A 72,089-nucleotide genomic window follows, 5' to 3' on the forward strand; every position below is an offset into this window, starting at 1 on the left:
TGACATAGATAGGTAGCTTGTTCCAGAGTATGGGAAGTCTCTGGGACAGGAATCTATCTCTCCAGCATGTCCTGTTTATTGTGGTGACAAGGTTTAGGTCCCTAGAGCAGGTAGCTCAGAGGGATTGAGATTTCTTTAGGTGTAGCATGTCCAACAGCTCTGGGTTTGACATAGCTTTATATGTTAGGGAGAGATCACCTCGGAGTAGGTGATATGCTACGGAGTAAAGCTGGGGTGTTTTGAGACAGTTAGTGTAGAGCATCTGTTTGAGGCCAGTAATCCTCTTTTTGATATATTCTGTGGACTTTTCAGCTGCTGCAGATGTCTTGTGAGGTACATTCCAAAAGGGGCGTTGTACTCTATAATGGGTCTAATGAGTGTCGAGTAGAGGGGAACAATGACCTCTTTTTTTCAAGATGAGAACCCTTTTGTGATGAGGTATGCCATGTAGAAGGGTTTCCTGACTACTGTGGTGATGTGATTATCAAAGGAGAGGTCCCCAGTTCTCTTATCACACATTTGGCATTAAGTAGACTGCCACCTATGTGGTAGCTCATGGGTACAGAGTTTCTACCAAAGGGGATGACAATGCACTTTTTGGCATTGAGCTTGAGGCCATGGCTCTGACACCAGGCATCTGACACAGTGAGGCCCTTCTGTAGGATGTCCACGTCATTTGGGGACTCGACTATGGCTCCTAGTTTGCAGTCATCTGCAACCTTTGTTAGTCAAAGGCCTTATGTGTTAGCCTGTACTTCAGAGAAGTAGATACCAAACAGGAGAGGTCCCAGGACTGAACCATGTGGTACTCTACTTGTCACTGGTTTGAAGTCAGATTTGGAGGCTGCAACTTTTACAGTGTGGGTTCTGTCAGTGAGTCATTTGACAGCCCATCTTGTGACGTAGGGAGTTATACGTAGTTTAGTGAGTTTAGCTATAATTCCAGAATGTGGGATGGTGTCAAAAGCCTTGGCGAGGTCAAGATAGGCTGTGTGAACCACCTTTCCCTCATCTACAGCTTTTGTGACTGCCTCAAAGTTGATCAGGTTCAGGAGGCATGATCTGCCTTTCACAAATCTGGACTGGGTGGGGTCCAGAGTTTGGAGGTTACCAATGTCTTTGTTTATGAGTTCCATGATCATATGTTCCATGGCCTTACAGACCAGGCTCATCAGGCTAATAGGGCGATAGTTCCCAGGATCAATGGTGGCCCCCCCTTTGTTGAGTGGGATAACTTTTGCTGTGCACCATTCAGTGGGCACAAAACCTGATGTGAGACTATGATTGAACATGGTGTTTAGGTGGGGAGCCAGTTCGTTCTGAAGTTCTTGTAAAATGCAGCCTGGGATGTTGTCCGGTCCCATGAATGCTGTGTTTTTGGCTTTGGAGATTGCAGTTTTTACCTGTGTAGTTGTGATAACAGGGAATTCTTCCTGTATTGATATGGGCCCTTTAGGGGGTGAGGGGGGGGGGGTAAAGTTAGCACTGAATCTATCTGCCAGGATGTTGGCAATATCAGTTGGTTCTGTAATTTTCATGCCATTGTGCTGTAACTCAGAGCAAATCTGGGTGTCGCCATTGAGATTCTTGACATAGCTATAGAATGCATTGTGGTTGTCCCTAGATGATTTTGTTCTCGTAGCTAGCTTTAGAGGATCTTATAAGAGATCTCAACTTCTTACTGAGGCTGACCAGGGAACTCCTCCACTCATGGGATTTTACTCTCTTTTGCAACAGTTTCTTCCTTCTGTTGTAGAGTTTGTTTATGGCAGGGAACCACCAGATTGGCTTCCTTTCTTTGGAGGATAGCATCTTATTTCTGTTTGGGATAGCACAATCCATGCACTCGTGTAAGTGCTTATAGAGTACATCTGTGTAGGATTCAGCAGTCATAACTGTATTGTCCATCTGCATGGGTGTCATGAAGTTCGCCACTTCTGTCTAAAGAAGCATGAAGTTGGCTTTGGAAAAATTTTTTACCGTGATTTCCTTAATGGGGGGTGGGGGGTTGGATGTGGATATCTAGGGTGATTAGCTTATAGTTGGTTCTGACCAACGAGGAGTTAACTTCAGGTGTGGAACATTGGTCACTCATGCTGGTAATGACTAGGTCTAGGATATTGTTGCCTCTGGTGGGGGTGTGGATAAGTTGATCCAGAGCACTGGAATTTATGAATTCTATAAAGTGTTGAGTGAATGAGTTGGTACATGAGTAGTTTTCCCAGTTAATGGTGGGGTAGTTGAAATCGCCCATTATTAGGGTGCTTGGCTAAACCCTAATATTTTTGAGTATATCAAGAAAAGAAGAGTGGGAATACTGGGGCATGGTGTGGGATCTGTAGCAAGCTACAATTTGGATTGCAGTTTTGCACAGTTAGCTGCACTTGGATAACCTCGGATGCATTATGCTGAGCAAATAGCCTGGAGGTGTGGATATCCTTAATGAATATGGACACACCTCTGCCTTTGGTTTTCCGGTCCAGGTTAGATGGCTGAAAAGTGCAGTATGAGTTATAGCCTGGTAATGCAGGGGTGCTCTCTGGAACCTTGAACCGGGTCTCAGTCACTGCACAGATATTGATGTTCTCCATTTTAAGGAATGACTCGAAGGAGTGCATTTTGAAATTTAGACTTCTTGCATTGAGTAGCATTACCCTCAGTTTTTGCTTGCCTGTTCCTGTTACGGTGGTGAATTTGTCATTTGAACCTTGCCTAAAAAGGGCACTATAGGGGCAGCAAGTATCCAGAATCCCAGAGGTGACACGTGCAGGCCATCTCTGGCAAAGCATCGTGGTCTGTCGACCATGTTGTCCCAGGCAGATACTGAATCCCCTTATAATGACACCAGAAGCTTAGCCAATTGTTGAAGTCAATCATTTTGTCCTTGTACTGTGGTATCATTCTGAGCGATGGCAGGATTCTACTCAGAGGTAGGGTCATACCTGCCTGGGCTACAAGATCGGAGAGCTCTTCCATGTCTCCTTTCATGTAGTCCAGGGAGGTACATCTCATGTCATTCACACCAACATGGAAACTGACAGAGTCATATTTCTACTTGTTGTGGAGTAACCTGAGTGTGTGGGTTATGTGACGGATCTTGGCACCTGACAGGCAGCTGACAGTAATCTTCTCCTTGTTTAGCCTGGTGAGTGGGACATCGGTGTGCCTGACTATAGTGTCACCTATGACTAGTGTGTTGTGTACGTTGTTTTGCCTTATGGGCTGTGGTTGAGTGGCACACTGAGTCTGTGGGCTGTCATTTGGGTTGTGTTGACGGGTGGAGGTTGCTTGCATTTCTGCTTTGGAGGTCTTTGCTGCTTGAGCAGATTATTATTGAGAGCCTCCATGAATGTTTTTATGTTTCTATGTGTGGATTTTGGTGGTGTAGGCTTAGTGGGACTATGTGATGAGTGTGGTGTGGTGCAAGTGTTTACCTTCTTCTCCTGCCTGTCAAGCTCAGTCTTGGTTGGAGAGAGTTTTACCTCCAATTTGGCTAGATAAGTGCATCTCTCGCAGGTTGTGGTGTTAGGTGGTAGGAGACGAAGGTTGTCTGTGTACATGAGACAATTGCTACATTGCCCCAAGATGCCCAGATTTATCAGATAGACAGGAGAGAACACTGGGTGCTGACCCTTGGACATGTCTGAATAAAAAACTACTTTCCTGTAGACAAGTGAGGAAAGTGAGTATAAGAGCTGTTTTTCTCTAAGCAAGTGGGGAAAGTAAGTACAAACACATTTTTCCTCTAGGTAAAGAGAAAGGTTGAGTGCTGTAGTAATTTGTAGCTTATTTAGTGCTACCAATAGGTTTTGAACAAGTGCTGAGCAGAAATAAGCAAAATCAAGTCATAAAACTAAGAAACTGTACCTGGATATTGTAGTTGATAGGCCACATAGTGCATATTATTCCCACTGATAAGCTAGAATGCTTCCCTCCAACACAGAAAGGCTTGGGGGTCTCAGAAGCTTGCAAACAGTCCTGGATACAGCAAATCTCTATCTGGACTAGACTAGTTACAGGAAAGGTGGGAAACAAGTGCAAACGTGGGCTTTTAAACCAGAAGGTTGAAAGAGATGGAAAAATTGCCCAAATCACCAATAAACTACAATTTCTGAGCCAGAAACCACTTTTGTGGTAGATAGGCTACCTAGTACTTACCACTCCAACTGATAAGCCAGAAGGCTTACCTCCAACACAGAAAGGCTGGGGGGGGCTCAGAAGCTTACAAACAGTCCTGGATACCGCAAATCTGTATCTGGACTAGACTAGTTACAGTAAAGATGGGACACAAGTACAAACATGGATTTTTAAACTAGTAAGTTGAAAGAGATGGAAAAACTGCCAAACAGCCAATAAACTACAATTTCTGGGCCAGAAACTACTCTTGTGGTAGATAGGTTACCTAGTGCTTATCACTCCACTGATAAGCTAGAAGGCTTCCCTCCAACACAGAAAGGCTTGGGGGGCTCAGAACCTTACAAACAGTCCTGGATACAGCAAATCTGTATCTGGACTAGACTAGTTACAGGAAAGGTGGGAAACAAGTGCAAATGTAGGCTTTTAATCTAGAAAGTTGAAAGAGATGGAACAACTGCCCAAATGACCAATAAACTACAATTTCTGGGCCAGAAACCACTCTTGTGAGCGATAGGCTACTTAGTGCTTACCACTCCCACTGATAAGCTAGAAGGCTTCCCTCCAACACAGAAAGGCTTTGAGTGCTCAGAAGCATACAAACAGTCCTGGATACAGCAAATCTGTATCTGGACTAGACTAGTTACAGGAAAGGTGGGAAACAAGTGCAAACACCAGCTTTTAAACTAGAAAGTTTAAAGAGATGGAAAAATTGCCCAAACAGCCAATAAACTACAATTTCTGGGCCAGAAACCACTCTTGTGGTAGATAGGCTTCTTAGTGCTTACCACTCACACTGATAAGCTAGAAGGCTTCCCTTCAACACATAAATACTTTGGGGGCACAGACGTTTACAAACAGTCCTGGTTACAGCAAATCTGTACCTGGACTAGACTAGTTACAGGGAAGGCAGGAAACAAGCTTAGAAATGTTTTTTTTTTGGAAAGGGGGAAAGGAGAAACAGAAGATAATTCAAAGTTAAGGACCCAAGTGGCTTGCCCTTCACAAACGTTCTCTCTGTATTAGGTAGAGTGAGCTAGTGACACTAGACTGGAATAGATCTGGGATAGCGCTGAACAGATGGCACTGGTAGGAAGTGTCTGAAGTCAAAATATGATCTCAGTGTACTTGGTTGAGTGCGCAAATGAGATAGAGCCAGAAGGAGTGTTCAAACACAAATTTACAGGAGGGGCGGGCAATTCCAAAGCCCCCAAGATATATACCAAAACAAGAACAGGGACGGCGGGCAGGAAACTAACTGCAGAGACAGAGAGAGACCACAGTATTCTATGAAACAATTAAATAGAAAAATAAATAACTACAGAGAGACACAGACTCAATATTCAATGAAACAATTAAATAGACAGAAAAATGAAATGCAGTACAATCTTTAACACTGCAAGTTTGTACATAACTCAGCTAGTAATGCAGTTGATTGTAGGTATGTAGCAGAAGCCAAACAACTCAGGTATTCAGCAGTAAGCAGTAGTAAGAACTGTGTTTTTTTCTTTTTAATTCCTGTATAAAGCCAATAGGGCAAACATGGCCCAATGTCCAGTACAAGAAATAAAATAATGAAATGTACTACCTTTCTTTAGTTGAATTTTCCATGTGTTTGGTTTTAATAAGCAAATTAAACCTAGTCTGTATGCCAATAAGAACTAATGCCACTTGTGTCATTTGAACCTTATTCACAGCCATTGTAGTTGTAATTGCTTCATTTCATGTAGTTGTTATTACTGAGTTAAAAGTATGCCATTCTAACTAATGCATAGCTTCAGTTAAGCATACAGATTAATCATTCATTCATTAATTCATTAATTCATTCATTCATTCAGGCAGTCACTCACTTACTCAGTCTGTGTTATGTGCTTTATTCAATTCAGGTACATAGGAGATTCAGACCTATCCCAGTTCCCAGTGGGGGAAAAAGCCAAATGCAAATCCTGAATATGATGATAGTTCACTGTTGGCCTCCTCACACACACACACACACACACACACACACACACACACACACACACACACACACACACACACACACACTCATTCAGATACTGCATGCACACCTTTGTACAATTTGGTACATCACCAGCTCACTTACTGCATATATTTCAGATAAGAAAAGGAAGCAAAGACCTGCAGAAAAGCAAAAATATACTCATGGAGACCATGCAGGCTCTGCAAAGAAGACACGCCACCTGAGAAATTAACCAATGTGTTGTGAAACAGAAATCTCAACTGCTGTTCTGCTATAACACTCACATCAATAATGTTACTGGACTAATCAAAAACAATTATTTAACTATCAATCAAACATTTATTTTATTTTAAGAATAAACAAGACAAGCGACCAAGGAGTAAGTGCTCCTTATGCTATGCAAAGTAATAATCCCAATCAAAAAGCACAGGGGCACTCCAGGGCTAATTAAATATATCCAAGGCTCCTTGATGCAAATATAGCTCCAAATGATAAATTCCAACACACAAGAATAGTCCACAAGTTGATTGTAGATATGTTGGTTAGTGCTTTCACCCTGATGGGCTTCGACAAACCTCATGAGCACATACTTTTCTGTGGATAATGGATAGCTTAAGGCCAGCAGGGGGCAACAGAAAAACACGCTCTTTGTTAATAGCTGTTGGCTTGCTTTTTCAAGCTCGTTTGAGTGGCAGTCTCAACAACAGTTTGAGGGACTTTTGTCCAGTTGTACACATTCCCTTTTACTTCTCAGCAGGATTTTCTTTCTTTTGTCATACCACCTATTAATACCAGGGTCCACAGGGTGGCTTGTTTTTGCAGTTTGACCTGGGTTTATTTCAGTCTGGTACTGCCGTTTCTATGCAGTTGTTTGTTAGATCATACAGGTATTTTGTGCATGCCTCTGCATAGGTTTCTATGTTTTCTGGATTTGGGGGACCTTGCAAAGTAGCTATGCTGTCCCTCAAAGCTCACTCAGACTCTGTCACAGCTTGCTTTGAGCTTGAGCTGAGGGAAAGGTTAGTTTGTTGTTGCTTTCTTGTATTTTGTATTGTTTTGTTGCCTTCTTCTCTCTGATTTATTTTCTCTATACAGTTTTTACTTTTATTCTGATTTTTATTTGGATATTTAAACTGGGAAAGAGACCACAACTATGTCTTGTGTAAGTCACACAGAAATGAACTCAACTGCTTTTCTAATTGCCTGCTCCTTATGTTAGTTTGACTGCATAATTCCTTTCTTCACTTGTTTCATTAGCTATTGTAAGTTTAAAATTTTCATTTTTTAAAATCACCCCCTTTCAGCTATTTACATTTATTGGCCATTCCACTGTATTCCATAAAACAAGAATACAAAGTGCACACCCCCTTCCAATCTCTCTTTCTATTTTAAAATTAGTGGATCTCCACTTAGATTGCTAAAGCTTAAGTTACCACCGCGTTCATATTTAACTGCTTCATGATTACTGTAACTCTTAAGATATTAATGCATTTTTTATCTTACCTTTAAAATCTGCAGCATGTACTCCAAGACCACCAATTATTGGACAACCCACATTCTGTCTTTCAGTAGACATCTTGGGATTAGTGCTCCTGTTTTACCTCTTGTGAGAGAAGGAGTATATGGACATTATTTCCTGGAGGCTGCTGATCACCAGAAAGCCTACTAATTGCTTCATAGCTGCCATCTTGGAATTTGTGCTTATATTTTTCTCTTGGTAAGAGAACTCAAATGGTGTAGTAGTGCATTGCTCTGACTGTAGGAGCAGAGTACATTGAATCCTAATGATTTTGATTGGACAGCGAATGCCTATGTTTGACCTTCCTGACTGGTCTGATTGATATTCAAGGCATCTGCCTGGAAAAGGCTACAACAAGACTACAGACCCTTGCATCATCTGTGACAAGACTGTTGATCACAGAAGACCCTATGGCCTGCTTCACATCTCGGGATTGGTGTTACTGTTTTGCTTCTGGTGAGAAAAGAAGCAAAGAAGCACTGTATCCTAGCAGTGTGAAGCTGTGGTGACACCAGCACTAGTAGTATTCAGGCAGTAGCCATTCAGGCAAGCCCCCTCCTTTCATCATTATTGACAAAGCTAATTCTTTCTTTTCAGTAAGTACTGGTTGATTTGCTGATGTCTAACATAACTTCCGAATATCTCCCGAATTTCTTGTAAAAAGCCCCCTTGAAATTTCACAAACAGGTTCATAGGTTGGTACTAGGCTATCAACCCTAGGGCCTATACAAGCCTAGCCATAACAATTCCCGGGCTATTTCTTCCCACAATATTTACTCCCTGGACCCCTGTCTAGCAGGGTGACTGACGTAATCCCTGGGGTGAATTTCCTTATCTCTCATCCAGTTGTCAAGGATCCCTTTGAAGAGGGCCAAAGAGGTGCTCTGCTTGACATGTATGGGCAGTCTATTCCAGAGTCTGGGGAGTCTCTGTGTCAGGAATCTATCCCTCCAGCATGTTTTGTTCATTGTGATGACAAGGTTTAGATCCATGGAGCATGTGGCTTGGAGGGATTGGTATTTCTTTAAGTGTAGCACGTCCAACAGCTCTCGGTTTGACATGGCCTTGTATGTTAAGCAGAGATTGCCTCTGAGTAGATGAATACCTACTTGCAGACAGAACATTTAGTTTGCAGTGACAAGCACTGCCCCAACATTGCAAACTAAATACTCTTGACATTACTTTACATTCTCCCTCCATCTGTCTAATCAATAAAAAGGGTCTGTTGCCATGGATATGAACTTTACAGCTATATCCACTACCAGCGTGGTGGACATGGGCATCCTTACGCAATGTAGAAATTACCTCATGATTACTGACAACCAGTTAATTCTCAAACAAATTGGAATTGTATGTGAGAGATGTATTTACCCAATGTCAATGGGGGCAAAGCTCTCACATAAAGAACTCCTAATATTAATCAGGTTGTCCGTAGTACATATGCTGCACTAATCACATACACAGTTCAGAGCAGACACATACACCCACATATGCTGAAGTACTTAAAAGTAACTTGCATAAACGCCAAACAACTCCTAGACAAAGTACACATAATAAATACCCTCAGCAGCCATGAATGCAGTGTTTTAAAACAACATCCACATCAGCACATGCAGCCACATCTCATTGAGCATCTACTTCTAAGCCTATAAGGCAAGCCACTGCACAATCCAACATTCTGGTCATTGGAGACTCCCTTGTGAGACATTCTGATGTCCTTCTCACCAAGCTGACTAAAGAGAAAGTCATAGTCAGTTGCTTATCAGGGGCCAGGATCTGGCAAATGATGCAGGTATTCAGGTCATTGGACCACAAGTACCAGTATGACTCTGTCATAGTCCATGTAGCTGTAAATGACCTCAGATGTATTTCCCTAGACTATATGAAGAGAAACATCATGGGAATATTGGAATATGTGTCCCAGGCTGGTATGAGCCTAGCACTGAGCAGCATTTTACTTTCTCCAAGGAATATGCCACAATATGAACACAAGATGCCTGACTTTAATAATAGGCTTAGTTTCTGATGTCATTCTAAGGGGGTACAATATTTATCAGCATGGAAGGAGAGGGTCAACAGACCATGTAGCTTTGCCATGGATAGTCTGCACCTCGCCCCCTCTAGGCTTTCAAATATCAGCTAAGACGTTATCATCAACCACAGTGTCTTTTTTAGGCAATGCCAAACTGAATGTACTTCCAACATAGCAAATCAAAACCAAGAAAATCTAAAGGTGTTATTGCTCAATGCTAGGAGTCTAAACAAAAAACTGCAATTCCTACAAGCTTTCCTCACCTTAGAGAATGCTGATGTATGTATGGTCACTGATACATGGTGTATAATAGCAGAGTGTACACACAGACAGGGACTAAAGGTGGTTGTGCCATGATTTACATAAATATTCGTCAAGGCTAGTCAAACAGGACAATGCACTCGAGCTTCTCCACATTAAATCACCATAGGCAAAATCGCATTCCACTTCCTTGCAAGCTATAGGTTTCCTTCTATATTTAAACCTATTGGAAACACTCACAATCCAACCCAATACCACATTCAATGATGACTTCAATTACCCCATTATTAACTGGAAGTCCTATATGACACCAAACATACAGGCACAGAGATACCTTGATTTTGTAAACACAAACTCCCTGGTCCAGGTTGGCAATACACCAACCAAGAGTGCAAACATATTGGATCTGGTCCTCACTAATATGGGAGAATGCTGCACACCCCCAGTTTAATGTCTTCTCTGGTAAGGTCAGACCACAAAATGATGTACTTTGAACTAAAAAAAATAAAACCTGAGACCCCAGTTAACGCAGGAATATTCAGTAATGACTCTAAGGCTAACATTCTACAACGAAGTGATAATCTGGCAAAAATTTCAAGCACCCCATAAACTCTAAGAACACTACTCCCTACACGGAACTGTTCTCAAACTTCCTATAGAGAAAATTATACCAACCAGGAAGAAGTACAGAAGTAAATGAAAAAACAAGCCACCTTGGTAGAATCACAACATCAGTATGCTGCGTAACAGAAGGAAGAAATTCATGGCAAAAATTAGGAGGTACAGCACTCATCAGGATAAAAGCACTGTCATCAAAATAAATAAACAATTGAGAGTTCACATAAAGTCTACAAGTGCCAAATGTGAGGTAAATTTGGCCTTCCAGGCCAAGAACAACCACAAAGCATTCTTTAGCTATGTCAGCAACCTCAAAGGCAATACATAATTATATGCAGAGCTCACTGTCAAAGGAGCCACCTATACTGACCCATAAGATACAGAAAACCTACTGACCAATAAATTCAGCTCCATATTTACCCCTCTCTATCCTCCAACCTTCTCTCAGGAAATTCCATCAAATATAATCCCCCTGCTATCACTAGGGAACAGGTCCTTAATGCTCTCTCTAAGGCCAAGAACACTGCATCAATGGGCCCAGACACTATCCCAGAATACCTTCTAAATACCCTGCAACATAACCTATCAGGCCCTCTGGAATTTCTATTTAACTGTAGCCTCCAAACAGGCTTCATGCCTCATGAATGGAGAACAGCAACAGTCAACACTCTGCATAATAGTGAGCCATCTATATACGCTGGAGACTACAGACCCCTAAATCTCACTAGTCTCATATGTAAAGCCATGGAAAGAATTATCATGGAAATGATCGATAATGACTTAGAAAAACTCCAGACACTGGACCCAACCCAATTTGGTTTCAGCAAGGTTAGGACATGCCTACTTAACTTGGTAGACTTCATTGAGAAGGTCACCAAAGCAATGGATAAAGGCAAAATGGTTCACCTTACCTACCTTGACCTGGCCAAGTCATTCGGCACAGCACCCTACTTGGACATTGTTGAAAATCTCAAGAGGTTCGATATAAACCTGTATGTCATCCACTGGATAGCCAGTTAGCTCACAGACAGAACACAGAAAGTTAGAATTTGGGAATACACCTCTACAAATAGGCCAGTCGCAAGTGGAGTCCCACAGAAATCAGTCATTGGACTGCTCCTTTTTGGCATTTACTTTTTTGAAGTCAAGGCCAATGTCAATAACCTCTGTGTGACTAAATTTGCAGACAATTACAAATTAGAAGCAGTCATAGAATCCACCACTGGCACAAACATTCTCCAGGAAGGGCTGACACACAAATAACTGGTATCAGAGGCATGGACTAAAACTAAATGCTAACAAATCTGCAAAAGTATCCTTCAGGAAGTCATCCACTTGTGGTAACTATCATATTGACAGCACACCCCTAAGAGTTGACCCAGTTGTCAGGGAAGTCACACACATAGCTAGTAATCTAGGCTTTGACCATCATGTGTCTGCAGTAATGAGGGAATAATTCAATGTTGTACAACTTATAAACAAAAATTTGGCATCTAGTTCCAAGGAAGTCATTGTTTCACTGTATTCAGTGTTCATCAGACCTATCATTGAGTATGCTACCCTATTTGGTATGTAGGTGGGTTTGGCTTAATGGTAAAGATTTCCATCTTATAGATGCAAGGTACAGGGTTCAAATCTGAGTTTGACATATTGGCTAGCCTTAAAATGGCCTTTCAGGGAATATGAACCTATGAAGTTAACCAAACATATCCAATAACTGTATACAGAGGTTCCTCATTAAAAGAATACAGGGAGTAAGCAACATGTCCTAATCAGATTGTCCCAAGGTCCTGTCCCTGTATTCTGTTTCCTACAGGCATAAATCTCAACTCATAAGCCTGTAGGAGACCCTGACCTGATGGACCTCCTACATATCTGTAAACAAGCAGCACCAGAATTACACATTCTAAAGACTTGAACCCTGCCTGTGATATAAATAGGACCTGCTAGAGAGATGACTATGTATTCCAGAGACTACCCCATCTCTGGAACAGGCTCCCCATTCATGTGAGACAGAGTTTCTCCCTAACCCAATTCAAGTGTAATTTAGACAATTAGATGAGGAGCAGGAAATTCATCCCTGGCTTTGGAGTTTTCCCATGGTATTATTGACATGTAGTAGCTCCTGCATGTCATGTTGTCTGACCAGCTTTGAGGTGTAGTTATTTTTTATCAAGATAGATACATCTGTGCATTTATGCTTTCATGTTCAGTGGGTAGTCAGAATGTATGAATGGGATTATAGCCATGTACTGTTGGAGAGACGTCCATGGCTTTGAACCATGTTTCAGTAACTGCACATATGTCAGCATTCTACAGGGTGAGGAGAGCTTCTAGTGAGCACAGTTTGTTGTTGAGACTCATATTACCTTGCATTCAAAACAGTTGGCACCCTATCTTTAACATTCCCTTTAATGGGGAGGTTATACATAGAATGGTAAGTATTCACATCTAATCATATTTTTGAGTTGCACTGAGTGTTGGACCTATACCAGTCTAATTGCAGTGTTCATAAGACAAAGAATGTTTCAGTGTAGTGGTTAATGATCTGATCTTGGTTAGTTAACAAAGCTTTTATTCTTTACTATTTTCATTGATATCTCTGCTGCTTTGGACATGACTGACCACTGCATGCTCTTGGTGAGCCTGTAAACCTTCTGTATGATTTATGGTACAGTTCGTAAATAGCTTGCCTCCTACCTTTCTAGGAACACTCACTGATTTTGGTTTAACAAGAAAGGCAAATATCAGCAATGGGAAATCATGCAATAGTAATAGCTGAAAAGGGAGATCAGATAGAAAGGAATCCTCTAATGCTATAACCTGCTCAATGCTCAGTCAGGACTGTCTGTGAAACAGAGTCATCACCGTTCTCATTCAATGGCTGCTGGTTTCAGAGTTAACATTTCCCAACATAATAACACCTTTTCAAGTCAAGGATCCCAAATATACCAATCTCTATCTTTAAAGCACAAATCTAGGAAAAATATGAGATAGCATTGTTCTGCTTTGGCATGTATGCATGCACTTTATCATTAGCCTGGAAATTCTTCATCAGTTTGCTTACCATGTATAAAGTATGAATGTTACTTTTGCAAGTAGCAGTGACTTGAGGAAATATAGTTTGATTCTGATTCATTAATTGTAAGGCCTAGTATTATTCTCGACACCAGTCTGCACAGACATTTCTTTATCAAAAGATGTAGAGCAAGGCTCTACTTTGTAAGAAATGCTCTTAAAAATGGTTAATGCTGATATTTTTTGTCAATGCTCTGTTGTGCTACATACCAGTGAATTGCTTTGTGCTCCTCTAGCATCAGCTTCATCTTATAGAAGAAATATAGATGCTGCAATCATCTGATTAACCTTCTTGCTTGAAGATATTACAGCAGATGGTTGAAATAAGTACAGACTATGCAGGCTGCATGATTAAATTCTGCAGTTGATGATCTTCTATGTTACGACTGCATGTAATGTAAGGTATACAAGTCAGATCTCACACTTCTTTGATATTTACAATAGTCACAAAATAATTGGACAATACAGACATGACTTACAGTGTAAAAGGACACTAAATGCTCTACAGACTTGTCTTTAGACCCTTTATACAAAAGTTGAGCTTAAATACTAATATTCTAAATCTAGAAATTCAGTGTTGTTTGTGAGCATTAGTAGAGCAATCACCGCTGAATGTAAAACCACCTTAAATGAATCACCAAGCAATAGAAGCTGATAAAAGCAACAGGTGAAAATGATTACTATTTAAGTTTTAACTGTGATTCTGCAAGTCATACATCTTCAGATGGAGTCATATCCCCGAGTTGCCCAGAATTTGCAAACTATCCAGATTTTTGCCTTATATTTTGGGTCTGTTAATCAAAAAATGTTGGGGTTTTTTGGCAAAACCTTGACCATTGAAGTCATTAAAATCATGACAGGCATTTGGGTTTCAGACTACATATCTTTCAGAAAATGTGTTTCAATGTAAAACCTGTTATTCTAACAGTTTACTAAGTTTCTGAGAGGTTAAGAGGGTGGACTAGATTTAGATCGACAGGAGGTGTCTTACTGAAAATGTATTTTCTACTGCAAAATGCCCTCAAAAGTATTTTTTTTTTATTATTGCAAAAAATGGTAAGCATGGGGTTAATTGCTAACTATAGCAGATGTCTAGATTTGGTAGCTGTCAAAATCTTTTAAATCATGTACGGTTTTCTTTTGAAGATTTTTCTCTTCCCAGTATATTTGATGAAAAATGATCCAGAGAAGCAACTTTTGTGAAACTACCCCATGTGCATGTGATCATTATAAGGAGGTGAGTGGAGGAAGATGAACCGGTACCCAGGCAAGATTTATGCTTTCTTACTTAGTTTTTGATTCATTGACTTTTATTGTATATATTTATTGCCACTTGCTTACTAACCGGGGTAACAGACTGATCCATTAAAATTACATCTAGACGTAGGGGAAGGGGACGGATGATGACTCATGCTTAGTCACCACTCTTCAGTGGGAAACAAACAGGCATATATTCTCACGAGCACGCTGTCTGCGGTGCAGTTTCATGTGGAGATCAGGCGTCACATACATGTGTTTTTCAAAAAGGGCATGGTCAATTGATCATATCCCTTGGAGCCATGGCACATGTTGCAACATTTTGGCAGAAAATTAACTTGCACAGGAGTTAGGAATTAAAAACAAAAAAAGGCAAAATTGATGGCTGTCTTAGTAAAAGCTGCAGTCGGTTGACTTTCACCATTGTTGGGTGAATAAATGAATCAACTGACTAACAGCGAGTCTGATGGCTGCCAAGCAACAGTCAAAAAGAAAGCAAAAAATAAATAAATAAATAAATAAATAAATCACACACACTGTCTGTATGACATGCTTGTAATGATTAAAATAGCTTTGAGTCAAGCATCTGAAAGGTTGTAACTACCACATGAATGTATTTAAGGCAACAATACTATATGCAATCGAGGCTGGCAGCATAGACTACTAAAAGAGAAAACTTAATTTAACAACCCACAGCATTTTCATCCTAAATACTTACAGGACTTCATTCATTTTTCTGATTTAGTCCTTCAAGTATTCAGGACAGAAATGGTGTGGATCATTAAATTAAAGTTTTTTTTTCTTTTAGCAGTGCTGGATGAGTGTTTTTTTACTACAGTTCTCAGAGTGGTAGTATTTGGCTGAACATGCAGCCTTGTATTCTTTTGGTTATTACTCCAGGCAAACAGATATCCCATAGTCATGCAAACTTAACTCCAACTACCTTTCTCTAATCATTGTCAGTGCTCAGAACAAAATAAAGTCTAAATTAACCATGAAAAAGAGTATGATCCATTTTTCTCCCCTCATAAACTCTCTCAACTTGCTGTCCTTACTTTCTGAGATAATAACAACCATATTATTTATTTTATAACTGAGTACAAATACTTGGGCCTAACCCTTGACTTAACATTAAGGTTTATGACCCACACTGATAATATCATTAATAAAGTCCTTGAACAACTGACACTCTGCTATAGGATATCAGATTTACTAGCTCCTTCCGCCTGCAAAACACTGGCCAATAATTTCTTTCTACCAAAACTAGACTAACTTTCTGTACTGTATTTGCACTTTGCTTATAACATTCAAAAAATTAAAGTCACTAAGAATAAATTTGCTGACATCCAGGTATACCACTGTAGCCTTCTAAATGGCATAATTTGGCTACCCATTACTGATAAGTCCACTTATCTTCTATGCACCAAAATATATAAAAATTCTAAACGATGGCTACTGCCCCAAGTCCTACTCACTAAGGAATTCACATGATAACTTAATATCACTGAAATATCTCGATTTTAAAACAATCACTGGTGTAGCAGACATCCGTCATATTTTTTGAGCTCCAAAAATTTATATAAATTGTGGTGCTCTTTAAGATTTCTACTAGAAAAAAACAGGTTACTTGAAATCTACTCTGTCAAGGGAAACAGCATTATTACACATTTTGATGAGCGCTAACAGCCATCTCAACAAACACATCACAATAACACTATGTGCCCTATTAAAATTTTACATAGCTAAAAACTGGTTGGACAGATGGAAGCTTACTTGGACAGAGTATAAAAATATGGCCAAAAAAACATATATTACCCAAGAAATTTTATACTAAAAGGCAAAAAACTAACATACTATCAAAATTATTGTAAAACCCTGATTGATATTTTATCATGAATGGTAAAGTATTTTAAAGATTAAGGACGTTAAATATATTCTCTGTTCAAGAGTAGTAACAACATAAACTAAGGTGACAATGTTTTGTATACATGGATATACAGTATAGGTAGCTAAGTTTTTTTGTGTGGTTTTTTTTGTGTTGGTGTTAAGCTTCAAGACCATTTCTTACTACTATTATCATCACATAGAAAAAACGTGTTACTTTATACTCTTACCTTCTGGTTGAGTCACAAACATAATGTCAACATTAAGGTAGTTTTCTGCTGTTGACTCGATTCTAAATTGATATACTTTTTATTAAAATGTCTAAATGTCTAGATAAATAATCTGTTCACATTGTGTAAAGCTGTAACATCAACAGTTTTGACCTGATACTTTGTTTTGATACTACGGAAAATAATAAAAAGACATTTGAAAAAAAAAAAAATCACTGGTGAGAGACCCTTCTCAGGAACAGATCCTGCACTCTGAAACAAACAACCAGCTGAAACAAGACATCATGATATGCTTAATAATTTAAGAAATCTCTTTCTGAGCACCTCTTTAAGGAAGTTGCTTGTAAATGTTTTAAGTGATAATGGTTAAACTCTTTAAAGAGGCTTAAAATTTGAAACCTGCTTACAGTTTCTCAACAGTTTTGATTTTGCATTTAGTTCTTCTTAGTCTCTAGGCCTATCTCTGTAATCTCTATTTTTAACTCACTTCCATATTAGTTTTTATGTATAAATTCAGTTTTAAAACTTTAAGGAGACATTTCTCATACCCAAGTAAATTTATAAAACCTAATGTAAACTTACTACATTATGAGAAAGGTATAAAAAAAGTATAACTAACATTCTACTGTATAAAATTATATAACAACTGTACACAAACCATGTAAAGTTTTTCAACTCTATAAACCAAAGAATCTATCATATTTGAAATGCATAATTTGTGTTAACTTACACTGTTTATTGCCTCTGCCTGGGTCATGGTGAAAAAGGCCTTTGGACCAATCCACCTAGCCTGTTAGCAAATAGTAAATAAATAAATAAAAACTAGCAAATAAATGAATAAATAGCTTGTATAACTGTGGGAGGACAGCTGTTGACAAATAAGTCCGATTAGGGCATTTATATTTTAACAAATCTTTTCTGCCAGCTATTTATAATCAGTTCTTGTTACAGAGGCTACAGTATTGGATTAACAGTTAACATCTTTGCAATGATTGTAATTCAACATTTGGCATACAGTCTATCAGCTTATAATTTTGCATTTGCTCAGAATGTCATTTCTCAGAATTTATGAAAGCAACTAGAAATATGTCAAGATGTGTAAGAATTTCTTGATTTGAAAAGTAGCTTGCCTCTCAACTGTACAGATTTTTACAGAATGCCCAGATTTTTGCCTCATATTTTTGCTCCGTTTATTCATAAAATTGCGTTTTTTTCTGGGAAATTAGTGGCAAATAATTAAAGACTGATGTTATTAAACAATGACAGACATTTGAGTTTCAGACTTCATATCCTTCAGAAAATTCATGCTAATGCAAAACCTGTTACTCTATCAAATTTCTAAGTTTGTAAAATTGTCCCTATTTTGGGGTTTTTGTCCTACTTTTATTTATGGCTTTTTCCAGATTTCTTCCTCTAAGATATTGAGAGGTATGGCTTTGAGAAAAAAAAGTGGAAACCATATACTGGGTCTTTGTGGTGAAGGAGCAGAATGTGATAGATGGAAGTGATTCTGCTCTTCATAGACAGAAAAAAATTATGACCACTTAAATTACATAAGTGTTTTACATGATCCACTGTCTGTAACAAAGCTGCTAATAGCCACATTATCTAGAAATGGAATAATAACATAGTAATCATCACTGCAAACCAATGACAAGCAAAGTGAGCATCACCTCCATCCTTTGGAACATGCAAACCAAACAGAATAGTACTTAGAATAACACATTTTACCAGGAAATTGTACTTAATTAGGTCTGTATAAGTAATTTTAATAAGGAGAGCAAAAGTGAGTCATGGGGAGCAATTAAGGAAATTAGAGGTTTATTATGTAGGAGAAGCCTTTGACATCTCTGCTTCTCTTTGTTATTTTTTATTACCAAAATGGTTGATTTAAGATATTCAATTTAGTTATGATTTGAAGGAATGATGCTTACTTTTTACTGTGGTTTTCAAATATTTTTAATATCTATTTTCTCTACAGTTTGGCTGGTGTGCAATGCATACTGTAATCCTTAACAATGTTGCAATATTTTACCACTGAAATGGAAGTGTCTCAGCTCTGAAAGTTAAGACAATACAGACAGGACATTAATACATGTCTGTAATCTGTCACATTGCATAATATAATATGCACTACTCATGTATTATAACTAACAAATGTATGCAATAAATACTTGTCGCTAATAAATGTAAAATACTTACATATGAGCTATGTTACATAAGAAAATCTGTCACAATAACAAATTGCATTAGATAATATACAATATGTCATAAAATGCAGTGAAAGAAAGGAAAATAACCATTACACTAGTGCTATTCTCCATTTAACATATACATAACACATGTAAAGCTATTTCCAAAGTGAAAACAAGATCGAAATTATGCTACCAGCTGTATGCAATTCACTTATGAAAAAAAAGTGAAAATAGTTTCTGCCTTTTACATATTCCCCATTCAGTAACACATTTTCTGTTTTTCAACCTGCATTACAAATCAGCCTCTATACAAGTTCTTGCATGAATCAGCATAGCAGGTGTGTTCCAAACACCGTGCAGCAAAATAATTTGAAATCTGAAAATCAAAAGACTTGATCAGTCTTAAATAATGTCTTTTTTTTTTCCGAAATAGCACACTTTTATATTCTGCTCTGTTGTGTATACAGATCTTTTATGCATTGCAGTTTGGATAAGGAAATATAAGCTGAAAATTCCAGTGTATTAGTCAATTATTTGGAGAATAAACCCAATATAATTCTTCAAGAAGACAATTACTAATGTTATAGGAAATCAGAATATGGTTTTGTCCTTAGTTCACTCCAGTTATCTCTTTCTCTGTCTCTCTATCTCTCTGTCTCTCTCTCAGTCTTTCTCTCTATGGCAGTTTAGTGCAAATGATTAAGGCTAATAAGCTTCCTTCTATAGTCCAGTGTTTTCTCCATCTGTATCCTACGTAACTCTGAGAAAATCATTTAAATCGATTGTGCCCTCAGGTAAAAAGTGGATTGCTTAGTGGGTTTCTGTTTACTGGCAAATAAAGGGATTAGACAGATATAGAGATAGCTAGAGAGCCTGATGGAGAGATAGCAGTCTATGTGTTGTTCTATAAATAAATGCAGTAATAAATTCCTCCTTTTATAATTTATGTCCAGGTTTGTCCAAAAATTAAGAAAAAGTTCCTTGTTATAAGCATGTTGGAGTCATAAAAACAAACATAAATGCTGTCACTGCATATTTTTCCTTAATTTCAATGCAAAGAAAAGAAGTCCTGTCCTTTAGTATTGTGAAAAAAAAAACATTCAGGTAAGGTAAGTTCACCATTTCTCCAGTGTAATAAGCAGTATAATGAACAGTGTTCATAATATTAAAACAATTCAACTTCCTGATAAGGAAACAGTTCAGAGACACCTTTTTCAGTATAATGGCTGCACTTATTGTAATGTCCATGCCTTTTACTAATGGCTTTCAATCAACCTGGCTTTAATTTTAGTTTCAAGTTATACCAGACAAATGTAGATCCATTCTCCAGTCTCAGCGTACACCTCAAAACTGCCATTCTCCAACCACTCATTATGTGCTCAGGCCTTTCTCCTATATTTCCTCCCGAGTCACGTATTTGTCTCCCTCTGCTGGTATTGTTATTATTCATATTCTCATTGGATCATACTCATTAGCCTGTGTCTGTCATCACTAACATTCTGTCTGGAAAATGTGTTTTCTGCTTTAGTATATGCTACTGCTAGAATATTCAGCATCCAGTCCTAGCCCAGCCACAATGCTACATAAATCCCACTCCTCAGCTCAAATCTATGGTTTTAGCTGCAGTCTAGAGGTTGTAGGTCCTGGACAACCTGCCCATAATCATGTGTTAGTGGTCCAGGCAGTGCAAGATCTTAAAATGTAACGGCATTAAGAATAGAGTCTACCTAGAGAGTTTAGCGTTACCATCTTTGTGTGTACATAGCCACTCAATGCCTAATAAGTAGCACTTCAGAGTTTTAGTGCTCCCTTTATGGCTAGATACTATCATGCATTTACTGCATATCTCATCTTAGCTGTACTTCAATTTCAAATTATTAAAAAATTGTGTTGTCATCTTTCTCATTCAGTTATTTCAATACTGTGTTTATGCTTACCGCAAGGGCATCTGTGAATACCATAAACTGCTTGCAGAAATCCATGGCCAACTAGATGGTCTCAGAGTATAACATTTTCTTTAACTTCTGGAATGCTAGTGTGCCAGTTCTGCCCCGTTAACATCTGTTGAGCTACCATCATTGAACAGATCAGTCGAGGACATTATTGAGAACGCCTGGAATAATCTTGTGGTTTGGTAGTAGTTAGCAACCCCTAAAAATGCATTGACTTGAGTTTGTGTCAATTACATATGTGAATATCTTCTCTTCCTATGGTTTTACTATCCATCTTCCTATCACATAGACTAAATATCACTTTTAAATTGCCCAACTTACAACTAGTTTGGTTAGCTTGTAATCTAGCCTGGTGTAAGCATTTTAGGATATCTTGGATCTCAGGGAGATTGCTTTTCTAGTCCACATAGGATATAAATATATTTACAAAGCAAGCTTTTGCATAGCTGGTCTAGAGTATAAAGAATGTAGTCCATAAACCTCTAAAACATCACTGGACTCCCAAAAAGGTCAAATGACATAGAAAAAAAGACCATCAGGCCCAGATAATGTTGTTTTATCCTTGGCCTCTAAAGTTAATAGGATATGCCATTAACCTTTTTGTAATTTTCAAAGTAAGAAGAAACCTAACTTTGCTCAAGATTTTAACCTGATCATCTACTCTAGGCATGGTAGCGTTGTCGCCTCACAGTAAGACATTGTCCTATTCGATTCTCAGCTCTTCTGTGTGGAGACATGCGTGAATGGGCGTACCTTCGTTGAAGGTTGTGTGACAGGGCTGGCAACTCGGCACGTAAAAAATCTACTGCCAATCATTAGTGGACCGGCGTTCTGCTGTGGCGACCCTTAACCGGGAAAAGCCAAAAGACGCAACAACATCTACTCTAGGCATGTGCTAGGAACAGAATTTGGACATCCTATTCAGTTTTCTAAGGGCATTGCAAAATCTTATAGTCCTCTCAGTTTACAATCCAGTACTCGGGAATTATTCTAGTCATTTTGAGATTCCCCTATGATTCCAAGCTTAAGCATTTCCTGTATCTCTTCCTTTACTTCTTGCCATTGGGAACCTGCTATCCAATATGTTTTCAGATTTATCTTTTCTCCATGGATAGTCACAGTGCTCTGCAGGATTGAAGTAGTTTTGTCTATCAAATCTGCTAACATAGCTCTACTGCTGTAAAAAAATGTTTTTGGGCTACTGACAATGTTTCAGTCTTACCTATTTTGACTTCAGAATATGCCATGAGCTCTTCAACCCCTTCTCCAAACATACTCGTACAGAAAATTCATTTTTTCTCCAGTGCATTAAAATCTATTTAATATAGCGATTCTGGTTTTTGGTTTGCAATTTATTTCACATTATAATTTACTTCTCCAACTTGTTCTACCTCTTTTAGAGGGCCTTGTCACTTCACAAGGAATTTGCTCCTAGCAATGACACTTGTTAACTTCTTTATAGGTCCATATCTAAATGCTATGCAGTCCTTCTGCAGGTTATTACAAGCCGAGCCAATAACCAGACAGTTACCAAGGATGAGAATCAAACACAATAAACCATTTTGCAAACATCCAGCTCTGCCAATCCTTCAACCCAAAAGTAAACACTTTGTCCTCTGTCTTAATCTCTGTTTCTCTCACCTGACTGTTTCTGTTATATACTCCCCACTGGGCTTCCTCTGCTGTATTTACATGTTTACGAACAATAAGCATTATAGCACTTAGCCTATTCTGCAGGTCTGTGTAAAACTTTATTACACTCATAAAGGGAATAGTTTCAAATTTCTATATTCAGTTTCCCACATTTCACAAGAATATCTGAAATAATGTAAATCCATTTGAGACATGGTGTGCTTTCCTTACACCAGGCATTTGACATGGAAGCAGTTTTTCCCATTTTTTCCATACCTTTCTATAGCTGTTTAGAGTATATATTTCAAAGTGTGTTTAAGTGATTGACTAGCACATTTGTTTGCATTTGTATACAGATGTAATCAATATAAACATATAAAATAGACAGAAATAATGAATTGTTATGGAAATTGAAAGGGGGCCTTTGGACAGAAGGAATTATTGGGGAATTCTCACTCTGGAAAACAATAGTACCAATTATTTTGCTATTGACTTGCCATATACTATTTTTAAGGGCACTTCTACTGAAAACATGTTTTTGCTCCCTTTAACTCCCATTTCTTCATTCTGACAGCTGCCTCAGTGCTCCATGTTCTTGATAGGTCTGCCACCATGCCAATCTGACCCCATTCCAATTTTTTTCAGGGCCAGCAAGGAAACTATGGATCTTGTGAGGGGATAACACTGTCATCCAACCAACCAGTGGGGTTTTGCTTTTTGGCTTATTCATGTTACTACACCCTTGTGGACTTAGTGGTATGCCTGGAGGGGGTGCAATAGAGATGTATGACATATTACCTGACATCCATGGGCAGCTCAGCCATTTCCCCACCCTATTTCCCTTTTCTAGTCATGCCTCCCAGCATGCTGTCCCCAACCTGCACCAGGGATTGACAGAAGAGACACCCATTCTTCTTTGCTGCTGTGTCATCATCATCTTCTTTTGGCTGTTTTCGTTAGGGGTCACCACAGCGGATCATCTGTTTCCATTTTTGCCTGTCCTCTGCATCTTGTTCTGCCACACCAATCAACTGCATGTCCTCTCTCACCACATCAATAAACCTTATCTTAGGCCTTCCTCTTTTCCTGTTACCTGGTAGCTTCATCCTTAGCATCTTTTTCCCAATATACTCAGCATCCCTCCTCAGCACATGTCCAAACCAACGTACTTTTGCCTCTCTGGTTTTGTCTCCAAATCTTTCAATCTGGGCTGACCCTCTAATATACTTATTCCTAATCCTGTCCACCCTTATCACACCCAGTGCAAATCTTAACATCTTTAACTCTGCCACATCCAGCTCAAACTCCTGCCTTTTTGTCAAAGCCACTGTCTCCAACGCATATAACATAGCTGGTATCACTACCCTCTTGTAGACCTTCCCTTTCACTCTTACTGGTACTAGTCTGTCACAAATCACTCCTGACACTCTTCTCTACCCACTCCATCCTGCCTGTACTCTCTTTTCACCTCTCTTCCACACTCACCATTACTCTGAACTGTTGATCCCAAGTATTTAAACTCATCCACCTTCGCCACCTCTACTCCCTGCATCCTCACCATTCCTCTATCGTCTCTCTCATTCACACACATATATTCTGTCTTAGCCCTGCTGACCTTCATTCCTCTTCTCTCTAGAACATATCTCCATCTCTCCAGGGCCTCCTCCACCTGTTCCCTACTCTCAGTACAGATCACAATGTAATTTGCAAACATCATAGTCCACGGGGACTGCTGTCTGATCTCATCTGTCAACCTGTCCATTACCATTGCAAATAAGAAAGGGCTCAGAGCTGATCCTTGATGTAATCCCACCTCCACCTTAAACGCATCTGTCACTCCCCCCGCAGACCTCACCACTGTCACACTACCCTTGTACATATCCTGTACCACTATTGCATACTTGTCTGACACTCCTGACTTCCTCATACAATACCACAACTCCTCTCTAGGCACCCTGTCATATGCTTTCTCTAAGTCTACAAAACACAATTCAGCTCCTTCTGACCTTCTCTGTACTTCTCCATCAACACTTTTAGAGCAAACATCGCATCTGTAGTGCTCTTTCCCAGCATGAAACCATACTGCTGATCACTAATCATCACGTCCCTTCTTAACCTACCTTCCACTACTCTTTCCCATAATTTCATGCTGTGACTGATCAAGTTAATCCCTCTGTAGTTACTACAGCTCTGCACATCACCCTTATTCTTAAAAATCGGTACCAAAACACTTTCCAAGATTTCATTAAACAATCTGGTTAAAAACTTTACTGCCATTTCACCTAAGCACATCCATGCTTCCACAGGTATGTCATCTGGACCAACAGCCTTTCCATTCTTCATCCTCTTCATAGCTATCCTTACTTCCTCCTTGCTAATTCACTGCATGTCATGATTCACTATCCGCACATCATCCAACCTTCTCTCCCTCTCATTCTCTTCATTCATCAACCCCTCAAAGTACTCTTTCCATCTGCTCAACACACTCTCCTCGCTTGTATGTTTCCCTCATTATCCTTTATCACCCTTACCTGCTGCACATCTTTACTAGCTCGGTCCCTCTGTCTAGCCAATTGGTACAGGTCCTTTTCTCCCTCCTTAGTGTCCAACCTTTTATACAACTCTTCATATGCCTTGTCCTTAGCCTTCACCACCTTTCTCTTTGCTATGCACCTCATCTCCTTAGACTCCTGTGTACTTTCTTTATCTCTCTGACAATCCCACTTCTTCTTTGCCAAGCTCTTTCTCTGTATACTCTCCTGTACTTCCTCATTCCATCAACATGTCTCCTTGTCATCCTTCCTCTGTCCAGATGTCATACCAAGCACCTTTCTAGCCATCTCCCTTACTAGCTCTGCTGTAGTTACCCAGCTATTTGGTAACTCTTCACTTCCACCCAGTGCCTGTCTTGACTCATCCCTGAACTCCACCTCACAATTACCCTTTTTCAATTTCCACCGTTTGATCTTTGGTGCTGCCTTCACACTCCTCCTCCTCTTCTTGATCACCAACATCATCCTACAAACCACCATCCTATGCTGCCTAACTACACTTTCCCCGGTCACTGTCCGTAACCCAAAATGCTAATTGAACCTAGATCAGCTGGGCTGTAGTCAGGGCTTTAGTCCTCTATACCACCAAATCAATATTGCTACTGAAAATCTTGTTGCAAAGTCAGTGATTATCAGCATACACTGGTTGACCCTTACCTTACTTAAACAATTATTCAACTAGGTCCACTGGCATACACTGAAATGAAAATTGTTTTATAAGCAAGTTATCAAAGGGATCCTGAACCCTGGGTTAGTTGCTTTTCTTTCAGAATCTGGGCAGATTACAGAGAAATTTTATGCTTTCTTCATAATCCCAGCACAGTAAAACTTATCTGCAACCTAGCCTTTGTTTTGTGCATCCCCAAATGACCCAACAATTCACTATGAGCTAAAATAATCACAAAGGTTCCAAAAGACCTAGGCATAAAAATGCTTTGTTGTTCTCTTACCTTGAGTATTCTGTACTGTAAATTATTTCTTAATTCAAGGTATGAGTGTGTAAAAGGACTTCTCTGTTCAGTTGTTTCCCATTCTGTCCTTGTTATACTATCTCTTGCTATACTTAGTTTGGCATGTTTCCACTGAGCCTTTTAACGATGATACGGAAAATTTGAAGATAACCAGCTTTCTGTAAGTCTCATCACTACACTGATGTGTAGTAGAGGTTATAGATTTTTTCCTCCATAAAGAAAGGTATGGCTTTCTCTATCCTTCATCTAACTCCCCATATAGAAAGGGTAAATCAGAATGATATTTTCTTCTGTCTGTGTTGCTTATGTTTTTCCTTCAGTGGTGGTCCTGCTTGTTTTACTCTTGGAATCTATTTTTTTTTTTTTTTTATAACTTATGTCTGGTAGGCATCTTTTGTTTCTTTTTGTACACTATAATTTGTTTTCTCAGCTGAATGTCTTCTGAAGGCTCCACTTTTTAAGTTTTTCCACTGATCACTTTCATTGTTTAAATTTCCAGCATCTTTAGTGGTATAAACATAAAATGGGCCATTCCGTGATAGTCAATGTGGTATTTTGTTTTTTGATAACTACCTTTGGTGAACAGCTCTTCTGATCAAATGTCAGGTATGGAACCAATAAATTGTCTCTGTAATGTGATGTGTGCTTAAAGTAAAACATGCTTCTCATGTTTTGTAGTGATAATCCTGTTCATATTGTGTATAAACCACAGATTATTACCTATTGGGGAACCTCGCTGTTTGGTAGCATTGTGAAAATTATTATACTTTTTTTATTTTAACTTTAAGAATAAGTATCTTATTTTATGCTTTTCTTTACGATGGTTAGAATTTTTCAATAATGTTTAAGATGCTTGTGAAAGGCTAGTTATCTTAAATTGTATTACAGTCTGAATCTGGGCAGTCTAGGCCAGATACAGATTTGCTGTATCCAGTACTGTATGTAAGCTTTTGAGCACCCCAAGCCTTTCTGTGTTGGAGGGAAGCCTTCTAGCTTATCAGTGGGAGGGGTAAGCACTAGGTAGCCTATGTACCACAAGAGGAGTGGTTTCTGGCCCAGAAATTGTAGTTTATTGGCTGTTTGGACAGCTTTTGCATATCTTTCAACTTTCTGGTTTAAAAGCCCACATTTGCACTTTTCCCGCCTTTCCTGTAACTAGCCTAGTCCAGATACAGATTTGCTGTATCCAGGACGTTTGTAAGCTTTTGAGTGGTGCCAAAGTCTGCTCTTCAATTTTTCTCTTAGATCTGCCTGTTCTCTCCTCTCCTGCACTTTTACTAGCTTAGTAGTCTAGCACTTTACCAGACTTCTTGTAGTAATTATTGTAGCACACAATAGTGCTACCAGCATTAAACGTTCTACAAGGAAACAGCTCCAGTACTTATTATTAATGCCCACCCCTCCAGACATGTCTAAAGGTCAGTTCCCTGTGCTCTCTCCTATTAACCTGGTGAACTTGGGCATCCTGAGGCAATGAAGCTACTGCCTCATGGACACTAACAACCCTCTCCCCTTACTTCCCAATACTCAGACTTGCGAGAGATGCACTTATATATCCAAAGTGGAAGCCACGCACTCTCCAGCCAAGACCGGAATAGCTGGTCAAGAGGAGAAGGTCAACACTTGCACTGCACCACATAGAACACATAACCCTCCGGAACACAGATCACCACTGCCTTCACATAAAAACACAAACCACACACTCACCTTCGTGGAGGCTCTCAAAAAAAAAAAATCTGCACAAACAACAGAGACCTCCTAGGCAGAAACTCACTCAACCATCACAACACAACATTAATCACGAGACACATAACTCTCCTATACAGTTTGCCACTCAACCAAACCATTTAAGGCAAAACAGCATGCCCAACACACTAGTCATAGCTGACTTGATAGTGAGGCACACTGATGTCCACTCACTAGGTTGACTAAGGAGAAAGTAACAGTCAGCTGCCTGTCGGGTGGCAGGATCCACCACATAACCCACGCACTCAGGTCTCTCAACAACAGGTACAAATATGACGTTGTACATGTGGCTGTGAATGACCTGAGACTTACCTCCCTGGACAACATGAAAAAAGACATGGAGAAGCTCTCAGATTATGTAGCCGAGGCGGGTATGACCATAGCTCTGAGCAGCATCTTATCATCACCCAGAATGATACCACAGTACAAGCAAAAAATGATTGATTTCAACAACTGGCTAAATTTCAGGTGTCATTCTAAGGGGATCTAGTATCTGTCTGCCTGGGATGACATGATTGACAGACCTCGATGCTTCGCCAGAGATGGCCTGCATCTGTCACCCCTGGGCTTCCGGATAATAGCCAAGGCTCTTGCCATCCCATAGTGCCTTTTTTAGGTGGTGTTCCAAAGACCAAATTATCACTGTAACAGCTACAAACAAATGCAATCTGAGGGTCATGCTGCTCAGTGTTAGAATTCTAAATCTCAAAATGCACTCGCTTGAAACACTCCTTAAAATGAACATTGACATTTGTGCTGTAACAGAGACCTGGTTCAAGGTAGCAGAAAGCACCCATGTGCTACCAGGCTATAACTCATTCCACACCTTTCGGCCCCAGAACTTGGACCGAAGTTCCAAGGGCAGTGGTGTTTCCATATTCCTAAAGGATACGCACACCTCCAGATTGGTAGCCCAACATAGCATGTCTGAGATACTTCAGACGCAGCTAATATTGGGTAAGACAATGATTCAGGTTGTAGCCTGCTATAGGTCCCCAACCATGTCCCAAGACTCACACTGCACGTTCCTAAGCATCCTGGAGAATATTAGGGTCCAACCTAACACTCTCATATAGGCCTGACTTCAACTACCCCTCCATTAACTGGGAAAACTACTACTGTACCAATACACTTGCCCAACGTTTCCTGGAATTCATTAATTCCAATGCCCTGGACCAGCTCGTTCTTACCCTCACTAGAGGTAGCAACATGCTTGACCTGGTCATTACTAACATGGGCAAACATTGCTCTTCACCAAAAGTCAACTCCTCCCTGGTTAGATACAACCACAAACTAATCACCTTGGAAATCCCCATCCCTCCTACCCATCCACCCACCCACAAAGGTAACCACCATGAAAAACTTCTTCAAAGCTAACTTTGGGCTCCTAAAAACAGAGGTGGCTAACTTCATGGCACCCATGCAAATGGAGAATAGTTGCATGACTGCTGAATCATACACCTATGCACTGTATGAATACATACACAAATGCATGCATCTCACCATACCCAATAGAACCAAGACACTATCCTCCAAAAAAAGGAAGCCAATCTAGTGGTCTCCTGCCATAAACAAACTCTACAACAGAAGGAGAAAACTGATGTGGAATAAGGCGAAGTCCCAAGACTAGAAAAACTCCCTTATTAGCCTCAACAAAAAGTTGAGATCCCTCATCAAATCCTCTAAAGCTAACTATGAAAACAGAATTGCAGCAGATAGTAAAGACAAACACAAGGCCTTCTATACTTATGTAAAGAATCTCCACGGCAATACTTAGATTTGCTCTGAGCTACCTCACAATGGAACCTCCTATAACGAGCCAAAAGATATTACCAGTATACTGGCCAACAAATTCTCTGCCAGCTTCACCACTCTCACCCCCAAGAGCCAATTACAATACCAGTAGATTGCCAGGAACCCAGTATTACTGCTGCACAAGTTAAAACAGCACTGTCCAAGGCTACGAATACAGCTTCTATGGGACCTGACAAAATCCCCGGCTGTGTTCTACATGAAGTTCAGAGTGAACTGGCACTTCACCTGTGTGCCTTGTTCAATCACAGCCTCACCTCAAGCTTTGTACCTACCGAATGGAGCACTGCTACAGTCATCCCTTTCCACAAAAGAGGAGTGACTACATACCCTGGGAACTATTACCCCATTAGCCTGACAAGGCTGATATGCAAAGCTATGGAATGCATCATCATGGACCTAATAAACAACAATATACGGAATCTCCAAACTCTGGATCCCACACAGTTTGGTTTTGTGAAGGATAGATCATGCCTGGTCAACTTGGTCGACTTCTCTGAGTCAGTCACCAGAGCTGTGGATGAAGGCAAGGTGGTTCATACAGCCTACCTTGATCTGGCCAAGGCCTTTGATACCATTCTCCACTCAGGAATCACAGAAAAACTCACTAAGCTAGACATCAACCCCTTTATCACTATGTGGGTTGCAAACTGGCTCACAGATAGAATCCACAGTGTGAAAGTGGTTGACTCCAAGTCAGACTGCCGAACAGTCATGAGTGGAGTCACACATGGTTCTGTCCTGGGTCCTTTCCTGTTTGGTATCTACATCTTTGAAATCCATGCCAACACAAAGGGACTCTGGCTGACAAATTTTACAGAGGATTGCAAATTGGGAGCTATTATTAACTCCTCAGGTGATGTTGACATCTTATAGAAAGGCCTCACTGAGACCAACGACTGATGTCAGAACCATGGCCTTAAGCTCATTCCCAAAAAATGAGTCGTCATTCCCTTTGGGAAAAACCTGGTTCCCATGAATTACCACATTGATGGTAGTCCACTGAACACAGAAGGCATTATAAGAGATCTAGGAACACCGGTTAACAGCAACCTCTTTTTTGACCACCACATTGCCACTGTGGTTAAAAAGCCCTTCTATGTGGCACATTTCATTACTAAGGGTTTTGCATGCAGGAAGAAAGAGGTCATTGTCTCCCTCTACTCTTCCCTCATTAGGCCAATCATCGAGTGCAATACCTCATTTGGCATGTACCTTACTAGACATCTGCAACAAATGGAGAGGCTGCAAAAGTACCTCACCAAGAGGATTCTAGTCCTTAAACACTTGTCCTATATGGACAGAGTCAGAAAACTCAAACTATTCTCTGTCTCATATTGCCTATTTAGAGGAGATCTCTGCTTGAATTACAAAGCCATGTCTGACCCAGTCCTGTTAAAAATGCTACATCTAAAGAAATCCCAATCCCTTCAAACCACACACTCCAGAGACCTCAACCTCATTACCACAATTAACAGAACATGCTGGAGGGACAGGTTCATAACCCAGAGACTGCCCATGCCGTATATGGCAAGCAGAGCACCTCACTGGCCCTCTTCAAGAGAAATCTTGATGAGTGGATGGGAAATAGAAAATTCAACCCGGGATCACTCCAGTGTCTCTACTCAACAGAGGCACTGGGAACTAAGATCAGGTGACATGATGCCAGGGTAATCCCATGGGCTAGGCTTGTAAAGACTCCAGGGCCATTAGCCTAGTACACACATATGAACCTATGAACCTACTGCATTTTAGGAAAAGCAGCGCAGCTGTGAGGTACTGAATCTGTAGACTAATAATAGCTTTAATGTTTATGGTGATATACTGCAGTTGTTCTTGCAGCTCCTGCAGTGATCTTAATACTTAAAACTTGTTTAGTAAAGGGAATTTAAGGCATTACATAAACTGTGTCCATGTGTTTAATTTTCTTCTAGGTTGGCCATTTTTAACTATCACACCACCCAGCTGCTTGACATTAGAAAGGAACCGTGAAGCCATTCCAAAGCAATACTCATGTTCAGTACATAAGCAAGGTTTAGGAAACCTTTAAAAAATGTGAAAACAAAAAGAAACTAACTGCAGCTTTAATCAGTAATGTCTCTGGTGTTCCTTAAATAATTGCATAGAGGACAAACCTATGCTTTTACATAATTTTATTTGGTATTTTTTACCTGACGTAACTTTTGGTTATAGTGCTGGTCCCCTCCCCCTCTATTATTTCTAGTTTGATGAGGACACCAGTATTCTTCTTTTTCATAGTTATTTCCTTTCTGCCTTTTTGTGTAACAGTTGACTGCTGTTCAAGGGATGTCCCACTCTGCACTTCCTCCGTATGCTCAACAGTGATTCATCCCCTTCCCTTCCCCATCCCTCCCACCTCCAAAATCTTGTCCTTTATACACAGCCATTTCTCTTCTCACTCAAACAACATTCCACATCTCCTCCTGTTCAAAGCAGCATCTCCTTCAACCCTCCTCCTCAGCTTACTTGTTAACCAGCCACTTTCATGTCACTATCTCCATTATACGCATTGCATTGTAATTTACATATCTAATGCTTTTCAATCTACACAGTATGTTTACAAGCTCTTCATCCCATCATGAAACAGTGTTCCCATTATAGGTCACATGACTCCTCTTTAGTCTGTCAGAATACCTCACTTCCCACCACCATCAACTCATCTGTGACACTTCAGACGGTTACCTTTCCTGACCTCATCAGAAATAAGTTCCATACCTCTCAACCATACCAAATTCCTCAGTATATGCTGGTTTTGAGGGCAAAATATTGGGTGCCATAAAATCCTGAGTGGGCCCTTAAATTTCCGAATTTCATTTTTTTTTTTTTTTTTTTTTTTTTTTTTTTTTTTTTTTAGGATGAATGTGACATCATCACATGCAGGGCATGACATTCATTATTACTTTTACATTCTCCATAACAGAAAAAAATAATAATATGGGGCTACTTTATTTAATCTTGAACTGAAGAAGCTGTTTTGACTCTGTTCTCTGGTTTTGCTGTTGAAGATAGTTTTGTCTGTTAAGTGGGACCCGGTTAATTCAAAAAATTAAATTGTGATAACTGCAATGGCTTTGAAATGCTTTACTGAAAAATCGGTGCTGTAGTACAGAATCACCCATTTGGTAACTGTTATTACTTTACGGTTTCCTTTGGTCATTGCTGGCATAAAGAAATTCTTGACATCTGTGGATGTGAAGCAAGGAAGTGATTCACTTTGGAGGAATACAAAGGTGCAGGCACAATGAAGCTAAGTTTGGTTTGGTTTACTTCTTTCAATGATCAGCAATGCATATTGTAGAAATTTTGTGAAATGCGTTCTGTGTGTGCTTTTAAGGCCTGTTTGGAGGATATGTTCCACTGAACAGTATAAGATGAGCTAAAAAATACTGTAAATATGAGAATAATAATTTATTGCATATTATGTTCTTCAAATATATAAGAAGCAAAAATTAGGCTTTTGGTTTCAGTGCATGTGCATTTTTGTTTGTTTGTCATGGTTAAATGTTAAATTCATTAGTGGCATACTCTTGTTTCACAACGTATTTCTGAAAGTGCATGTTGTGGTTAGTTGGGTTAACATGATGAGAATGCTGAACAATCCTGAAACAGAAGCAAAACTTGGTATAACTTGGAAGATGTTGGTCTGTCCATGAGACTTTGTAATTTATGTGCAGCTCAAGCAGGTCTCCAAAATGTCAGGTTTACTTTGCTGTCTGTTCCTTCCTTAAAGTTTTCTTTGACTAGTACTTTAGTATTAAATGTATGCTTTACTTTTTTAGCAGCTTTTGCAAATAAGAAAAATGCCAACATGGAGAAAAAACAATGAATTAATGTGAAAAGTATGGACTGTGGTGGGATTTACTGGCAAATCAGAGACTTTGCTTAGGAAGCAGAGAATTCCATTGTTACTCCCACAAAAAATAATGATGTATGAATTATTGCTGTTATACTGCATTGAGTGGTGTAGTATTAATAGCCACATACAGAGGAAGGAGATTATGCTGGCCGTAAACGATTTCTGTATTTAAACTATAAAAGGTATAAAGCAAGCTGGAATCTAAATTTGGGTGTTAAAGAGAAGTTTGTAGATTTATTTATAAATACCTGGAGTATGCAGTGAGTGGTTGTAATTAATTAATTATTTTTAATTAAGTATCAAAAGTGGGCATACAGTCCATGGGTAACAGATAGCAAATCCTTTTTGAACTCATTTATTGTTTTTGTATGAAACAAAACTGTGAAAGAGTTTCAATGACTGACACTGAATTTGTTTTAATTTAGATAGCAATGAGAATTGTAAAACTTCCAAAAGATTTTATGGGAATGATGTCCTTGAAAAGAGGCAACTAGCCATTTTAAGCCACCTTGCCCAACCAGTGTGACTTTTCTTTCTTAAAAAGTATTTCAAAATCTGCTATTGCTTAATGTTTATCAAAACTATCTGACAAGGAATTACCCACAGAAAGTATCCTTTACCACTGCTTTTTAAGAGCTTTCATTTATTATTGATGCAGTAGCATGTTTATTAAAGCTATGTTTAACAACACCCTCCTTTTCTCAATATTTGTAATACTGATACAATACCACATTAATGAAGTCAACAAGCCCTCCAAACCAATGGATTTCTTGATTATATCCAAAGTACCCCATCTGGCAAAAAAGTCTAGTGTATAAGTGGCTTTTGGACTATATTAATTTTTTTTCTGTTCTCAGTAATTCCCAATGTTGATTAAAAATGTAATAAATCAATAAATAACTACAGCTATTTAATCAGTTGTACAGTGCAACTTTAGTAATGCAGAAGCTCCTCTTGGGACCATATTTGTATATATAAAACAGGTTCTGCTAAGATAGCCATACTGTTATTTGTCATAACTTAACCAAGCTATGTTTGTTATGGCTCATTTTCAGTGGTTCACAAATTACCATTCAGCCAAGTTATCAGTGTAGATTGATATGCATGTATACCTTTAAGAAGCTTTCTAGGGGCTTGCACAAGTGTATAAATAGTGATCATGCATGAGCCTGACTGCCATTTTGTAGTAAGCTGTTGAGATGTAAGCATGTACGTCTCTGTAGTCTGTCAGTAAATCAGTTTGTTTATATTTTATACTGCTGCTATCCATCTTGATCCTATCTCTTAACCGTACTGAATTCCTTGGTAAATACCAGGTTTGAGGGCAAAATACTGGGGTGTCATGAATTTCTGAGTGTCTCCTTTAATTTCTGAATTTCCTGGGGTTTTTTTGTTTTTGTTTTTTTTTAAGTTTTTTTTTTTTTTTAGGAAGTTAAGCTCATAGTTCTCAACTTTCCTACATTTCACAGAATGTCTGGAATGTTTGGCTCATGCTTTTGGTCTGTTCCTCTTAAAATTTGTGATTTTCTGGCAAACCAGTTAGAACAGAATTCGCTAAATAATAATAGCCTAAATTTCAGTCTTCCCATCATTTAGGAAATGCATGGCAACACAAAACATTTTATTCTAGCAGCGTTCTAAGGTTATGCAAGCAATGTTTAAAATGCGTCCCTGGTTTTGGGTCTTTGCCCCACCCATAAATTTTGGCTTTTCCCAGGTTTCTTGTGCTGCATAGTTCTTCAGGGGAAGAGAAGTGGGAAGAGAAGTTTAGTGCTGCTTATACCAAGTCTGTTTGTGTTGTTAGTAGCACAACAGGTAATGCACTTGCTTTTGATGCAGAAAGCTGTGGGTTCTACTCTCATAGTTTGTAGATAGATTGCTGATATTGTACTGTATTCTACTTTTAAATGGTGTGGATGTTACAGTCCTGAGAATGTCCTCTATGGCAGAGATACCTACTAACTATGAACCTATTTTCAGCTTGCCATCCATTGGCTATTGCAATATTACTAGCTTATCATTTTTTAATATAACATAGGCGATTTATTCTTCAAGGGCAAAATGTACTTTATTTGCAGATGATCATTTAAAAAAAATAGCTAAAGGCAGTGTTAGTTCAGGAGCCTAAATGTAAGTGTTTCAAAGGTAATGTTAAATCCAGCTCATTTCCTGGCCATAGAAGCCTGAAGTAGTTAATTTTATTTTTATAAAAGAAAATTGTGTTTTAGTTTTGCAGTTTGCACACATTCAAAGCTTGATACAAGTTCAAATATTAATGTAAACAAAACACTATTTTTCTGTATACTCTGTGTGCAATATTTTGTCTGTTCTTTAATTTGCATTTAAAAGTTGGTATCTCACAATTCCGCCAAAGTGAATGGGGGCTGAATAATGATGTATGCAGATTTTATGCTAATCAGCAAACAGATTTGTACCTATTTTTTCATGTGGCTTTGTCCAGATTTTTTATGATTTCAGATTGAGAGGTATGGAAATACCTCAGTTTGCTACTTTAACACAGCTCCTGACTTTTACATTACAGCATATATTCAACTTTTCAAGCACTCATAATTTAAAAATAATCTCATTGCTCTGAAACTGAATGTAAATTAAAAAAACAAAATACAAATGTTTATACCCTCTTCACCATATGCATCTCTCACTAAAGTTTAGTGGTGACATCCATCTCAACTCCAGGCTAACTTGTCCATATCCTTCCAGAAATATGCTTTTTATACCATCTACTTTACCTTCATCACCACATTGTAGGACTACAGCTATTTCATAAAAAAATTAGATGTATAAGGAACAAGCTCCCTGGATTCCATGTTTGGATGATTATACATTCCCATGATATTTTAGTAATTACAAAGACATGGCTAAAATTTATGTAAAATATACACAACTTCTACTCCATGGATGCTATGTTCTTAGACTAGACAAAATAAACAAAAAAACAGGTGAGGCTATTGTTATTTATGAAATACCATTGAATTATCATTTGTCCTAAACAATATTCCACAATGGAAACAATTACCCAAACTTAAAAGACTTTTTGTTCTGGATCTCAAAATAAAACCACACCAGATACAGTTATCCTAGGTGACCTGAACATTGACTGGATAACAATCAGCTCGGTATATCCTGCCAAAAAATACATCTGTATGCTTTCAGACAGTTTATCGCCACCCTGGCCAGACATAATATAATGCCCATGAATGATTCAATACTTGACTAGAGTCTTATTTCTTCACCAAATAAGCTCACAGCCTTTGGTACACTTCCAGACACACTGAATGGCCATATGCCTATATTTACAGCCAGAGAGATAAATCTTGCCCATAAAATACACCATTATTAACAAGTAGAAATCTCACTAAGTTCCAAGCAGAGAACTTTAAAAATCCCCTAACACTCTTTAACTGGGATTCTCTTAAAAATCTACCACTAGATACAGCCATCTAAGATTTTAATGCAGCCTTTCTGAATATCTTCAATACTCAAGCACCATGGCTATCTTCCAAAACTAAACTCATGAAACATAGAGATAAAAGCCTAGTCACAAACTTGTATAAAAAACTGCAATATTATAAACACCATGGGAACCAGGAGAAACAGTGGACATGATCTGATAAAAAAATTTACTATACTTATTTACAGAATAGAAATAAATAGAACCACAACAATTCTGGATGTCAATAAATGATGTCCTCCACCAAGGACAAATAAATACCTTTACCCCATCCAGTACAGACCCCAACAGCAGTGTTGATGACTGGTTTGACCACCATGCCACTCATTCATTCTGTTGAACCATTACATAACAAAAAACAGATATACTGATACCCAAGTTGCATCACCACCAAATAGTCCTCATCAAAAATTAACTTTTAAGCCGTCCCCACCTCAATTATTAGAAAAATGATCCTTAAATTAGAATCTACCACACTAGCCACAAATAATCTGCCTGAAGAATATTTAAAAGTTTCATTGCTTACCCATTTTTACTTCTAAGAAATCATCATATTACAGAAAACTATGTTAATGAACTATGGTAAAAATGATTGAGCTTGTTATATTATATTATAAACATAGAACTTCCACTGAACTTTCAAATTATAAGTCGATGGCAATCCTCTCTCTCTTCTATCCAAAATTCTTGAGAAATATTTTTACTCTCAACTCCTAAAATAGCCTCTAACAGCATTCACTCACCCACATGCCATGGCTTCTGTACTAACCAGTAAAAGTACCACCCTACTCAGCTTTACTAACACAGCCAATTGTACCAGGAATTCTAGTGCACTTGTCTCCTCCCCATTCTCTCTCTCTCTCTTTTTTTTTTCTCAGTTTTTTTTTATTTTCAATTAAAATAACATTTACATAATATTTTTAAATATAATTTTAAACAACTATATACAATATTTACAACAGCCTGACTTTCAATTATATACACTGTACGTTATTAAATATAGAATTAAAAGATCAGTTATCAGAGATACAGTATTGATTATTGCAGAGTGTCCAACAAAGATCTAACTTTATTCCAAGGATTATTCACCAATGGCCTGGGATAGATTCATAGTTCTTTGATTTTTATTTCCATCAATGCAGCTGTCTTCAGCAAAGTGTAGAATTCTTCCAAGGTCAGGGGTGTAATTGAATTCCACCTTCTGGTTACACATTTCCTAGATATAGCAAGTATTGTCCATGACAAATACATATTTGTCTTATTCAGGTAGGGACCCTCATTTATATTTAGTGTTATCAATACTTTAGTTAAGATAAAAGATTCATTAAATAAAGCTTGTAAAAAATGATTGATTCCATTCCAATATGATTCAATTTTATTACATTTATAAAAAATATGAATCCAGTCTGCTTTATTTGACTTTTCACACCTCCAGCAAAAAACATTTTTAGTAGTACTGATCTTTTTAATTCTATCTGGTGTTAAAAATGCTCTATGTAAGTGTTTCCAGTTAAATATTTTCCAGTACTGTGTGTTAGAGGTATAATTAACTGATAGTAAGATGTTGCTTTTAATTTCTTCTGCTAACTGCAATGACTGACCTTTTGTTAAGAACTGCCATTATGATGGTTTGGGAATTGATTTATATGTTATTAACTCTTTATATAGATTTGAAATGGAATTTTTCTTTTCACAACTATTATATATAAATTCATACAGAAAACTTATTAGATTTGTAATAGCCTTAAATGAGGAATTATTAAATAATGTGCATAAATCTTGAGTGTACGTTAGAATGCTTTGTAAGGTTAACCAGTCCTGTGTTGGCATATTGTAAGAAGATTTTATCATATGTATATCTAAAACATTTATTTACACATTGAAACCAGCATAATAATCCATTTTGTTCCCAGGAGGTTATTGTTTCCTTATATATTTTGTAAGGAAAGTTCTTAGTGATGGTAAATGTGGTTAAAAGATCAAACCAAAGTTTTAGATCTATGTTTGCATTGATAAGTTTCCCAAAGGAATTGATGTAATGATTAATCAGTGTTGTTTTAGACGGTTTTGTTATATTATAATGTATACTTATGCATAGTATGTACCAGGGTTTGTTTGACTTGTCTACTATTAAATATTTTTTTAACAGATTAAATTCATTTGTTAATATAGCCATTGTTAATTCTTTCCAGTTGGCAAAATAATTTGGGTTTATCCAGTCTATTGTAATTTTAAGCACAGATTCTTTTATATATGTTTCTATTTCTGGGAAGTTCAATCCTCCTTGTTTCCAGGGTCTAATGTGATGAGTTAGAGCTACTCTATTCTTTTTGGGATAACATAAAAATTTTATTAAACATGAGTTTATTTCTTTAAGAATGCATCTTTCAGGAATTAACTGTATTGCTAATGCTACATATAGTATTTTTGGCAATAAGACCATTTTTATTAATTGCAATCTGTCTTCAAAAGTTAATATACTTTTCTATATATATTTGTATTGTTTCAATAATGTTTTTATAATTTATTAATATTGTTTTGTTTATATTTTTGCATAACACTATTCCTAAATAATTTAGCTAAGTTCTTGTTTTCCTATGATGTATTTAACTGTAGCTTGTAAGTCTTTTTTCTTATTTAAAAATAGAAATTTTGATTTTGATCTATTAAAGTGTAGACCTGAAATCTTATAAAATGTCTCCATTACTTTTTCTAGCTCTCCTAATGACTCTCTGGAGTTTGATAGGGTTAATAAAATATCATCAGCAAAAAGCATTATTTTAGATATGTATTCGTCAGAGACTTCTATTCCTTTTATTCTTGGATTATTGCGTATTATTTCTGCAAGTATTTCTATAGCCAAAGCAAATAAAATAGGAGTAAGGGGGCATCCTTGTTCAGTACCTTTCATTATATGGATAGATTCTGAGGTGAAAGAACCTAATTTAATGTAGGATAAGTTATTAATATATATGTTTTTAGTAATAAGGTGAAGGGAGGAGGAAATTCAGATAATGCTAAAGTTTTAAATATATATTCCAGGTTGAGGGAATCAAAGGTCTTTTCTATGTCTAATCCGATTACAAGTGTTTCTCTATCTTGCAATATCACAGTGAAAGGAGGCAGCGGAACACAGCAGTAAAATTCAAGAATTTACTCCCAGAACAAAGAGTAGAACAAACAGTAAGCAATTTTGCAGCAGCAGCTGCTTCATTAGACAAGTAAAGATGCAAACTGTAGTACTTTTAAATAGCAAAACAGCCAATTAGCATGCAAAAACAATTAGGAATTAGAAGATCCCTTAAAGCCACACCAAAAAATGCAGCTCAAAGCTCATTGCATAAACACAAACACATTTCATTCATAAAAACATATAAAGTATTTAATTCAACAGCCAAAAAATGCAGCTCAAAAAACATGAAAACATTTCATACTTAAAAGCATATAGAACATTTCATTCATAAAAACATTATAAAATACTGAACATAATTGATATCTATCTGGCTAAGGGCCTATTCATTAAAACTGGTTTAATAGAAAATGTATCACTGAGGCCTTTCCCCATATTGACTTTCATTCTAATAATACAGTTTAACTCTTGGCTTTCTACCTTAGTTCTATGTGGGCCCCCCTTATACCCACATTGACTTTTTCAACAACCATAAACTTAAAGTTGTGCTGAGCACCTAGTAACATGATGTGGGATTTTCATTTTGTTAGCTAGGATTGACATGAATATTTTGTAATCATTATTCATTAATGATATAGGTCTATATAAGGTGCAAAGATCTGATGGTTTATTATCTTTTAGAATTGGTGTTATGAAAAAATATTTCCATGAGGGTGATTTTTTTTGCTTCTGACTGGACTTCTAGCAAACAACCATAAACTTAAAGTTGTGCTGAGCACCTAGTAACATGATGTGGGATTTTCATTTTGTTAGCTAGGATTGACATGAATATTTTGTAATCATTATTCATTAATGATATAGGTCTGTATAAGGTGCAAAGATCTGATGGTTTATTATCTTTTAGAATTGGTGTTATGAAAAAATATTTCCATGAGGGTGTTTTTTTGCTTCTGACTGGACTTCTAGCATAGTTTTATGAAAAGGGGAGATTACTGTTGAAGCGAAGAGTTTGTAAATTTCCGTAATTATACCATCTATACCTGGAGCTTTCTTAGATTTACTTTCTTTTATCTTGTCAACAATTTCTTTGTAGGATATATGTTTTTGTAGGTCTAGTTTTAAGTTTTTGGGAATTTTTTTAAATTGATAAGGTTTGTATCTAAGTTTATTTGGTCGGTATCTAAATCTTTTTTGAAGTGTTCTATATAATGGAACCGAAATGCTTCAAGGACGTCTTCTATATCTGATACTTTTTTCCCTTTCTTTTCATGATATATACGACTAACGATATTTGCTTTAGAGTGTATTTTAATTCTTGTAGATAAGTTATGTAGATATCTGGGGGAGGTGGCTAATGAGTTTATTTTAAATTTTTCCAAGGTTACACAAGTTGTTTGTGTTAGAATTTTATTATATTTTTTTATTTAATTCCTCTATTTCTTTTTTTGATTTCGGACAATTCAGATTTTTTTTTTAGATTTTGCTGTCAAGAGTCTGGTTTGCAAGTCTAATGATTCAGATTCCCACTCTCTAACTTTGTTTTTGTACCAGCTAAGGGTCTTACCAAATAAATACACTTTTAATGAGTCTCAAACCATGACTCTAATGATTTCTGTTGCATTATTAATTTCAAGAAATAATTGTAATTCTGACAGCATCCAGGGTCTGAATTATTTAATTTTCCTGATATATGATGGAATTCTAGTTGAGAGGATTAAAGGTTTAAAGTCTATTTGGAGCTTCATTATCAGAGAGTCATGATCTGAGAAGGGGCATGGAACTATTAAGAAGTTGAAGATATTTGTTTGTAAATTTTGAACAACGAATAATTTGTCTATTCTGGTTTGTGTTACAATTCTATGGTCTTTATGGGAAAATAATAAGGATGTATCATCTTTTACTTTACAAGTTTCTATTAAATGAAATGAATCAATCCATTTTTTTAAGGATTTTGAAATAATTGCTATGCGGAAATACTTCTTGGTGGTTTCAGAAGCTTCTAAGGTACAATTAAAGTCTCCTCCCACTATAAGATTTCCTTTATAATTGTTGGAAATAAAATCTAGGTGTTTTTTAACCATTCCTGCTCCAGTTCCTGGGAACCAATATAGATTAGCTAAGGTCCATATTCTGTTATTAAATTTAATTAAAACAAATGCTAGTAGACCTTCTTTGTCTTCATATTTATAAATAACTTTTGGAGTGATTATGTTTTTCTTCCAGAGAATTGATACTCCTTTTGTCTTTGTTCTATAGGAGGATTGAGCTAAGACTGTATAGTCCTTAGGGTTCCAAATAAAGCTATCATTAGTCTTAAAATGTGTTTCCTGGAGAAATACTACTTGTGTCTTATTTAGATTTAAATATTTTAGTAAGTTTGATCTTTTATTTGCATTATTTAAGCCATTGGTATTTAATGATAAGAATGTTAAATCCATTTCAAGTTATTGTTGGAAGAAATGTTTTGCTTCTTTTTTTTTATTTTGATTATAGTAGTTATGCCATATTCTCTGATAACATTGGATGTTATTTTTATGTGTGTAAACTTGGAAGTGCAATTTAATGTTCTTTCTTCTTTAAATATAAGTAGGGTAAAATTCTGGTCAGGCTTTTAAAAAGTACTTCTATAAAGCAGCAATTCTAAAGTATCAAATACAAGTAAATATGAATTTCTCATTAATCATGGAATGAAAGTCATTCCTAATCCAATAGATAAAGATAAATCGATTGGATTATCACTCATACCTTTAACCAACAATATCAACTGAGCTCCATATGTTAAAATATTATATGGAGAATTTTCTTAAAAGAGATATGAAATTCTTTATTATTCTATTATTATTCTGTAGTATTTTATATATCAGGATGGAATGTTAGTAGTATAAACAATTATTATGTTGACTTAGAAAATATCCAATATTTAGCTACCCTTAAGGGATCCCAAACATGTCAGATATGTCATTTTGGATAAATTAAATGCAACAGAGGAGCATACACTAAATAAGCCAACAACAAATAGATTATTACTAAAATAATTTGACTAAAAGGACTCTACAGGAGACAATGAATGATTATTAATAAAATATGAATTTACTGTAGGTGTACTGACTTCCTTTACTTTCCCACTCTTCAGCTCACCAACTTAAACTTACACTTGTGAAAAGAAATGGCTTATCAGTGGTATCCTGACTCTTGAGTACAGGCACCGTACATTCTAGTGTGCAGTGTTTTTACATATTTATAGATTTACAAAGCAGAGTCTAAGAATGAACTATAATCACCCTGACAATTCCCATCCTGCATAGGGCACCTCCTGCTTCCAGAATGGGTAATCACATCAGGTCTAGAATGAATGTGAAGGTACCTATATGGTAATTAAGATTTACCTTAGGTAAGTATTAATCAAATAGTATTTAGAGCATCTTAGAGAGTTCTCGGGGAAGTTAGAATACTCTTGAGCCTCTCCTCCCTTGACCAAAAATAGAGATCTCCCTTCCCTTTCTTTCCCTTGTTTTAAATCAGTACTAATAAAAGAAATTCAGCAAACATAGGTAACAGAAATAACATTCAGTAGTCCGTCTTGTACATGACTCGCAATCCATTAAACAAGTCAGTGACTAGCATCACTTTAGTAAACATTATAAAGACAGATTAGAAATAATGGCCTAGCTCTTTAAATTTTCAGATAAAGCTAAAAGTTAACAATAAGCTATTTTAACTAAAAGTATAAAACATTTTAATTTTTCCTTGCATGTATACTTTTCTACTTATACTGTAGTCTCAATAGCTGTCTGAAATTTGTACAATACTTCACTTCTTCAAATCATTCCTTTTTCAATTCAGGTTTTGATTTGTCAAAATGGCAACAATATTTCAAGGGCACAATTAATATTTAGACTGTTGTTTCAAATAAATAACAAGTTGCCAAATGAGTTAGTTTAGAATGTATGGTTAGTGCAAATATAGCATGTTGCAAAAATAATATGTATTTTTTTGTGTGCTCTAGAGACTGTCATATGCAAGTGACATATATAATGTAGCATATATAGAGCAGATAGCTTATGGATTCAGGTTGTTAAAATAAATTATGCTTATTAATCAGACAGTTTCATTTAAATTCACAAGTAAATTGGAAACATTTCAGGTGAGTTTCCAGGAATGTGTAGTCCAATGTGAATAATTGAGTCCACTTTTCCTCATAAACATATGTCACAATTCATTAAACTAAGCAGAGTCTAACATCTGTCAAATAATCATTATAAAGACAAAGAATAGTAACTTCCTACCTCTTCAAACTTTCTGATATCGCAAAATGTTGACAGTAAGATATTTTAACTGGAAGACTAAAACATTTCAATACTTCCTTGTGAATAGACATTTTTACTTTTACTGTAGTGTCAAGAACTGTCTGAAATCTATGCATTACTTCACTTCTTTCAAGTCATTCATTTTACAGTTCACATTATATTTTGTCAAAATGTCAATAGCATTTCAAGGGCACATTTAATATTTAAACTGATATTTTAAAAGAATGGCTATCCGTTGCCTAGTGAGTTTGTACAGAGTGTGAGGTAACTGCAAAAATAACATGTTGCAAAAAGTAATATGTATCTTTCCATGTGCTCTAGAGACTGTCAGTTTCAAGTAACATATAAAATGTAATTTTTACAGTGCAGACAGCTTGTGAAATCAGCATGTTAAAATGAGTAATACTTTTTAATCAAGCAGCTACATTTCAGTGCACATGTAGTTTGAGAACATTTCAGTTGTGTTTCCAGAAATATGTAATCCTATGAGGATAAATCATAAAATATATACAAATAGTCTTATTATGTATTTATTTTACCTCGTTTAGGTTGTTTTTTATTTTAATAACTAAACATTACTTTTTCTTATTATTTGTTAATCTGTGAGGCTAAATGCACTTCATAGATTCACAGTGTCCTTAGAAACTGCAGCAATTGATTACTGTTGCTATGGCAACGCAAATAGAATGTGAAGAAAGCTTCACTTCTCTTAACCAACAGTACATTTTTCCTGCCTTTTTTTATGTATTTGTTAATACTAAATGGAAATAATTCAAAGGACATATATACATGAATGGAACATTTCAGAGTTAATCATGAACATGTCACCAATCCCAATAAGCATAACAGTGACTATCGTTAATCTAATAAATAGTGTAATAACAATCAATTAAGTTCACTATTCCAATGTCTACCTTAAAACTAGATTATTTTAGACTATTATTTATCTATGTATAGATAGTGAGTTAGTAAATATATGCAGACTATATTAGTATAGTAAAGAGGAGAGACATTAGAAAGGGAGACAAGATGCAGTTACAATAAATAATGAGAAAAGAGAGAAGAGAGAAAGAAAAGAAAAAAAAAATAAATTAAGAAAAAATACACATATACTATGTATGTTGATTTACAGTATATTTTATGTGCTATATAACCCTCCTTCTGTGGAGAAAAGTACCCTGTTTTACATACCTGAGGTAATGTAAAAACTCTCATGTGTCATCTATTTTCAAAAAATATAGATAAAGATTCCAGTAGTTAGTTACCTTTGTTTTAAAATTCCAAGCAATAAAATTGGTCCTTTAAAGTAATGTTAAAACAATTCATATCATAGTAGATGCCTTGAGAGATTTGGCTGTAACAGCCATGGTGGTGAAGCGGTAGCGTTGCTGCCTCACAGCAAGAGGTTCTCCCATTCGATTCTTGGCTGAAGCGCCTTCTGTGTGGAGTCTGCATATCCTCCCCGCGGTCGAGTGGCATTCAAAAGACATGCGTAGAATGGGCATGCCTTCGTTGAAGGTTGGGTGTTGAGCTGGCACCTCGGCACCCGTAAAAAAAATTACTGCCAATCATTAGCAGACTGGAGTGCCACTGTGGTGACCCCTAACTGGGAAAAGCTGAAAGAAGAAGAAAAAGAAGTATCAGTCTTTTGCTTCTTCTTTTTGACATCTGTCCTGACATTTGTTTCTTTTGTTCTCTTGAGAGAAGGTGATATCCAATCCATATCTTCTGGTAAAGTAATCACATTATTAGTTTTAATAAACAAAGAGGCTTCCTCTAAGTCAATAAATGTCCTCATCTCGTTGGCATACAGTATTCTTATCTTAGCTGGATATGCAAGTTGTGCCTTGATGTTATTTTGTTTCAGAAACTTTATCATTGGCCACACTTTTTTTTTGTTTGCTCCATTATTCTAGATGAATAGTCATTATCAAATCTTATCAGGCTCTGTTTATATTTAAGAGATGCCTTCCTCCAAGCAGATCTTAAAATCAGTTCCTTGTCCAAATATGAACGAAATTTGACAATTATTGACCTAGGAGGAGAGTTTGAGTTAGTGGCAGGTTTCCCAAGAGCTCGGTGTGACCTTTCAATATCAAAGGAAAGTCCTTCTTTTAAATTTAAAAAGTCAGGGATCCAGCTTGATAAAAAGGAAATAATATCCTCACCTTCTGTGTTTTCAGGTAATCCAAAAATCCTGATGCTATTTCTCCTCCCCTTATTTTCCAAGTCATCTGCTTTATTAACCAACCAAATGTTTTGTTTAAGAAGCAGTTCTTTCTGTGTTTCCTCTTCCTTAAGTCTGCTTTCTAAGTCATTTAGAGAAACATCTATTCCTGTTATCCTTGTCTTGTGTTGTTGTAGCATTTCCTTCAGGGTGTCAGCCTGTTTTTGACTGCTTGTTTTAAGATTTTCCAGGTTCTCTTTAAAATCATCCATCTTCAAAGGCAACTCCTGCAGGGTAAATGCCATCTGTTATAGTTCCTTCTTTAAGGCAGCATCCTGGTGAGAATTCTTTGAGTTAATCATTTTAACAAGTGATTATATCTCCAAGCTTTTTGACAGGAAATTATTTGGAAAACTTCCCCAAAGTTTGTAATTATGTAAATTAGTCCTTTATCTATAAGATTTTACACTTTGAAGAAAAAAAAATATTTTTTCCTGTCTTATTTAGCTAGTTATATGGAGGTATAAAATACTGTTGCTTTTTGTTAGCCATTCAGGCTCCACCCCCCCCCCATACTCTCTCTCTTGACCTACCAAAAACATTTGACACAGTGTCACATGCATTACTACTTCCAAAGCTCTCTGCACTAAGCATCTTTTCTTCATCTTTTCTGTGGTTTCAGAGCTACCTGTCAAACAGCGCACAAGCAGTAAAATGGAAAGGTGGCATGTGCCCTTTTTTACCTGTGTTTTCAGGGGTTCTCCAAGGACTGATTCTTGAGCCACTTTTATTCAATGTCTTCATAGATGATCTTCGCTCTGCCCCACAAATGGTACCATAGTTAAGAATGTAGATGACTCTGCTCTTATCTGCATAGCTGAAAATCTCACAACACTGCAAGAAGTGACACAACAATCTTTCTCATCTGTTTAATCATGGCTATATAAGACTCAACTTCTCCTTAATCCCAAGAAGACTAAACATATCATATTTACTCCTAAACATTTTTCTGTCCAAAAAACTCTTCATTATATACTCAACCATTAAAACCAAAATAGAGCAGGTCCCACATTCTAAACTTCTAAGGGTCACAACTGATGACAAAATTAAATCTGACCATCACATAATCCAAGTAATAAAGAGATCACATTGAAAACATTGCTTACTTTATAGGGCTAAACCTGATCTTACTGACAGAGAATTAAAACACATTGCCACAGCTTCCCTGTTCTCACCCCTCCTACATTACCATTCAATATGAAACAATGCTTTAACATTTTAAGTGGTTAGACCTCCCACAGCATTAACTTTCAGACAACTTGTAGTAAACCACAAATGTACACATTAATCAGATAAATGTCCTGCTCTGCAATCTATTATCCCTCCCTGCTCCCCAAATAGAAAGGACAAGTATCTGCTTGTTATTTCTAAATCCTATAACACATCATAGGTACATGATCATGCTCCTGTTATCCTAGTTAAGCAAACTTAAGCAATTATAAGGGTTAGAACCCACAGAACACTACTTTCAATAAAAATCAAAGGTCATACATCATCTGAATTCAACATTCCATTGCCCATTCCACTCTTGTCTTTTTATCTCTCTACTTTCTTCCAAAAGGCATCTTTATACCCTTTGCCATGCTTCATTCTCCTTATTTTCTCTCCTCTTTAACCATCATTGCCTCTAACCTGCATTTTTCCTTTTCTCCATGTAATTTTTTTTTGCTTATTTTTCCCTGCTTTACTTTCACTTTTCTTACCTTTCTCACTTTACCTCATCTTTTCCTACTGACAGCCTACCAACCTCTATATCAACTATTTTTTTCCATTTCTTTATTGACTGCAATGAATACACTTTTTATTTCTTCAACTTACTTTATTCTCCTCATTATTTGTTCTTGTAACTTAGTATAATTATACCGCCATCATTTCACTGTTATAAAATAGTATGATAAAAGTACATCATATTATACTGTTGTCTTAAAATTGTATTATACAGCATTATATAATGCACCCATCTTTCTTTTACACTTGGTGCAATAGTTCACACTGCTATATTGTTTTGTAACACTCAAAAATATTATCATTAAATGTTAATTGCATATTTATGCAGGAACTTTCCTTCCAGAACCTCTGATGTAACAGGGTCTTTTGAGCCTCAGTCAGACTAACACAGTAAATAAAGGCCAATAAAAAAATAGATTTGAGTTCTCCATTCTTATACAGACCACATATTAGCACCTTATTAGGTTTCTAATTTGACAATGTCATCCATACCGGTGTTATGTGTCTGCGATGATACCTCTGGTTGTTCCCCCACACTTACACACGCACGCATACATGCGCGTGCGCATGCACACACACACACACACACACACACACACACACACACACACACACACACACACACACACACACACACAATTTCTGAAGCTCTTTGGATTTTGGGGAACATTGAGCAATTATCACATCACATCGAATCTCTACTTAAGTTACTGTGTAATTGTTTGTATTCCCCTTCATGTATTGCTTCAATTTTTTGTTTCCAGCAATTTTGCTCTAACATACATAGATTGTGTTCTAACAAGAACAATTAAGCTCACTAAGTCTAATGATCCTTTTTAATTTTTTTCCTCTACAATAGCATTATATTTACATACATAACAATGGCATTATGGCAGAATGGCAGGAAGTTTTGGAAAGAGTACTCAGATCAGGTGCAGAATATAAGGTGAAGAATGCTAATCAAAAAGCAGACATTTTCCCACAGTGAAAGGTAAAAGTAAAAATGTACAATGGCAGTATCACACCAGAAACAATGCTGAAGTGAAATGAATGTGAATTCTAAGAAAATTCAGACAGTAAAAAAGAGTGAGTCAAAGCTTTCTCATTGTGAAAGGGGAACTGATGTTTGCAAAGGTCCTTGTTACAACGATGTTGGGCTCCACCACTCCCCTAAGTGTTAATAAAAAATGTTATTGCAAATAAAGTGAGCTACAAGGGCCAAAATTCATTGAGTTAAAGACTTAAGTAAAGTAGGAAACTGAATAAAATAGAAATAACTGATGGACAATAAGTCAAAGAGGTGAAGTATAATCATAGATTGACTTAAAATTTATATGTTGAATGCCAACAGTAATGGAAAAGTTTAAAAACAAACTCATTTTAGTCTTATCTGATTTACCTTAGAAACAGTGAAAGTAATATCAGCAGAAATGAACAAACAAAAGGGGAAGCTCCATTGAATCTAAAAGGAGACTTTGTAGTCAACAAGCTGGTATGATCTGTGGATCACATGTCCAAATGATTCCCATAGGTTTGTAAGTAAGTAATAGTCTAGCTGCTCTTGTGTGCATTTTACGTCTAGCCAGTTTTTTATTGAGATTCAAAACCTGAACATCTTGTCTGTGAGATAAAAACCTTAATCATTATGCCAAAACCCAGTGCCAACTAAAGGACAGAAAAGGTTTGTCATCATGGCAAAGGGCAAGAGTATGTGCTTCTATCAGTCTGAGTTAATAAAGTAACAGAAGTCAGTCAAGAATTAGAGGACTTAATAACTAGCACAAAATGAAGTGAGAATGTGCTGTGGCAGTGTCTGAAACAAGTCATGCAAAAGTAGCATAACACTTAAAAGGATCCTTATGTAAAAAATGTGAAGAACTGGCAACCAATGACAAAATGAAAGGAGAATATACAAAGTTCCATGTTTCACATCTGCAATAGAACATTTCCTTCCTTCCTTCTCAGCTAAGTAATTTCTTGGTTTCTCTCTGTTATATTTATAGACAGATAGATACACTTAGACATATAAACATGCACATATGTGGATCTGTTTGACAATGTAAGAAACATACATTTTTATAAAATATAAATATTTTACTGATTCAATAAATAAATAAACAAAATAAAGTTCTAATGTATAGTGTCTTTATTTTAAACATGATCCTGCAAAGGGACCTAGGGCTGGAAGTCATTATGAAACATTTTCCATGGAAAGTGAATGATGAGACTTGCATAATTTGCCCCAACAGTTAAACAGTGGTCCTCTGAACAATGTTCAAAATTAGCTTGCAATAAGACCCAAAAGTAGATTAGCTCTCAGTAAGAATCAGAGCTGTATATACGAGTGAAATAACACTGGCTGATATTTTACAATGCTGATATTATTTAATGCCAGTTGGAATATATGTAGATAGGGCTGTTCTGTGTAGTTCATTAAAGTGCTAGAAAATAAATGGGTGCAGTTATGTGGTTTAAGATAATGCATATGTGTTGGTCAAACACTGTAGGTGGCTTCATGGCATCATGATGTTACCCACTACTTCAACTAGTATGTTTGTCTTTTCATCAGAACACATATCACATTTTACTGCATTCTGGCCACCTGTGCTTGAGAATATTAATTTACCTCAGCATGATCATTCCTCATGTTGTCAACTCTGTCTTGTTGACAATGAAAAGTTTATAGAAGGCTGCTACAAATGATATCCTACTGTACAAAGATTGACTTGGCCACTGAGCATTAAAAACCTTAGCACTATCTTATAAAAATCACAGCAGTAGTTCAAAGTTCAGAACACATCATCATTCTTTCTAAACATAAGTTGTTCTTTTTGATCCCATCAAGGTAGTGGTGATGCACCTTGTAGGTTCAAAGGTTGGTACTAGGCTAGCTACCATTGTGGGCTATTTTAAGCTTAGCCAGTTTCAATCTGTGATTATATTTCACTTTTTTGACTTGTTGTTCACCAGTTATAACATGTCCTTAAATATCCAGTGGTTGATAGTTATATATTACCTCTAATAAGAATAATTGGGATCAAATCATGGCTAATTGGAAGGGACCTATACATGGGATAAAGCATTTATGAGCAACCTTCATCCATTAATAGTACAGCAGACAGTCCTGGGGTAATATATCTAAATTGTGTTCGAATATGGAGAAGGATGAGCTTTGTTTATGTGGAATGGGAGGCTGATACACAACAGGGCCATCCTCTGTGACATACAACTGTCCCTCCTGACCATTCTGTTGATATTGCAGAAGAGACTTGATCCCTAGACAGACTATTTCTGATGTCATTTGACTTGTTGATGTGTAGTCAATCCATCAGATAAACGTGAGAGGATGCCTTGTATGCCAGACACAGGTCAGCGCTTAGCAGTCCGTAGAATACTGAGTATACTAATATGACTTTGAGTCTGTGCAAATAGGGAATGTTGTTTAGGCCTTGTATCATTTTAGTAAGGTATCTATTCCAGTTGTTGCATGTGTTTGGTCAGATGCATGCCTAAGGGAAAGTAGATTCAAAGACCGGCCTAATGCAAGCTGATTAAAGGGGTGCAATGACATCCCTACATCTAGACACAATATGTTTGTTTATAAGTTATGCAGCACAGGACTGACTTACACCAATATGCAAATGCTGGTCAAAAGTTAGGTCACTATCCACATAAATACCCAAATCTTAATCAACTGGGTCAACTGTTAGGGGCATATTGTCAATGTGATAGTGCTCTGGGGTAGATGACTTTCCAAATTATACAATAATTGAAACTTAGTCTTCCAGAATAATGTATCTTAGTCAGGGACTAGGAACAAGTAGTATCCTGGCTTAACTTGGTCTGCAACAAGTTTCAATCATCTTGAGTTTAATGCAGGTATCTTGAAGATCTGATAAATAAGTTCAATAATTCTTTTTTCAAAATGTCAAGTAGTACAATATACATGGTAAAATATCTTATTAAGCAGATGAGCGCTGTTAAATAACAAAAGCCAGGAGTTGTGAACATACATTTATATCCTTTGAAGGATTAGTTAATAGACATTGTCATAAGCTGGTGGTGGGAGTGCCAAAGGAAAAAGCCTTATAGGACAGTATGCTATTGGGGGATGTCATCCTATGGTAAACAGTAATTCACAATATTGGAGGATTTTAGTCAAAGATCATACATTAAACAAAAGTAAGTGTAAAGGGTATAGTTTCATGTCAGTCTTTTTGTTTGGGTATTAGGTGGATGTAGAAAAATCCTGCCCTATTATAGGGGATACAAGGAAATTGGCTGCATCAAGGAGTAACGTGTTCATAGGTTCATAGGTTTGTACTAAACTATTAGTGCTAGGGCCTATACAAGCCTAGCCATAGCAATTCCCTAGCTATTTCTTCCCACACTATTTACTTCCCTGGACCCCTGTCTAGCAGGGCGACGGATGTGATCCCCAGGGTGAATTTCCTTTCTTCCATCTAATCGTCAAGGTTCCTTTTGAAGAGGACCAAAGAGGCACTCTGCTTGACATGTATAGGCAATCTATTCCAGAGTCTGGGGAGACTCTGGGTTAGGAACCTATCCCTCCAGCATGTTTTGTTTATTGAGATGACAAGGTTTAGATCCCTGGAGCGTGTGGCTCTGAGGGATTGGGATTTCTTTAAGTGTAGCATGTCCAACAGCTCTGGGTTTGACATGGCCTTGTATGTTAAGCAAAGATCGCCTCTGAGTAGACAATATGTGACAGAGTATAGCTGTAGTTTTTTAAGGTGGTCAGCATAGGGAATCTGCTTTAGGCCTGTGATTCTTTTAGTGAGATATTTCTGTGGCCTTTCCAGTTGTTGCAGATGTCTTGAGAGGTACATACCAAATGGGACGTTGTATTCTATAATGGGTCTAATGAGGGATGAGTACAGTGGGACAATGACCTCCTTTTTTCTGGATGAAAAGCCCTTAGTGATGAGGTGTGCCACATAGAAGTATTTCCTGACTGTTGTGGTGATGTGGTTATCGAAGGTGAGACCACTGTCCACCTGTGTCCCTATGTCTCTTATCACACTTTCGGTGTTTAGTTTACTGCCACCTATATGGTAATTCATGGATACATGTTTTTTTCCCAAAGGGGATAACTATACATTTCTTGGCATTGAGCTTGAGCACATGGCTCTGGCACCAAGCATCTGTTTCTGTAAGGCCCTTTTGTAGAGTATCCACATAATTTGGGGATTCAATAATGGCTCCCAGTTTGCAGTCATCTGCAAACTTTGTTATCCAGAGTCCCTTAGTATTGGCCTGTACTTCAGAGAAGTAGATGCCAAACAAGAGCGGTCCAAGGACTGATCCCTGAGATACTCCACTTGTCACTTGTCTGGAGCTGGATTTAGAGTCGGCTACTTTCATAGTGTGGGTTCTATCAGTAAGCCAGTTAGCAACCCATTGGGTGACGTAGGGATTAATGCCCAGCTTAGTAAGTTTATCTATGATTCCAGAGTGGGGGGTGGTGTCAAAGGCCTTGGCAAGGTCTAGATAGGCTGTGTGGACCACCTTACCCTTGTCCATTGCTCTGGAGACTGATTCGAAGAAGTCAAAAAGGTTCAGGAGACAAGATCGGCCCTTCACGAACCCAAACTCGGTGGGGTCCAGTGTTTGAAGGTTGCCAATATCTTTGTTTATAAGTTCCATGATAATGCACTCCATGGCCTTGCAGGTAAGGCTTGTCAGACTGATGGAATGGTGGTTTCCGGGATCAAAGGTGGATTCCCCCCTTGTGGAGTGGGATAACTGTAGCTCTGCACCATTCAGTGGGCACTAAACCTGAGGTGAGGCTATGATTAAACATGACACTTAGGTGAGGTGCCAGTTCATATTGTAGTTCATGTAGTACACAGCCCAGGATGTCATCTGGTCCCATAGATGCTGTATTCTTAGCTTCGGAGAGTGCATTTTTTACCTGTGTGGCCATTATTACCGGAATTTGGCAATCTTCCGGTATTGAGATGGGCCATTTAGGGGGTGAGAGGGGGGTGAAGTTGGCACTGAATCGATCTGCCAAGATAGTGGCAATATCCTTGGGATCAGTATATTTAAGGCCATTCTGTTTTAGCTCAGAGCAGATCTGAGCATTGCCATATAGATTCTTGACATAGTTATAGAATGCCTTGTGGTTGTCTTTGGAATTTTTGGCAATTTTATTTTCGTAACTAGCTTTGGAGGATTTTATGAGGGCTCTCAGTTTCTTACTGAGGATGATATGGAAGTTTTTTTGCATCCTGGAATTCTCCTCTTTTCTGCAACAGTTTCTTCCTTTTGTTGTAAAGTTTGTTTATGGCAGGGGACCACCAGATTGGCTTCTTTTTTTTTTGGATGTGAGCATCTTGGTTCTATTTGGGATGGCATGATTTATGCATGAGTGGATGTGCTCATACAGTGCCTTAGGGTAGGATTCAGCAGTTGAACTTTCAGCTCCCATCTGCATGGGTGTCATGAAGTTTGTCACTTCTGACTTGAGTAGCATGAAGTTGGCTTTTTATGAAGGTTTCCTTACTGGGGGGTGGGAGTGAGATGTGGATGTTAAGGGTGATTATCTTATGGTCAGACCTGACTAACGAGGGGGTGACCATAGGTGTGGAGCATCAATTTCCCATGTTGGTAATGACCAGGTCTAAGATATTGGAGCCCCTGGTGGGACTATGGATTAGTTGATCCAGGGATGTTGGAATTTATGAATTCCAAGAACCGTTGGGCAAAGGTGTTGGTACATGAGTAGTTTTCCCAGTTAATGGCAGGGTAGTTAAAATCATCCAGTATTAGGGTGTTTGGTTCTATCTTAATATTTTCCAGTATATTTAGAAAGGTGTAGTGAGAATCTTGGGGTATGGTGGGGGATCTGTAGCTGTAAACCTATTATTGTGTTTTATTGGATTCTAAGTGAATCTGCTGGGATGTATCTGTTTAGAAAAATATTATAAAGGCTTTATGCTTAAACATATTAAATTGTTAAAAAAAAGTTTATTTGTTAGCTAAAGATTTGGTGAAAAAAAACATGCAGGCATACCTAAAACATCCTTAGAGAACATTATAGCACTTTTACATAAGCTTCATCAGATCTGCCTCTTTAGAAAATACTAAATTAATTTGGCTAAAAAGAAGAGGGGTAATTTGTACTATAGAAGTGCAATACTGTGGGAGACACTATGTAAGAAAGATCTAAGGCCAGTAAGAAAAATGACGAATTGGGTTGAAAAGGAGAAAACTGATTGGATGGATATTTGTGGTGGATATCCAATGAAGATTCATCCATGGAAAGCCTGCCAAAACAAAGGGATGTCCAATAGAATGAGGCTGGTTTTGAAAAGGAGAAAATTGATTGGATGGATATTAGTGATGGATACTCAATGAGGATTCACCCGCGGAAAGCCCACTAGTGAATTTGCAGGAGCAAAAGCTAACCAGGGGTTTATTGCATATGTAGCCATGTTGATTGAAGAATGGAGATTAATGGAACAGGGGCTCATTCATGATAGGTGGAAGACATGAGCCCACCAAAGAGAAAGGGGCAATGGGGAACAGGACCTAAGCTCTGGTGCTGAAGCCAATGTGGAAGACAAAGCAAAGGGAGAGAAGGTGAGAAACACATGCCAATACTGCAATGGAATATGCAATGGAATATGTGCTAGGCCCTGTTGAAAAGGGAAAATTTGAACCTGTTGGAAAAAGGACAATTTTGGCTGGTAGGGGTTATTTTATTTATTTTTTTTTAACATTTGTTGACCGGGAAAGTCTAACTAGGTTCCATAGTACCTGTTTTCAGTGGAGGCCTGGGGAGAAATGCTCCAGATGCATGTCTTTGGAATGTGAGAGGAAACCAGAGTACCCGGAGGAAACCCACTCGAACACACGGAGAATATGCAAACTCCACACAGAAGCCACCCCAGCCGAGAACTGAACCAGAGAACCTCTTGCTGTGAGGCAACAACATTTACCGCTGCACCACTGTGCCGCCCATATTTTGAAAAAGACTATGACATACCACCAAAAATATACAATTAAAATTGAATAAATAAATAATTTCTAGATGTTTTTCCATCCTCATTCCAGATAATAACTCCTTTCTCACTCTCTCTTGGAAGCTCATTTTCCCATGCACCATGGAATGTTAATATTCAATAATAATAATAATAATAATAATAATAATAATAATAACAATAATAATATGCATTTATTCAGTTTTCAATTATATATTTTTAGTGGTATCCCATTAAACCTGTAATTGCACTTAAGCCATGTGAGATGCAGCTAGGGCTTATCTATCTGCATGAATGGATCTGGACCTGTTGATAGTGCCTTTCCTTTCAGTGTTGATGACTTAAGCAAAGTCATCTAGTAATTATAGAGCTCAAGAAGACCTACACTTCCTCTATGATGCACACACTTAACTTTCATTTACACTATCTGTGGTTTATTTTGCAATGATAAATGGCATACAATAGTCAAACATTTTTTTTCTGTATACTGGAGATATTTATGTTAAAATTGCAAAAAAGACTTATGATTTCCAGTGAGACCAGTACTTTTATAGCCTTAAGCTGCCATGAAAGGCAATAAGCAAAATAAATAAAGTCAACTACTTTTCCAAGGTAAAATAATGGTTTGTTTTTTCCTTCAAGAATGTCCATGAGTATTTAATTAATATATTAAGCTTCTTCCTACATCCAGAAGAATAATGTGTCATCTTTGCTGGACTTTATAGACTGGAATTGTATGAGTCATAAGACAGATGCTGAAAGAAACAGCTGGAAAAGAATTGCATAAAAAAAAAAAAAAGAACTAAAAGAAAATTGGAAATTATTTATTGTCTTCTAACCTTCTGTTTAGCTGCTAACCTGGTGGCAGTATGCTGAGTATATATCAGCAACAAAAAAGAAACATTTTTGGTGAAGTGATGGTTCTCATTTCTGTGTTTGCATTCCGTCATATGCAGTCAAAATGTTGATGAAATGAACGTTTGTGGTAAATGTATGTGTCCTTTGGCAATATGAATGCTATACATAGTATCATATTATCTTGTTTTGGTTTAGTTGAATACACATAGTTAAACAGACACGTGAATAGTTACTGGGGTCATACACTTGTATCAGCTCAGTTTTGGTAGTGAAAACTGACATTTTGGGCCGGAGATGAAATTGCTGCAATCTGGACAGATGGAGAAGGGCTGTAATTTGAATAGATGGGAGCAGTTTGTCATTAGTTTTTCACCCTTTTTCAAAGTGCAGGCTTTTGTTATGCCCCCACCTCTGGGCCCATAATCAAGGACTCAGAATCCTCACCACTGACACCAGTGGGAGACATTCGCTTGGAACAAAAATAGATACACACAGAATTTCCAGATGCAGCTCTTTGCATTAAGTACAATTTCCCTTAAGAGCACTCAGAGAACACACTCAGTCCAAGGACAGGGTTTCCAACACTTTCTGTCTATCTTCAGGCCCCCAGTAAGACTCCCCACTGGCACAGCAGTACAGTTGAGTCCTCAGCCTAGGGTCCAAGTCAAGTCCTCCACTACTCTCTCTGTGAAACCAGTGCTCTTTGTCCCTGCTCCAAGTAGCTGACACACACACACACACACACACACACACACACACACACACACACACACACACACACACACACACACACACACACATATCTGTGAAAGGCTGGTACAGATTTACTAGGTATGCCTCTATACCCAAACTATAAGGTAGTTACTACCACCAGGTACTACAAAGTCATCTACTCTAAGGCTGTTACAAGGGTACCCAATTATACTGAGTGAAATTAATACTAACACAAATGCTAGTGTTTGACCAATGCTGTAAGACTTTCGGGAGTGGCCAAAGTGTCACCAAATAAGTGTTAAGTACTCTCAAATGTTAAAATATTCAATAAAAGACCAGCAAAAATGAAATGTTTAAATATATGTAATGATGAATAATAAAATAACTTGAAAATACTGAATATCTATTTACAATAAACACCAGAGTTTCAGACACAGTATATATTAAAATAATAAAGATGAATAGATTCACACAGATACAGAAAAACAGTACTCAACTAATCTCACTATATTTTCCTGACTGATATGAAGAATTACTATTCCCTGGTTACTTACTAAAGCAAGGCAAGATGAAGTAGGTAAGTGATCTTTCTATGTCAGTTTCAAAAACAGTCTGCTCTGAGAAAGCATCATTGCAGTCCTGGATTACACAATGACATCACATACATCTGGTCATCTGACTTTTGTTACCATACTACCACTTTTTACTAGAAACTGAACCAGAATTTCACACATATATGTTACCATACACACAGACAGAGCTTTGATAAGATGTGTTATAGCATCTGGAAGCCATAAAACCATTTCAACACTTCCACCCTTCCAGCATAGCAATTAGTTCACTGCTAAAGACGATATAGCAGGATTCCTAGCCCTTGTTTTTACAGTCATTTCATCTCTGGCTGCAATCAAAACTGTAAGATACAGTCTTTATGGCCCATCAGGTAATTTAATTTCTAACTATTTTTCAAAGTTATCTGGACTGAGATTACCCTCTTCTATTCCAGTATCCTCTGTTACAATATATTCATTTCAATATTTACCATACAGTCTGTCATACAGGTCTAATTCTTTTTGTGTCTAGCAGGATCCACTGTTAGTACTTTTTTTTAATGCAAGCAACTTTACAAATACATTTTCAACACAAGCGCCTGTCCAAATCAGTTTGATATACAAATGAAATGTAATTCTTTACAAAACTCCAGCTAGCTTTTTGGTATATGATGCACATCCACTGCCCAACTTTTCCTGGCATAGCTGGCAATACCTCACATTATCACAGCTTTATTAAAGGTAAACACTAGAACAATGACAGATAACCATTGAGGTATCCATTTATATTAAAATAACTGAACATATTTAGAAATGTAATACATTTAATATTTACCTAAAAGTGCAAGTTCATCTTTGTGTGATCATCATGGTTAAAGTAAAATAAGAGGCTTCCACAGTTGCAATGAATAACTGTTACTGCTGTTAATTTTACAATATGTACATTGCTGCTTTTATTATACATAAGCCCAGTAGCTTGGTTGTTTTAAAGATGCTGTATTTACATGGGCTTATAAGTCATTCTTGGGTATTTAATAAACTCAGTGGAGGGTTAGCGCAAAACCTGCATGGAATTTACATGTTGCTGTGATGAGCAGCAGCACTAATTGCATATGCATGTAACATATTGCTCTTATATGACTACAAACACGGTTTCATGGCCAGCAACAATGTTGCCAGCCAGGAAACTGTGTAAAGCAACACAGACACCTGCAAACAGGCAAATCTGTTTCCCCAAGGGCAAACTAGGTCTGCTGGATTGTACAAATATACACAGTGACTGCCAAGGTGCAATATAAAGCAATGTATGCAGTTCCAACACATTATATGAAAGTGTATTCAGTGCAGAATACAGTGCAAATATGTTTTAGGCACACTGTATAAAAATTTGCTGCTGATCTGCAAGGGTACATGGACTGCATTAGACATAGGTATTCAGTGGAAGTGTGTGTATTGAAAAGGTGCACACACATGAGTTGTTGGGAAGAACACAGGGGAAGAGGACAGGTGATATATGGTAATGTAAACAGATGAGGGCATGCCAATATATGTACACCACAAAGACATGACAGTTGTAGCATGAACACTAATCACATATCTACATGATACAGTATGTATGTGTGTGCCTCCTGTGTGGGAATATTCATATCATCACACCGTTATTCTATATTATGTGACTGCCACACAAAGTGAAATATCAGTGGAGAGGGTTCTTTGGGATATAAGCATCCTTACATGAACACTGGAGATGACAATTATCAAGGACAGTATATACAATAAGTGGTAGGTGCATATTGTGAAGCTGTGCAAAATGAGTTGCCTGAATATGAATGTAATGTCAGCAGAAGTCTCAACCAAGCGGGACAAATAGCAACATGTTCATGGACAGCAGTAGACAGTTGCACACACAATCATAGACAACATCAGCATAACACCACCATTAATCGATGTCATTGACATAACATATGTGAATGTGAGTGAATGTGAGTGATTATAGATGTTTCTTCAAGAACATACTTGTACAACTGCCTATGAGGGGAATCAAGCACACCTTTCTCAAAAATTAACATCTGTCAGAGGTTTTAGGAGGGACACTGTTACAACTGAATTTTAAATCCTGGCTAGTTGACAAGTTTGCATTGCATATATATGCCACCATCCACACTTTCAAAAATGTAACCCATGCCATCAATGTTGTCAATCATATGCATTTACTGTGTGCATCACATGATCACATATCACACATGCACCTTGCATAACACCTTTAAGGGGGTTTTGCACTATCAACCCCTAATGGTTATGCACCACAAAGAATACTTAGGAATGGCTGATAAGATGTGTGTGACCTTACTGTGCCAAAAGTTGTTCATTTGAGTAACTCATCCCTGGAAAATGCATTGGGGCTACATGCAAAAGGGTACATTGTATTCAATTACTGGTGTGATGAGGGCTGAGAACAATGGAACTATAACATCCAGTGCAGGGGTATAGGCAGGATTTTCAGATTTGTACTCACATCTCCTAGAATGCTGCCCCAACAAGTCACACCCACAAACCACACCTATTTCTACACATTGCTGTCCATGCACTTCCTTAAACTGCTGACCAGGCTACGCCCCTTTCACAATGCTGCTCCCTGAAAGATCATTGTCAGCTGTATGCTAAGATGGTAATTACTTGCATGATGAAGCAGCTTGAGAATTTCATATCTTCATGGGTCAAAAAACAAAATACCTTCCCATTTAAAATTTTGCAGACTTCATTCCAGTGAAGTTGTACCCCACACATACCCAATCACAGACATATACCAGTTAAATAGAAATACCAAGGCACAAGCACAAGCACAAAAATTAAACAATTTCCCCAGTGACCCCTTCAGTACTTTTATGTATGCACAAGCACTAAAATGAAACATTTTCTCCAATGTCACCTTCAGTCAGGTTTCTCCATGTACGCACAAGCACCACCAAATGCCATCAGAATGAATCACCCCCCCCCCAAGGTTCCCTTAATTACTTTTCCATGTATACACAAGCACAAAACAAAACATTTCCCCAACGACTTCTCCAGCAGTCTATTTGTATGCATAGTAACCACAAAATTACATCAAAATTAATCATTTCTTCTAAGGTTCACATTTAGTGCTTCATATTAATGTTCACTAAAAGCAGCACTTCTGTAGATTAACTAGGCTAAAATTTTAAACACTTAAAGATGTAAAAGATTGAATACATTTTATTCAGTCTCTAGAAGGCTGACATGCCCAAAACACATTGTGATAAGATAGTCTTACATTTTTAGTTCACTTTTATTTTACAAGAACAATCTGACTGGAGTTGCAAAGCATCTATCATGCCCTGTGGCAGTAATAACAGGGAAGCGATGATTTAAAAACAAGACATTAATACAGTGCATGGCTAAATGTAACCAAAGGGTTACATTCCAAAACAAGACATTAATACAGTGCACGGCTAAATGTAACCAAAGGGTTACATTCCAAAACAAGACATTAATACAGTGCACGGCTAAATGTAACCAAAGGGTTACATTCCAAAACAAGACATTAATACAGTGCATGGCTAAATGTAACCAAAGGGTTACATTCCAAAACAAGACATTAATACAGTGCACGGCTAAATGTAACCAAAGGGTTACATTCCAAAACAAGACATTAATGCAGTGCACGGCTAAATGTAACCAAAGGGTTACATTCCAAAACAAGACATTAATACAGTGCATGGCTAAATGTAACCAAAGGGTTACATTCCAAGAAGCAAAAGATGATGAAGAATGTAGAATCTTGATAACAGCTAGCAGTATTTACATATTCATGTAAAAACCTTTTGCTCTTTTATGCTTTGCATGGGAATGCCCTTTAGCACTTAATCTCTGATGCATTTTTAAACCATATTAAAAATGCAATTTCCTCTGCTGGTTTTAGCCATGTCTCAGTTAGTAAGACAATATCTGGCTTGTATAAGGCTATCAGGGCATGGAGGTCATGGATTTTGTTCAGGATGATTCTCATATTTAGGTTAAGGAAAAGGAGAGAGTTCTGTTGCTTCTGGAGTAAGGAGTTGGTTTGATTATGGCTTGGGATGATTGATGTGCTTGGACCTGGATTGGGATATATGTCTCCACAGCATGTAAGTTTCTTTGTTATATATATATTGATAGAGTTTGTTAATCTTGATGAATTTTGGTGTGTTTTATGGAGGGGTGGGATAATTTAGTAGGTTGAAGCAAGTTATATGGATGATATGTAGTTTGTGAGGGTTGGAAAAGGTGTGGAGCTACAAGAAAGGTTGGCTGTGCTAAGTAATAACTGTGGGTTCCAGTTTGCCTGAAAGGGGTTATATTGTGTTGAAGTTGAATATGATAGGTGGTGAATGCTGATAGGAGGAGCATGGTAGTAATAGGGGTTATACCGAGTAGGGTTTTTTTTAAGGAGGTTGAGTGGTTTGGGTGACATTATTAATAGATGGTGCTTGGAAAGTTTGGTTGCTTACAATAGATATGTAGGACAGGAGTTTTATATTGATATATCACTAAGTAAGATAGGTGAGGGTTGTAAGAGTGGTAAGTGGTGGGGGAGAGGAGCAGGGCTGCACTAGAATCAGAGTGTATATTGGTTAAAAAAAAAAAAAAAAAAAACAATCTGCAAGTAAAATGTTATACATGATGAAATGAAATTAGCCCAATACAGAAGAGGTACACATCAGTATTGCCTTATAACTTTCTACGGGGATTTCTAGCGGTACTTTAATTCACCTGGAAAGGATTAGAATAATAAGAATAACACCAAATTAAACTTTTGAACCTTTTCTGGAGAAAAATAGAGCCGGGGATACGGAGGCATAGCTAAAAACAGGTCAAGGAATAGGTAGACTAAGCGTTCATAATATCATGCTCACTTAGGTATCTTGCCCAACAAAATCACTGGTTTAATCAAATAGTAGGCTACAATTGGTTAAGGGAGATAAAACGCTTATCATACTTTGTAATTATTTGAATGACTAAAGGATGGTTTCAATTGAGCGTTATGGACATTCCTGGTAGTGGCTTATTCAATCAGCTACTGATCATGCAGCTACTAACTTGGCTAAAGGTAGTGAGGGATGCATAGAGGGAATTTTGAACTTTAAAGTGTTGTTGCCTATTACAAGAGAACATTCTCTTACAATGCAATACTGCAGTTTGTTCATTAAAGGGAATTAGCTATACATTATAAGGAATCACCGCAATAATAGATGACTAGCAACATAAGTCTGTAGTACTAATCACAGAGCTGTTCACATGTACAGAAGCTAATTAGAGATAAAGTTCAACCTAGCATGCAACACTATATGAAACAAGTTGTCGCTAAATCCACCTTTGAGTGTGGCAGGAATTAATTACAGCTAACAGACCTACTCAGAAGTTCAAATCATAGAGCTACCCTCCTCCAGTAGATGTAGCAGAGATGCACCCTTTATGAAGGCATGACATAACACAAGTAACTACACAACACGATAGTGGCCAATTTTAAATATGAGCATTATCAATCATTTAGTAATTGATTTAAAAACGTTTCTATATCTCTTTCAGATACCACAGTGAATACTGCCTAGATTGCAGTACAGATGTTACATAGGTGTTGTTAGACATCAGTTACATTTCTATTACAAATTAAGAGCAGAACACCTTATGAGCACTCTATCACGAAGCCACCAGGCTGGGGATGCAGAGAGAATTTTGAACTTTAAAGATGGCTGCAAAACCAGCCACTATAAAAAGAACAGCAAAAATATGGTAAGCACTTCATCATTCATTAATAAAGAACTGTTACAGACAGTTGCCAAATATTTAAAAGTTGTTATTGCCATATTTTTAGGGTTTTTCTCAATGGTGGCTGGTTTTGTTTCAAACATACGACTGCCATAATGTTTTGTGTGTGCGCGTTTTTTTCTTTGGTGGGTTTTACTGACTAGTAGTCAGATTTTAAAAACACCACACACCACTCACTGCTCGGTTAAATTATTTTCTAGATGGGATTGGAAAACAAAAAGTACATAGTTATTACCGGATACCAGGCAGTTGAGAGGTGTGTGTGCCTTAGTCATCTCATCTGCAACTGCCAGTCACACTCATATATTATACCTAGACGCACTTAAATGTGATTTTAAAGAAAGAAAGCTGTTTGGTGATGAAAATAACAAAAGCAGCAATACTAGCATGCATGTGGCAATCCAAACAACAAAAAAAAAAATGCTCTTGCGATTTGCAAAGTTGTGAAAATCAGCAAAATTGACCATCAACTGCCACTAGTTCACTTCAGTGTATACTACTGCATCTGCGATATTATTACATAAATAACCAAAAACTTAAAATAACTTACATACAAATGATTCAGATTCAAATCTCAGCAGCAATACACAATATAAAGATAAGCCAAAGCAGGACAAGTGGAACTGTAAGTTGGAAGATTAAACGATCATGTACTCTCTCTATTAATATTTGCTGTCTACTCTTACATTCTCACATTCTCTCTCACAACTAAAGCCGGAGTCTGGACCAATCAGCAGCCATTGGTTTGTAGCTAACAGGCTGCTGACTTCACAATCATGGGTCCTACAGCCAGCCAGATTCTATCCCCAATCCAGATAAACTGTACTGAAATGCGTACAGTCAGTATGCCTCCCGACGTCCCTGATCCGGTGATGAGGATGTTTTGCACATCCTCAATAATTGTGATACATACAAAGAAGTAGTCATCACTATGGGCACAATGCTGCTGGATGTTCCGAATACCATCGATCTGAACAAACAGGTCACATACCACTTGATTTGCTCATAGGGTTGTGTGGTCTCTATAGGTTCATAGGTTGGTACTAGGCTATTGGCCCTAGGGCCTATACAAGCCTAGCCATAACACTTCCCCAATCCCAGTTGTGATTAGCTTTTGTATTTGCTTTCATAACAGAACTAATCCTCCCATGATTTGTCTTCATCTATTCTGTCCCCCATGGCTGTGGCAGCAATCCTTTGTGTGTTTTGATACTGTATACATTATACCAGTACCACACTTGGATTCAATGGTTGTCCTCAACTTGCAGTCCTCCACAAAGCTGGTTAAGCGAAGGATGAAGGATGTGTAAGTCAGGTTTGATATCTGAGACTGAAATAAAGAACAGGAAAGGGTCTAGCACACAGCCTTCAGATATGGACATGGTCACTCGACTTTAGATGGAAGTAAATTCACACGCTTCAACATATTTATCTGTCACATGTGATCCAGTTGATTACCTGCTTGGTGACATAGGAGTTTATATTCACTTGAGACATTTTTTATGCAATACCCAACTGTCGATTTGTGTCAAATGCCTTTGCAAGGTCATGTTATGCAGGATGTTAATGTAATCATGCATGCCCTTGGTGATCTTCTTAAAGACATCAAATAGATGTAATTACATGTTACAACTTTAACAAATCAAACATGGGTTTGGTACACAGTCGATATATTACCTGTGACCTTTTAGAGAAGGTTCACAATGCATTGTTGGCCTTCCTCACAGATGAGGAGAGTCAGGATGGTTCTATAACTCCATGCATCAGGTGAAGTCCCCTCCCCCCAGTCAGAAGGATGCATGTTGCTATACACCCATCTATGGGAACATAGGTCTGGATGTTGTGTTAAAGTACAGGTCCAACTGTGTCTGGTAGGCAGGTTTTAAGTCACACTGTAGGAAACCAGTGGTGTTGTCAGAGCCCATTGATTCAGTGTTATTAGACAAAGAGAGCGCACAGATGAGCTGCCCTTCTGAGATTACAAACTGAATAATGTTTGTATGTATACTTCGGCTGATGGCCAGTGGTGATGGGGGGGTGACATGTGAGACAAACTGTCAGGTAGTGGATTGTCTATATTCTCTGGTTGGGTACATCTAGTGGTATTCACATACAGATCTATGCTTAATTGTGCATTCCCCTTTAACACTTCCCATTTTTTGAAATAAATGATTTAAGTAAAGGCCTCCAAATACAACCTTGATCACTGATCACATTCCACACACTGGTACTATTCACACTTTAATACAACTGTACCAATGTCATGTACTTACATCAATTGCACAACATATTGCTATATGTACTTCATTTGAAAGCTGTGTTTGAGTGGTCTGATTCCATATAAGGACACATTACAGATCAGTTGTTTGTGGCTCATGCAGAACATTTGCTGACACAACTGCTAATAGTCACACAATGGTGCTCCTGACCACCACAGTGATCCATGTGAATAGCAATACAACTGCATCTGCAATGAATTCTACAAGGTTGCAATTGAATCCAAACATGTGATAAATTGTTGTGTATATTCCAGCATAATAACATGTGTATGGAACAAAACCTAATGTGATCATGCAATCAATATGAATTTTTATTGAAGTCTGTCACAAAACATTTAATGGTGGTATGTAAACACATGCACACCTGTGCCATGTTGCAAGTTTTACTGTGATGGTTGAATGTGAAGTCTGTAGAATGTTGCTGTGCCCACTACAGCAACACATGTCCTTATATGCCTACAATATACATAAGAGTGTAGCACACCATGCCAACAGTTCTCAGAAGGCATATTACAACTGCTGTTATAGGAAAAGCATGTAATGAAATGGCAGCAATGATCATCAATACATCAGCTCACATCACAGATTGTAATACCCTCTTGTAGGCATAATGTACATCCGAACCTCGACATAGCAAGTGCCAATGACAGCAACACTGACATGTCATGTTCATAGGGTCATAGGACATTATTAATCTAATAACCAACATCACATAAAGTCCTAGCCATTATTATTCCATTTAAAACTAACTCAACTCACTATATCTATATGATGGAGATAGTAAGACAATTGTCCGTATGTGTGTATTTCTTGGATTTCATTACATGATGCCACTCTCCATATGGGATATGTGCACCATACCATGCCAGAATTAGAAAGCATGCATGCAGTGGTCTGGAGATGGTTTGCAGAGAATCATGGAAATACTCTTCTTCATGATGTGTATATATATATATATATTTAACATGAGGGCATCATCCAATCCTATGTAGGATGGATGTCATGTGGACAGTAGAAAAAAGAGGGTGGTGGATGTATGTAGCTATGTTAATGGTTCTGCTAAGTGGTAGTGAAATGAAAAGTGATTCACAAGATCTTACAATGACCATAATATACAAACAACCACACACACAGCAGTAGACTGGGCCTGATTTGAGCATTACACCCCTGTAGGTATAGAAGATGAATGCCATGCAATATAACTATAGCACCACCACATATGTTTGACTGTAACACTGTTATATTGCACTTTATGGAGTATGATAGCATCACTGTATGCTGAGAAAAACATGTTGATAGGAGTGTCTGACATGGATGTGGAGTCAAATCTTTTTGTAAAATTGTCTCAAAATTAATATTTGGATGTATACACTCTCAAGTTGTCTGCTGTCAGATTAGAGCCCATACTGAATGTTACTGCCACAGCACGTTTGTCTTGAATGCTGTCAGAGTACATGTTATACAAGAAGACATCATCAGTGTATGCTACAAAAAGATGTTCTGAGGAGTGTCTGTCATAGCTGTGTACTCACATGCCATTGTAAAATTGTCAGCATACATTTTGTTAAATGCACACACAGAACAGGTGATTGCAGTGAGAACAGAGCTGCTACTTCACTATCTACAGAGCACACTACTTAACACAAGGACCACACACAAGTTTGCCTTTTATAGTGTCTGACAACACTTTTGCGATCGGAGAGAGAAAGTGAGTGAATGCAGGTTTGAAAGGTGAAGTGTGTGTGTGTGTGTGTGTGTGTGTGTGTGTGTGTGTGTGTGTGTGTGTGTGTGTGTGTGTGTGTGTGTGTGTGTGAGCGATCAGACAGAGAAAGTGAGTGAATGCAGGCTTGAAAGGTGAAGTGTGTGTGTGTATGCGATCGGAGAGATTGTGAGTGAATGCAGGTTTGAAAGGTGAAGTGTGTGTGTGTGTATGCAATCGGAGAGAGAAAGTGAGTGAATGCAGGTTTGAAGGGTGAAAAGTGTGTGTGTGTGTGTGTGTGTGTGTGTGTGTGTGTGTGTGTGTGTGTGTGTGTGTGTGTGTGTGTGTGTGTGTGTGCATGCGATTGGAGAGAGAAAGTGAGTGAAATTAGTGAATGCAGATTTGAAAGGTGAAGAGTGTGTGTGTGTGTGTGTGTGTGTGTGTGTGTGTGTGTGTGAGCGATCTGCTTCATTATCTATTCTCTTGCCTTATCCTTCAAAAAAAAAGAAATGATCTGACTGCTTAAAATAAGTAAACTGTGCATTCTCTCCACATCACTAGGCACTCCATTGAATATTTGTACTTTTAGTGTGTTCCCAACAGTTGGGTTGTCACACTGAACTGCACTACAGTTTGGTTGCTTTGCTTGCTTAATATTCATCACAGACTCAGCATCCCATTCTTTATCAGCCCCTTCCCACAAGAAATGTTTTTCTTTCAACTTTGGACATTTCCTTCCTGCTCATGTTGGTTCTTTAAAGTATACTACTGTAGTTTTCCTTTCATTTGTACAACTGCATTGTACTCCAGTCCAGATGCAAATGTACATTAAATGCACAGACCCCAAATCTGTCCCCTGACAGCTATAGTTATACAGCATGTTTATGAAAAGTTCTCCAGGCATGTCTAGTGTAATGCAGTTCAAATAAGGTGAAATATGCTGTACATTTATGAGATTTAAATTTTTTTTTTTTTTTTATTTATGTGGTTATGGATTACTTTTTTGTCACAGCAATGGAACAGCATATGATGAGAAATCAAGTCCTGTTTATTAAAGTGAATGTCAGGGATTTCTGTAGTGAGATTGAAGAAGAGGGAGGAAGCAAATACCTTAATATGAATTATTGCATTTTTATATAACCCATTAAACAATCAAGATGGTCATTTATTTGATTTTCAGTGTTTAAAGACTCATTTCGAAGTCAGAGATTTTATTGTAATGCTTTTCTTCATTTCATTGGAAATTAAAGCACATGTTTTCTCCATATCCCAAGATGTGTATTTTTCCCCCAATGAGGTGATGTTTTCAAAGCATGCCATCTATCTGCTCCTGTTCTGGCCCCTTTGTCAAATGTTAGAACTCAATGTGGCCCACGAATCAAAAAGTTTGCCCACCTCTGACCTACACCCACAGTGGCTTGTGGTTCCCCCTCTGACTTCTCACCTGTGTATGGCTGTGGTGACTGTGCTAGAGTAGAAATCCTGTATAGTTGCAAATCTGTCCTCTGGTGTGCAGAGAAACTGCATGTAAAGCCTAGCATGTTCTAGCATCACATTCAGAAGTTGATGTAGGACCCTGGATGCCGATGTCTGTGATATCTCCGGCATATCCTTTGTTGACCTCTGAAAGGCCCAAGTAGCTAATATTCTATGAGATACACATACCTTATTCTCCACAGGTATTAGTTACCCTCAGTTTGGCCTTGATCTCAGTTGTGGACAACAGTGTTTGAAGAGTTCCTGTAGTGTGTGTCTATCCACCCTGTAGTGCTTTACAGTTTCTGCATCATGCAGACCATGGTAAGTTAAAAAGAATCTAAATAGCCTTCTCCTTCCTGGCCAAGTCTATAAGCAGCAGCAGCAGCAGCATAGATTTGTGCTTGTTGCACATTCACATGTATAAGAAAAACTGTAGCTCCTAACATTCATGTAGAGTAGCTTCTGTGGCTGTATTCCAATAGGTTTTGGAATTTACAGGGAATGCCTCCACTGAGTCTACGTGATTGCTTTTTAGCTTGTTAAACAGCTCCTCCATCTTGAATTGGTTGATTAGCATGAAATTCAGCTGCTTATGTTGTCATTAGCATGCCACAGTGTTTACCAAGTTTGTGTGGCTCTACATGGCTTGTAAAGCCACTTAGTGAATACAGAATGGTGCACTACCATGTATATTTTGTGCCACGATGGGCATATGGTCTTAGCAGGCCATGTAGCCTTTATCGGGTCTGTACCACTGTTTTTTTTTAATGGATTGTTTCTACTACTGACAATATTTAATACAGCTATTGATTATAAGGACTGTTTCCATCATTATATTACATTGTTATTACATTTTAAATTCTCAGTGTATGTGATGTGTAGTTTGAAGCTATAACATTTTCGTTCACAATAGGCTGCCTGCAAGGAATAGAGTGCAGATTATAGAAAAGGCCCACAATAAATTCTTCTTTTACTTCTTCTTATTATTATTATAATTAATGTTTGCATATATGCAAATAGGTGATTCAAAGATATGGATTCTCAACTGACCATTTCATTATTTTGTTTTGATGAAACATATTGGGAAATATATGTTGCAGTCTGAAAACTAGTTCAGTAATTTGATTGGTGGTTGGTTTGTTCACTGTTATTTTTTTTAGAATGCAAGTTGTTATATCAAATCATAGGTTAGTACTAAGCTAACTGCCCTTGCGAGCCATTGTAAGCCTAGCCAATTCTCCCTTGTGAGACTCAAACCCTGCACTTTGTGTTGGTAAGACAGACACCTTAATCATTAGGCCACCCTCCCCAATGAATTGTGTGTGATATTGTTAGAACTGCATATAGACAAAAGATTATTTATTTAGAGTGCTTCAATTTATAATTTCACTTAGTATGTTGTTTGATACTACTTAATCTATGTTAATTTGCATATGCAAATAGTATGATTTAACTCTGTAATAAAGTCCACCACTGAAAAGCACTATGTTGAAAACAAAAACTACCTATTTTAAAATAAAAGAAGCAGACAAGACCAGAGGTTAAATAGAGTATATACTGAAATGAAGACAGGACCTAAAAAGATAGATAAATGAGTCCAAACTACTATAGTTTAAGCTTAATAAGAAAGAAATCTAAAGGAAGTAGAATATAGAAAGAGAATGAAATATTGATGTAAGTCGAATGTGTTACTATAATGATCCGTATGTTGCTAAATATGGTTTGTTTAAGAAATTATTTACTATTTGGTGACCAGGTAGTTGGCTTGGTCAAGAGGCCCTTTTCAGCTGTGACCTGGGCTCATAATCAATAAAAATGACACACTTCAAATGCGATACTTTGCTAGGTTTAAATAGTTACAAAACTTTAGACACATCTGGATTGTATCATACGTTATGTGGTTGTTATACATTTCTAATAAAAATAACATGTTTGCATTAAGTTTTATCAGTTTGCATGGGTTACAATAGAGTTTGGTTACACTAAATTGCTTCTTAAAAGTTTAATTTGAAATTTGCTTAGACAAAATAGAAAAAAAACTGAAATGGAAATGACTGAAACAATAGAGATACAGATACA

Source organism: Protopterus annectens, chromosome 2.part2 (genome assembly GCF_019279795.1).
Source record: "Protopterus annectens isolate FY-2018-M chromosome 2.part2, PAN1.0, whole genome shotgun sequence".
Classification (NCBI taxonomy): domain Eukaryota; kingdom Metazoa; phylum Chordata; order Ceratodontiformes; family Protopteridae; genus Protopterus; species Protopterus annectens.